This window comes from Alexandromys fortis, unplaced genomic scaffold (assembly GCF_014885135.2).
Source record: "Alexandromys fortis isolate MF-2015 unplaced genomic scaffold, M_Fortis_MF-2015_v1.1 scaffold_326, whole genome shotgun sequence".
NCBI classification, from domain to species: Eukaryota; Metazoa; Chordata; class Mammalia; order Rodentia; family Cricetidae; genus Alexandromys; species Alexandromys fortis.
In genome coordinates, this window is record NW_026068217.1 from 248,700 (window position 1) to 300,668 (window position 51,969).

At 42.8% G+C, this 51,969-nt stretch overlaps 1 protein-coding gene across 2 annotated transcripts; it reads right to left on the minus strand.

Moving 5' to 3' along the window:
- Positions 1 to 20,747: 20,747 nt before the first annotated feature.
- On the minus strand, positions 20,748 to 43,701 carry LOC126493462 (toll-like receptor 13). 2 transcript variants are annotated; one of them, XM_050130479.1, is made up of 2 exons: positions 43,574 to 43,701; positions 20,748 to 24,610 (listed from the first exon to the last, which is right to left on the minus strand). In XM_050130479.1, the coding sequence occupies exon 2, from the start codon at positions 24,529 to 24,531 to the stop codon at positions 21,661 to 21,663; it is 2,871 nt and encodes a 956-aa protein (XP_049986436.1). In that variant the 5' UTR covers positions 24,532 to 24,610; positions 43,574 to 43,701; the 3' UTR covers positions 20,748 to 21,660. The 2 variants fall into 2 exon arrangements, with proteins under 2 accessions (XP_049986436.1, XP_049986437.1); XM_050130480.1 differs by lacking the exon at positions 43,574 to 43,701 and adding an exon at positions 25,866 to 26,087.
- Between the last annotated feature and the right edge of the window lie 8,268 nt (positions 43,702 to 51,969).

The window sequence follows — 51,969 nt, forward strand, 5'->3', positions numbered from 1 at the left end:
TCTCTCTCTCTCTCTCTCTCTCTCTCTCTCTCTCTCTCTCTCTCTCTCTCTCTCTCTCTGTCTCAATGCCAAGCACCTTCACCTCATCCAGATTCTAGCCACTGGGAATGAATCACTAAATCACTAATCCAATCCCCACTGGTCTGGAGAGTTACTGAACTTCACCTTTTTTTCTTTCATTTGGAGTTTCACCTCTTAAAAGTAAAATAGAGAAGATCTTTGACTATCAATTGAAAACCACCAGACTCTTTTCCTGACCCTTTTTTAACATAATATTTTTATTGATTAATTGGGAGTTTCATATAATACTCTTCAATCACATTAACTTTCCAGTCTTACCAGGTTCACTACCCCCATCGTTGAAACCTTCCCCACCCCCCAAAAAATAAAGAAAAAGAAAGAAAAGATACCCAGTCCAATATGTGTTACCCATATACCCACTGGAGCATGGTCAAACTCCCAGTGGACAGCCCCTTAACTGAGGTCTTCCTCATCCCCACCCCCACCGGAAACCATCATCTGTGAAAAGTGGCACTTCAGGGTCTTGTTGATGACTGCAGACTCACGGTTGAGAATGAAAGGCATCCAAGGTTTCTGTGACAACTCCCCTCCCTGCAAAAAAAAAAAAAAAAAAAGAAACAGTCTAGACAGCAAGCCATTGAAGGGAACTCTTAACCCTTTTGTTGCCAAGAGCTGGGTCTGATGAGATCCTGAAAACATGTTTCTTAGCCCATGAGGAAGAAAACAAAAGGAATATTAAAGACAGCAAAGTTCAGTCCCTCTGACCATTGCCTATACTTATACTCATATCTCACCTATGCTGATATTTCTTGGGATTGTAAAATGTCTATTTGGTAACAATTCTGAAAATTTCACAGGTCCCAACTTGTACCTTCTCTGTAGTTAAATGCCTGTGATGGTTTTGAACATCTAGCTTTATTTTAACATTCAATGACCACTGCATTAACTGGAACTTAGCATTTAGCTTCAATTTGAATATTCAGTGAATATCACATTAAAAGGTAGTTACACTGCTATAATTACTGAGACATTGCTATATTAAACTATGACCTGGCAAAATCCTAAATGCAGGAAATCCCAAGAGGAAAAAAAATTACCTGGTCTACCTGGGGGCAGTGGTGGCACATGCCTTTAACCCCAGCAGTATGGAAGCAAAGGCAGGTGAATCTCTGTGAGTTTGAGGCCACCTGGTCTCCAGAGTGAGTTCCAGGACAGCCAGGGCTACACAGAGAAACTCTGTCTCAAAATAACAGAAAAAAAAAACCACCTGGTTTTTAAAATTTGCAAGGACAGGAAGAGGGTTGGGAAACTACATGTTCAAATACAGAAGAGACATTTCAAAGAAATAGGGTGCATGTTTCCTGTTACTATCCTAATTCAAACAAGCCAGCCATAGACATTGATATCCACCTACACAATTTATGGAACAACTGGAAAATTTTTCATATTGACTGGATAGTTGATGGTCTTTGGATATTTGATTTCAAATTTCAGGTATGATAGCTATACAGTTGTGTGGTGCTAATGTATCTCTTTGAGAGTTTCAGACAGTCATATCCACCCGTCCCTCCTCACAATCCATCTCTGCTTCTCCTCAACTTTGATTTTTGAAGGGTCTTTATCTTAGACATACACTGAATTATTTTTCTTTTGTTGGTGATGTGAGGATTAAAGCCAGGGTCTTTAACCACTAAGCTATATCTCCAGCCCTCCAGGTCTCACTGAAGAGCCCAGGCCACCTCCTTCCTGCCTCAACTTCCTTACTTCTAGCATTATACACCAGACTCAATTCATTGGCATTCTGTTGTTGTTGCTAATGATTTGGTGTTTTTTTTTTTGTTTTTGTTTTTGTTTTTTTGCAACTCACTACACAGGATAGTCTGGCTTGAACTCAAGGCAATCCTCTTTCTTCAGCCTTCCATGCCCTGAGTTTACAGGTTTGAGACACCACACTTAACTGTTACTGATATTTTGTTTTTTTTGCGATAGGATTTCACTATGTCATCCTGGCTTACCTAGAAGTCACTCTGTAGACCAGGCTGGCCTCAAACTCATAGAGGTCCACCTGCCTCTGTGTCCTGAGTGCTGGGATTAAAGGTGTGCAATGTGTGCTCAATGCACTCATATTAGAAAACATGTGATGTTTGTTGCTGTAATATTACCTTTCATCATTGGCTAAGGCAGTCCCTGAAACTACCCATAATTTTTTTTAGATGAAGTCTTGCTATATAACTCTGACTAGCCTAATACTCACTATGTAGAGCATCTCTTCCTTTTTCAGTTTCCCAAGTGCTAGGATTACAGATGTGTCCACCATGCCCAGCTACCCTTATGCTATTTTCCCTTCTTGTAATTAGTAAGTAATTTTCAGAAAGATGCAGTGAGGTTGTATAAATATCCCTTCCTTGCCTCATTGTTCTGACTGTTGAAGCTGTTACATGAATCTCATTTCTCTCTTTCTCTGTCTCTCTCTCTGTCTCTGTCTCTCTGTCTCTCTCTCTGTCTCTCTCTCTCTCTCTCTCTCTCTCTCTCTCTCTCTCTCTCTGTGTGTGTGTGTGTGTGTGTGTGCGTNCTCTCTCTCTCTCTCTCTCTCTCTCTCTCTCTCTCTCTCTCTGTGTGTGTGTGTGTGTGTGTGTGCGTGCACTAAAACTGTTCACCAACTACCAACTAAAATATTAAATAAGGAGGAAAAGGCTTTGCAAGCTAGTATTGCATGACTCAAAACGTGTCTGCCAGCTGGATTCCACCCATGAGCCATGAGGTTGTAACCTTTGTTCTTTATTTACCCATATGAAAATACAGTGTCTCAAAATAATTTGTGATGCTGAACCACCGAGAAGGTGGTTGCCTTTGCAGAGGAGAAGTGGGTATTAATTGACCAGTCACTTAAGTACTTCTTAGATGCCAGTAATTTCCTATTATTCTCAGTGTCCACTGTAAACAGCTGTCAGGTTTGCCTAGGACCCAAGCACTCAATATTTGTAGGGCTAGAATTAGGACAATGCCAGTATAATCACAACAGTTAGTCACCCTAACAGTTACATGTTTGTCTAGTGAAAGTTCACTGAGCTGTGTGTTTATGATTCATACATCGGTGCCTTGAACTGGGTCGAGAAGAGGTCTGCTTAGTGCAAATATAGAACTGATTGCTGTCTGTAGAATCTAGACTTCCACAAAGGGGGCTTAAGGTTATATTATCATTTTCCTCAGTCATGTCATAGTGTTAAAGTTTGAGGTAATTAAAACTCTCAAATATGTTTTTCATGAACTATGATTTACACATGATTCCTCTTTCCTTCATACAAGTAATGGTTTTTATTTTATTTTTATTTATGTGCATTGGTGTTTTTCTCACAGGGTGTCAGATCCCCTGGAACTGGAGTTACAGTTGTGAGCTCCCGTGTGGGTGCTGAGAACGTATTTTTAACTGCTGAGCCACCTCTCCAGGGGCATACAAGTAGTTTTTAATCTTAGAGACATGAGCTCCATTAAAGTTCACTGTGCTTCTGTTTCTATCATCTTTTGCAGAACTGCGTCCTTGACTTTGAGAGATTTGATCCCTTAGTCCTGGCCCTCCTGTGGTCTTTTGCAGACTAATAAAGGGCATGACAGAGCTCTCATTCTCCCAACTATATCAACTTCCACTAATCTGGCATTTTGGTCACAACCACTACCTTTTTCTCTCAGTAGCCTGCTGTATTTGAATCTTGTGCCCTCCAAAGGTCCCTGTGGTAAGGCTCTACCTAGTGCCGTGCCACTGGGAGGTGGTGGAATCTTTCTGGGGTGGGCCTAGTGGGAGGTTTTCAGGTCACTGTAGGCGTTCCCTTCCGGATCTGGGACTCTAACTCTTTTGTCTGTTTCTGTTAGGCTTCTGGCCATGAGGTGAACAAGTATGCTCTCATGTTTTGCCATCAGTCAAAGCAACAAAGCCTTTCTCTGTATGAGTCTATTCATCTCAGTTAGGTTTTGTGGTTATGGGAAGCTCATTAACTCGTAATACTGACTCAGCTGTCAGTATAGCCCCAAGTATTTGGTATTTAGTGCATTTTGTATTATAGATCAACTGAATGCTAGTCACAAAGCTGGGTAAATATGTGAAATTGTGAAGGAAATTTGGGGGGCTTTATTTTGTTGTTGTTGTGTTTGTTTGTTTGTTTTTCAAGATAGGTTTCTTTGTGTAGCCCTGGCTGTCCTGGCTGTCCTGGAACTACGTAGCCACGAGGCTGGCCTTGAACTCACAGAGGTCTACCTGCCTGCCTCTGCCTCCTGAGTGCTGGGATTAAAGGTGTGCACCACCACCACTTGGCTGTGGAGGAAGTTTTTTAATTTACTAAGTAAAATGTCAATGTTACATACTGTTCAGAATTGAGGAAGCAATTCTTTTTATTTATTTATTAAAGATTTCTGTCTCTTCCCCACCGCTGCCTCCCCTTTCCCTCCCCCTCCCCCAATCAAGTCCCCCTCCCTTGTCAGCCCAAAGAGCAATCAGGGTTCTCTGCCCTGTGGGGAGTCCAAAGACCACCCACCTCCATCCAGGTCTAGTAAGGTGAGCATCCAAACAGCCTAGGCTCCCACAAAGCCAATACGTGCAGTAGGATCAAAAACCCATTGCCATTGTTCTTGAGTTCTCAGTAGTCCTCATTGTCAGGAGACCAGTTTTATCCCGGGCTTTTTTCAGACCCAGGCCAGCTGGCCTTGGTGAGTTCCCGATAGAACATCCCCCATTGTCTCAGTGTGTGGGTGCACCCCTCGCGGTCCTGAGTTCCTTGCTCGTGCTCTCTCTCCTTGTGCTCCTGATTTGGACCTTGAGATTTCAGTCCGGTGCTCCAATGTGGGTCTCTGTCTCTGTCTCCTTTCATCGCCTGATGAAGGTTAATATTCAGGAGGATGCCTATATGTTTTTCTTTGGGTTCTCCTTCTTATTTAGCTTCTCTAAGAACCCGAATTATAGGCTCAATGTCCTTTATTTATGGCTAGAAACCAAATATGAGTGAGTACATCCCATGTTCCTCTTTTTGGGTCTGGCTTACCTCACTCAGGATAGTGTTTGCTATTTCCATCCATTTGCAGGCAAACTTCAAGAAGTCCTTGTTTTTTACTGCTGAGTAGTACTCTAATATGTATATATTCCATACTTTCTTCATCCATTCTTCAATTGAAGGGCATCTAGGTTGTTTCCAGGTTCTGGCTATTACAAACAATGCTGCTATGAACATAGTAGAGCATATACTTTTGTTGTATGATAAGGCCTCTCTTGGGTATATTCCCAAGAGTGGTATTGCTGGGGCCATGGGTAGGTTGATCCCGAATTTCCTGAGAAACCTCCACACTGCTTTCCAGAGTGGTTGCACAAGTTTGCATTCCCACCAGCAATGGATGAGTGTACCCCTTCCTCAACAACCTCTCCAGCAAAGGCTATTATTGGTGTTTTTGATTTTCGCCATTCTGACAGGTGTAAGATGGTATCTTAAAGTTGTCTTGATTTGCATTTCCCTGATCACTAAGGAAGTTGAGCATGAGGAAGCAATTCTTAATTGAAATGATACCCCATTGCTTTTAATGTATTCTGTCGGATACAAGCAACTGACTTATTACTGATAGCTCACAGTTAATTCCTTTTCCAAAAACTTCTCTTTGTTGTGAAGAGCGCTGCCTTGCCTATGACACGCCCCCATTCCCAGGAACATCCACCAAACAACAATTGCTCAACGGAGTCACAAAGGCCTAGTCTGTATGCGTCACCTCTGGGCTATTTCTAAAGGTCCACGTGCAGGTCAGAATTGTCTAGCCTTCCAAAAGTGCACCTGGGTCTCAGAAACGTCTATAGGTTGAACCTGCCATTACACCTTTTCCCTGTCTGTATTTATTTCTTTACTCCTTTAGGAACTTTGTTCCTATTTATTCCACATCTTTATTTAAAATTTTACTTTTCATTTTACAAATCAACCGCAGCTTCCCCTCCCTCCTCATATCCCCCCTCACCTCCCTCCATCCCACCCCCATCCACTCCTCAGAGGGGGGTAAGGCCTAGCAGAAGTGCTCCACAATCTAGTGCCATATAAATCTCAGCTACTTTTTCCCAAAGAATACTTGGAAGAATTCTAAGAGTACCCCTGTGATCTTTCACTCTACCATCCATATGTTTGTATAATTCTCACCCCTTAAATATGAGCTGAACCTGTCTGTTGCTTGTATCCAACAGAATATATTAAAAACATGGGGTATCATTCCAGTAATTAGATTTGTTACACAGCCCTGGGAACTCCATCTTGTTAGTATACATGAGGGAACCGCCCTTGCTGGCTCTGAAGTAAATGCCCTTTTGTGCAAGGTCCTGTGGAGAGGGGCACATAGCAAGTATTAATTCCACCAGTTGAGAATAAGACCACCACCACAATTTAAAGCCAAATTTGAAGCAAGCTTTAATTAAATTCTGGCCAGGAAGATGGATTCCGACTATGTCCACTCCTGGATTCCCAGGAAATGGCCAAAAGCCCCATCTGGCAGAGGCTTAAAAAGGCAACTTCACAAGGCTACCGTATTTCTCATATCCTGTCTACATACCACCTGCCTACATGTGATCAAGCACATTTGGCTCACACAAACTTGTTTAGGGGAGTGAAAACATTGAGCTTGTTATTTCCCATAAATAGGAACCTCAGCATTTCTGAAAGTATCTGTCCTTGGGCAATGGGATCATAGGTTAGGGAAGGATAGTTTTGTTTCAAGGGTCTCTTAAGCACATCAATTTTTTAACAGTTTATTCATTTTTATTTTATGTATGCTGGTGTTTTGCCTGCATGAGTATCTGTATGAGGATGCTGGATCCCCAGGAACAGGCATTACAGACAATTGTGAGCTCCCATGTGGGTTCTGGGAATTGAACCTGAGTTCTCTGGAAGAGCAGCCAGTGCTCTCAACTACTGAGTCATCTCTCTTAGCCACTGAGTCATGGCTACAATCCCTTAGGCACAGTAATTAAAACTTAAGATGTGACTTTGGCTCTCACACAAGGAAGTATGGGGAGACCCTAGGATGAGTAAGATCTACCCCCTGGTGAGTAGCCAGCAGGAAAATAGGGCCTAAGTCCTTCAACTAGAAGATAAACATGGCCGACAATGTTAAGGAAGAATACAACTGCTCAGTTGAACCTCTGATGAGACTACTTCCTGGATGATAACTAAAGCATATCCTTAGTGACATATGCTCAGGTTATCTAGATGAGATGTACTCCAAGACTCTTGGCTGACAGAAACTGGGAGATTGTGAAAACGTTCTACTTTAAACTGTGAAATTTGTTTCCCAGAAATAGAGAACGAATACTAGTACATGACACTAAATGTTAGCATAAGTACTCATCGGAAGAATGAGGAAGGCGGGTCGCCAAACAGGTCTCCACACTGCAGCAATGGAACACAAGCCCTAGGAAATCAAACCTTTTCAGTCAGTCTCTGTCGGCAATGAGATCAGACTAGAATTCAGGGTCCAGAGGAATACTTTGCCAGGAAAAGACTTCTCCCAATTCTGAAAACTTATTCTGCAGCTAAACCTACAAGTGCAGATTCCCTGGCTTTTGCTTCATCTTTCCTATGAAGTATAATACTGCTACATGAAAGGCAGAGTAAGGAAGAGGTTCCCTGCCCTTAAGGGTTTTATCTTCTGGTATTTTGACTGTTTGTTATGTAAGGGGTAGAACCAGCTCTCCCAGGCCCTTGGTGAGGACTAGAGCTAGCTTTCCCAAGTTCTGGGGATAGCTCTCCTATGAAGGTCAGAACCAGCTCTCCTGTGCCTAGGCCAGTGAAGAGCTGGACCGGCTCAGTACAGCCCTGTACTTCAACGTCTGGTTCAACACATGGCTCATTGTGTGTTTTGCATGGGCCCTTGTAGTAACACGGGCAAAGGACATCAACAAAGACCCTGGCTGTGGTAGGGCTATGAACCCAGACATGACCTCTGGCCACAGCTCAGCTAGACATCACCATGGCCCCCAGTAGGTGTGCAGGCCAATCTAACCTGGATGGCCCTGGTGACAGCACAATCCTCGGGCACCAATATGGCCTCAGATGTCAGACCAGACCCCCAGCATCTGCACAGCCTTCTGGGTAACAGGGGGATTTATGTTATTTTTTAATGTCTAGATAAACAATGTAAATTATTGATTTTCCTCTAATATTTATTCATATGAAACATATATTGTTTATTTAAAAAGAATTCTTTATTTGTGATGGTTTTGGCATGTGGCTCAGACTGACCATAACTCTCGATTATTCGGAATGATTTTATTATGGAAGTTAGTTTTTTACTGTTCTTTGTTTGTTGTGGGTTTTCTAGATTCGTTTTTTATTGTTGTTGTTGTTTTGTTTTGTTTTGTTTGTTTTGTTTTTTGTTTTTTGAGACAGGGCTTTTCTGTGTAATCCTGGATGCCCTAGAACTTGCTCTGTAGACCACGCTGGCCTCAAACACTCAGAAATACACCTGCCTCTGCCTCCCAAGTGCTGAGATTAAAGGCATGCACCATCACTGGGCAGTTTTGTTTTGGGTTTTTGTTTGGTTGTTTGTTTTTTTCTTTTAATGTTCATTGGTGCTCTGCCTGAATGTATATCTGTGTGAGGGCACCATATCCCCTGGAAATGGAGTTACAGACAGGTGTGAGCTGGCATGTGGGTGCTGGGAATCGAGCCTGGGTCCTCTGGAAAAGTGGCCAGTGCTCTCAACCGCTAAGTCTTCTCTCTAGCTCAGCAAGTTAGTTTTGAATAGAACTCTTTTATAAAGTGAATTTTTCAGTCAGCAGGTAACTCTCTGACATAGGGAGTTACTTCAGTGCCCTAAGCTCTTTGAAGTACTCTGGTTTGGGTGCTAAATCACATGGCATTACTGTCATTACTTTGTGGCTTTATCCCCATCCTTTAGTTTAGCAGTGTCTGTAACCCAGGTTCCCTTTCACAAGCAACTTGAACCTTCCCAAAGGACAAAAAAAGGCCACTTAGGCCTCTTGATCCCCACTCCCTCCTTCTTTCTCAGATTCAAACGAGGAGGCAAGGAAAGGGAGATAGAAAGTTCAGAGGTATAAAAAGACTCTGGCTTGTGTTCCCTGGGAGGCATCTTTTTGCCAATTAATTTATTAACAAGCCCCAAGTGTTGTCTTGGAAATAAATTGCTGTCTCCGTGGACATGTGAGCAATGGGAAAAGAGGCAGCAGAAAAAGCACACATTCAGCTGCACAGACATGGAGAGAACAGGGAAAACAAGTGCCCAAGAGCTCCAGCATACAGAAAATAACACTGAGTTCCCTATGCTCAGTGCTATTTGCTGAGAACGTGTTATTTACATAGGAAGGGCAAGGAGTCAAAGGTGCGTGAACCTGGAATACCCTGGCATCAGTCGTCCGCTGCAAATTCCTGAAGAGGAGGTGTTATCCGATTATTTAGATTACAATGCTCCAGTTCTAAACTCGCATCCTTAACACCACCATCATAACGCATACTATTTGCTCTTCTTTAAAGTATAGAACACCTAACTTTTAGTCAAGCCATAGCCATCCAGCAAGAGACTACATTTCCTTATTTCTCTTGCAGCTTCAAGTACCTATGTGATCAAATTCTAGACTTCCTGGATTGTTCCACAGTGTAACCCTGCTAAGAAATGCATGCTTTCTTCTGACTTTTACTCTTTTCTGCTGGCTGGAAGATGGCAAACGCTACTGAAGCCATTTTGAACTCCTTAACCTGGGCCGCTCACCTCTACACTATGAACATGACAGAGAAATGAACTTCTATCACCTTTAAACAACTTGTGTGAAATTTTGAGTGTTCATTGCAGTATCTATCTTATCCCTAATGCTTGAATTAACCTTGAAAAAGACATCACATACACCTCCCCAGTACACATCACATACATGCATGGGGGCGCAGAACATGCGAAGACAGAGCAATGAGAGATAATAGAAAGTCCATTGGGCTAGGCAATGGTAGCACATGTCTTTAATCCCAGTACTCTGAGGCAGGTGGTCTACAAAGACAGTTCCAAGACACCCAGGACTGTTACACAGAGAAAACCTATCTTGAATTGCCTGCCCCCACAGAGAGAGGGAGGGAGAGAAAGTCCATTGGGCCATTGGTAGATTAGTGGGAGTAAATATAGATTTCTTTTAAAAATAAGTGGTGCTGGGTCAACTGTGTAATTACATACTGAAATAACTTTTTGGTAATTTTATTTCTTCATGATGCTGAGGATGAAACCAGGACCCCATACATTCTAAGCAAGCGCTAGACCATTGAGCTAGACTTCTAGCCTAGAAAGATAAGATTCAATTTTCTTTTTTACAATACAGCAGGTAAAATTCTAAATGGACAAAGATTTAGTGCTTTTACATTTTTTACCTTTTATTTATTATGTATACAGTGTTCTGCCTACGTGTATGCCTGCAGGCCATAAAAGGGCACCAGATCTCATTACAGATGGTTATGAGCCACCCTGTTGGTGCTGGGAATTGAACCTAGGTCCTCTGATAGAACAGTCAATGCTCGTAACCTCTGAGCCATCTCTCCAGCCCATACTTTTACTTTTAAACCAGCAGTTCTATTTCTGTGAGCTTATTGCAAAATAGATCTTCACTTTATAGATTAAAGGATAAGTATTTTCTCATTGTGTATAAAAAAAAAGACAAGAAAAATCCTTGAGCATTACAGATCTCCTTACATTTAGTTAGGTTTTGCCAAATTGACACAAGCCAAAAAGAGGGTAGAAAAATGCCTCCATCACGTTGGCCTGTAGGCAAGTTTGTGTGGCATTTTTTTTTTAAAATAAATGATTGATGTGACCACTGTAGACAGTGACATTCCTGGGCAAGTGGTCTTGGATTGAATAAGAAAGCAGGTTGAGTAAGCCAAAACAATAAGCCACTAGCTAATGTTTCTCCATAGACTCTCAGCACACCAGGCTTCCTCTTTGATTCTTGTGGATTGATAGATACATCTTTAAATCACTAAATATTATTCTGAATATTATTATTCTGCTGCCTAGATGTTTCACAGTTTATACAATGACCTATTGAAAGACATCATGGCATCTTCCAAGTTTGAGCAATCTTGAGTGACACTTCAATGACCATTTGTGGTCAGATGTTTGTCTGGCTGGCTTGCTTTTGAAACAGTCTCACTATGCAGCCCAGCTGGGCCATGAATTCAAGATTTTCCTGCCTTAGCCTCTCTGACTGCTGAGAACTGATGTGAACCAGAGCTTTTCTTAGTTGTTCTTTGGTGATTTCATACATATATACGAAGTATCTTGATAATGTCCATTCCAGTGCATATTTTTATATGACTGGCTTTTTATTTGAAAATTAGAGTTTTTCTAAAATACATTTTAGGGCCAGCTAGATGGCTGACGAGGTAAAAGCACTTGCCATCAAGTCTGACAACCTGAGCTCAATCCCCAGGATTGAAGGAAACCTACAGATTTGAACATTTTTTGTTTATTTTTCAAGAAAGACTGCTGTTTGTTGTTGTTGTTGTTGTTGTTGTTTACAGCCTTTTGGCTCTTTGGGGAGCCCACCACTCAGCTCCCAAATAAATCACACAGAATCTTATTATTATTTATAAATTCCCAGCCTTAGCTTGGCTTGTTTTGAACAAGATTTTCTTAACTTAAATGATTCTATCTACCTTTTGCCTCTGGGCTTTTATCTTTAGCCTATATACCTTTTTTTTCACTTCTTATTCCATGGTGCCTGACTCCTGGAGTCCTCCTCCTTCTCTTGCCCCTAGATCTTTTTTCCCTGATTTCTCCTCCTATTTATTCTCTCTGCCTGCCAGCCCTGCCTATGCTTTCTCCTGCCTTGCTACTGGCCATTCAGCTCTTTTTTTTATTTATTTAACTTGATTTTATGTGCATTGGTGTGAAGGTGTCAGATCCCCTGGACCTGGATCTTCAGACAGTTGTGAGCTGCCATGTGGGTGCTGAGAATTGAACCCTGGTCCTCTGGAAGGGCAGTCAGTGCTCTTAACCACTGAGCCATCTCTCCAGCGCAGCCATTCGGCTCTTTATTAGACCATCAAGTATTTTAGACAGCGTCACAGAGTTAAACAAATGCAACATAAAAGAATGCAACACATTTTTGCATCATTAAACAAATATTCCACAGTATGAACTAATGTAACACATTTTAAAATATTCTATAAGAGTTTCTCTGTGCAAACTCAGCACTCTGTGCTATCCACTCAGCACACAGTCTCCACCGGGTCACTCCTATCTATTAATTATCAACACAAGAGAAAATCACAAAAAAAAAAAAAAAAAAAAAAAAAAGAGTGAATGACACTGCGGAGATGGCTCAATGTGTAAAACGCTTATTCTGCAAACTTGATCACCTGAGTTTAATGCCTAACACCCACATGAAAGTTGAATGCGGCAACCAGCATCTATAACCTCAGCGATAGGAAAACAGAACCCCCTGGGGCTTGCTAGCCAATCAATGAACTCGAGAGTCAGTGAAAGACCCTGTCTCAAAACACAAGGGGGAGAGTGATCAAGAAAGACATAGCACAGGCCGCATGCGCGCACACGCTCACACACACACACACACACACACACACACACACACACACTTGATTTGGGATGTCTGACCTCTAGAACTGTGAATTATATTTTTCTGTTGCTTTAAGTCACCACATTTGCAGCAATTGATTATAGTGGTCACAAGAAGCGGACACACGGTGTTGCCTGCTCTATATCTGTTAGCACTGGAGTGTTTAGCCCGCCCATTAGTAAAGAACAACGGGGCCAGCAGGACGTCATGGGTTCGCCCCCAGAACCTTCTCCTACACTGGCTGATTGGTTATTCCTTAGCTAACCACCAGGTGGAGGTGCTGTACAGGAGATGGAGAGGAACTGATTTCTAGTTCATGCTTTCTGTATTCTTTTCTTGAGGTAAGATCTTACCAAGCTGCCCTCTAAATCATTATATAGCTGAGAATGACCTTGAACTCCTGATCCTCTTGCCTCCACTTTCCAAGTGCTGGGATTGCAGGTGTGCATTACCACACCTGGATCCCTCGGCCCCTTTATACAACTTATTTGTTTTTATCCTTCCTATCCATAAAATCAGAATCTTCTTCCCTCAAGCAGCATGTTTGGCCCTTGTACATATTCAGGCTGCAGATTATTTCTCTCTCCCTCCCTTCCCTCCTTATTCTTCCTCCTTTCTCCTTTTATTATAACATCTCGTGTAGGCTAGCCTAGAACTCAGTATGTAGTACAATAGTATGTATTCAACTCCCAATCCTTTGGACTCCACCTCCTGAGTGCTGAGATGAAAGACATGTAGATGACCACACCCAGTGTATGTGATGCTGAGGTTCAAACCCAGGGTGGCATCCCTGTTAAGACAGAACTCTTCTAACTGAGCTACATTCCCAGTCGCCAGTTTCGATATCTCCAGGACTGAAAAGGAATTGGTTCGACAAGGTCATGCTGTGTTGCTCAGGCTTGCTGAGAGCTCAATCTTCTTGCCTTAGCTTCTCAAGTATCTACAACTACAGGTAAGTGCCACTGTGCCCTGCTGAAGATCTGTTAGTATTTACAAAGCTTTGGATGCTGGGAAATTGCAACCTTTAATCTGGATCTACTGGTACATGCCTATAATCCCAGCTACTAGGGAGGCATAGACTGGAGGACTCCATTGAGTTTAAGGTCTGTCTGGGATGCAGAAGAAGTTCAAGATCAGCACAGGTAACTTAGTGAGACCCTGTTTCAAAATAGAACATCAAAAGGGGCTGTGGATATAACCCAGTGGTGAGTTAAGCTGTAGTTTTAATTCCAGTATAGTAATAAATAAAAGAAATAAACAAATGCTGTGAACTCTGGAGAAAGTGCAGGTTTGCCTTTAGGGCTGGTCTTAACAAATGTTGAGGTGGACAAGCTGGTGCCACTGTATTTATAGTGGCTTCTCTTTAATAAGACTATGATCAGACACACGATGCTCTTTCCCCTCCAGCTCCTTCTGTCAGGAGGAGGATGGGTTTCTTAGCTAACATTTGTGGGCCAGGAGTGCCAATGAGCCCGTGTACGCATTATTTCCCTTAATCCTTACCACAATTTGGAAAATGCTGATTCGATTTTGCTAATTTCATAGATGGGACGCACAAAGTTTAGGGAAGTTGAGCATCAGAATTAGTTACTATCTGGCTATCAATTTCTGTGGTAATGTTAGGAATTTGGCTTCTGGCCATCTTTCCTTTCTTTGATTTACTCACAAACCGCATCATTGATTTGATCCTTGAACATTGTACAGCATTACAATGATTTGGTTACATTTGATTACATTGATTTGATCCTTGATCATTGTACAACATTACAATGATCATTTTCTGTAGAGATGCTGTATTCATTACTGCTCTAGTTGTCATGATAATACCTGGCAAAGGCAGTTGAAGAAAGGAAGGGTTTCTACTCAACTATCTACTCACGGTTTGAGTCGAGTCCACTGCAGTGGGAAAGGCAGGGTAGCTACAGTGTGAGGCTGCATCGGCAGCCAGGAGGCAGAAGGAGATGAATGCTTCTGCTCGGCTCGTTTTCTCTTCTTTATGCAGTCTAGCTACCATCCCATTCCCACCACAATCAACCCACCTACAAATGCCCTCATACACATGCCCAGAAGTCTGTCTCCTAGGTGATTCTAGAGCTATCAAGTTGACAGCCAATACTAACCATCACCTATATGTTGTACACCTATGTAGCAAATTCCATCAAAAAAAAAAAAGTTAGCTGACCTTCGATGTTCAACCGGAATCTGGCGCTGTGCTTAAAACCTTTGCTTTCCACTAAATGCTTGTTAACGTGTGATTTGGGGAAGTACCCTAGTTAGACCTTGAGGTAATGACCTTTTCGTTGCTGTGACAAAATCCCTGAGGACAAGCATCACAAAGAAGGAAAGGTTAACTTTGACCCATGACTTCAGAGGTTAGTCCCTGATAGCTTGACTCCACTAGCTTTGGGTCTGTGGTGAGGCAGAATAGCCTGGTGGGGAGCACCATAGAGCAAAGTCTTAAACCTCAAAGACAACGGAGAAGGGGTCAAGGTCGCAATATACCCCTCAGTGCTTGACCCGCTGACATAACCTCCCACTGGGCCCCGAGTCCTAAAGCTTCTACCAGCACCCAATAAATGCCACAATCTGGCAAACAGGTCTTTATTTACAATATGGGAAGCTTGGTGGGGGCCACTTAAAATCCAAATCATGACAGGCTCTTGTTCATGTCTCTGTGTTTAATGATTTAATATGGAAAGAGCCCCTGGCAAACTTCATCTGTGATCTACTTACCACTGGCCATCAATAATAAACTTAAATGCACCCTGAAGGAGAAGTACATACTCAAGTGAGATGATTACATTGAGCCATTATTGAATCAAGTTAATGTTCCTGGTTTATAGATAGATCTCCACAGCAGCCAGTGTCCAGACACATCTAGAAACCTGCTTGTATACATCCTGAGATAATTGCCCAATTTTCCTGAGCTAATGGAAGAAGGACACTCAAATTGCTCAGTTTTATATTAATATGTAACGTATTACTGTAGATGTAGTGAGAGAGATCAAAGCTAAACTAGTGTGGAAGCACATGCATTTAATCCCAGCACTGGGGAGCTGGAAGCTCAGGATCAGTAGTTCAAGTAGTTTGGCTACATAATAAATTCAAGGTCAACCTTGGATACATGAGATCCTGTCTCAAAAATTAAACACGCACACAAACAAAAATCTTCATAATGTAGCTTTCAGATCCTCTATTTTATTATTTTGATAATTAGAATGTACATTATTTTGGACAAACAACTAAATTGACCCAAGGGTAAAGAGCCCTTGGGTCAATTTAAGAGCATTATGTATCTTCATACAGAGACATGCATCCTCACTAAATTCCATTTAATAGCATAACTCTTATATATCTGCTATAATCATAATTTATTTGGATTTCGCTGTGTCTATGTTATTCTTATGTTTATAAATAGCAGCGTTTAAAAATAAAGCAATATATAGGCCTGAAAAATAACTCAGCCATAAAAGTACTTACTTCCATGCCTGAATATCTGAGCATGATCCCTAGGACCCCACACAGTAAAAGGAGAGAACCAGCTCTCAGAAGCTGTCTTCTGTTATACACTCACTCACACACACACACACACACACACACACACACACACACATGATATATTATATATATATATAATTATTGACCTAACTTTATATTTTTTGGTAGAATGATTAAAATGCAAAAAACAAGCATGGTCATAGGTATGAAAGTTTTGGTTAAATATTAATAAAATTTATAATGGCAAAATTGCATTATTGTTACTGTTATTTTTAAATTGTTGTTGTGTGTGCACATATGATATGTGTGAGGAGAAGTAGCTTCAAAGGACAAGTCATGGAGTCGATTCTCTCCTTCCATCTTTGAGTGGATTCCTGGAATCAAATTCAGGCTTGTTTGGCAAGTGCCTTTATCTACTGAGCCTTGGCACCGGGCCTGTTACTGTTATTTTTTTAAGAGATATTACACAAAGAGAAATCTGAAGACTATGTAATGATTAAATGTTAATCACTGTGTCACCTAAGGAGAGTTAATTTTTGAAGCTAGAAGGACATTGCCAGAGTAACTGTTTAACCCAGAGTATCTCAAACTTTGCTGAGTCTAGGAATCACCTGGGAATGTTGCTGACAGGCAGATTCAGGTTCAGTCAGCCTGAGATTGTGTATTTCTAAAAAGCTTTCAGGGTGTATCCTCACGCTTGGAGTTTGTGTGACATTGTGACTAGAAAGCAGTCATGTTGACTCTGCCTCTTGTGTGGTTTGGTTTGGTGTGGTTGAAACAGGGTTTCCTTATATAGCATATGTTTGCTTCAAATTAATGATCCTCCTGATCAGGCCTGGCTCCGCCTTTTAAATCACTACCAATCCTATTAATAGAATAGGTGTGGTCACAAGAAAGTATAGTAACTGGGCCCCGGACCTTAGTAGGCCCTCAGACCTTAACACAACTGACTCCATAATGGGAGTATCATTCAGGCCATAAAACTCAGCATGTAGACAGTATCACCTGCCAAAATGAAAACAAAGACCTAATCCATCGATCTATAATTCTGGAAAGTCTCTAAATGTAGCAGCCTTGCCTTTTGGCCTCTGTAGTCCCATGTTTGGCTAACTGTTCTTGTTAACTGAAATAAGTTTTTGTTGACAAGGGTTTCTATCCCACCCAGTTCTATAGCCATTCAGTCCCAAAGAAATACACTGAGGTCTACGTTAAATACAAAACTGCTTGGCCAATGGGGGCTGGAGAGATGGCTCAGAGGTTAAGAGCACTGGCTGATCTTCCGGAGGTCCTGAGTTCAATTCCCAGCAACCACATGGTGGCTCACAACCACCTGTAATGAGGTCTGGTGCCCTCTTCTGGCCTGCAGGCATACGAGGAGGCTGAACACTGTACTGAACACTGTGTACACAATAAATAAATAAATCTTTAAAAAAAAACTGCTTGGCCAAGTAGCTCAGGCTTCTTATTAATTAATTCTTATAACTTACACTAGCCCATTATTCTTGTCTATGTTAGCCATGTAGCATGTGGCATGGCAATCACATCTTGCTTCCTCTGCATCTGGGTCAAGACTGCAGACTCAAACTTCCCTCTTCCCAGAATTGTCATTACCCCATCTCTACTTCCTGCCTGGCTACTGGCCAATCAGCACTTTATTAAAAATAATATAGGTGGCAGGATAAAAGACCATTGACCCACAGCATAAGTCAACCTAGGACATAGTTTTGTGCTTAAAAACTCAACCAGAGAAAAGCTTGGAACTACACTGGGATCCCAAATACAAATGTGGTCATTGGCTGACTAATAAAGACTTTCTCTTGGCAGTATTCTCAGGTGGAGACCTCACAACAATACATAATCAATGAGGAGGTGGAAACATTACCCCCTTTTCATGAATACAAAACTGACCTTGAAATTGTGGTTAGGAAAAGCTTAAGAACCACACAGGTAGGCCTCAGATTCATTTCCCAATGGAGAAGTCTCGGACCCTCTTTTCAGCATTCATAAGGAAGAACATTTCAGTTATTCAAAATCAATTAAAGCGTAATATATTTCCATCTTTAGAAGAAGGATGGTGTTTGTTTTTATAGTTTAATTTTTTCTGCTATAAGACTTTCTACTTCAGACTTGTTAAAAAGAGAAATTATATAAAGATTTTCAAACGTCTTTGATAAAGAGAGAGCCCAATGCTTTTATTAAAAATTAAAAAGTGCTTGGAGCTCTAGTAATTTCATCTAGGAAATGAATTTTCTTGTGTCCTGGCTAGCTAGTTAATATTTAACACATAACAACACATAATGCAAACCCCTGTGAAATCAATGAATATGCCTTGAACTACAGTGCCATCCCTCCCAAGCCCCAAACAAATGTGACGACAGTACCAGTTTATCAGTGATGGCACCAAACAGTATTTCTTTCATTCAATTCATCATCATTATCATCATTGTCATCATTGTATGTGGGTAAGAGACAGAGTCACAGAGAGAGACTTTGTAGAGTCAGTTCCCTCCTCCCGTCTCCATGGGGGCTCCAAGGATCAAACACGGGTAATTATATTTTGAGGCAAGTGCTCTTGCCTGCTGATCCGTCTTGATTGTCCTCACATTTTTCTTACATTTCAGACTTATTTCTTTTGATTTTATATGTATGGGTTTTACCTGAATGTATGTCTATGTACCATGTGCATGCAGTTCCCTCAGAGGCCGGAAGAGGAGGGGGGTCATATTCCCTGAAAGTGGAGTTATAGATGGCTCTGAGCCACCATGTGGGGACTGGGAACCAAATCCCTGTCCACTTAAAGAGGAACAAGTGATCTTACCTACCCACCCACTTCTCCAGCCCCTACTGCTTTTTCAATGTCAACCACAGTCCACTTCTCAGATTGCTTCAAGGGTGCAGGACCATTGGGTTGCAACAACTGTCTACCGCTTTACCAAAGTGGTTCTTAGAAGCTTTGGGCTAAGCCCCACCGATTTCCTCTCTGGAGACTGATCTTGTGGGGGTGAAGCTGATATAATTCTAGCTGATAGTAGCAAGCAATACCTCCTCCATGGACACATGACTGATGCCCTCACACGAGGCCCCAAACCCTGAAAGTCCTTGTGCTTGGTTGAATGTTTCTTGATCTAAATCTTGAAATTATGAACACCTTCAACTCACTACACAACCCAGCCTGGCCTTGGACTCACAGAGATAAGCCAGCCTCTGCTTCCAGAACCCTCAGATTCAAGGCAAGCACTGCCGTGCCCAGCAACATTTCTACTTTACACAGGATCTCCCAGTCTCCGCAGCACAAGAGCAAACATACTGTTCATACATTTCCTAGAAAACACCTATCTCATCGTCTCCAAAACTTAATCAGTCTGAGTAGTTAATCATTTACCTTTCTGTCATAAAAGACTAGACTTCCATGCACCTAAGTACACTCTCCTGTTACCTCTCAGCCATCACCGTCTTCACAGCATGGAAAGCCTTGCGTCACATAGTCTCAAGGACTCTTAGGCCGTTGACCAGTGTGCTGCCCAGTGAGCTTCGTCATTTTCGTCTTCTGTGAGATAAGTTAGTTTCATTAAGATAAATGTGGCATGTTAGTTATGTTAGATCTTAGCCTATGCCTTGCTTTCCCTACTGTGAAGGAATCAGTAAGCGTGAGAAGAAACCGTAAGAATGAGAAGACAACAGAGCTCTCTCCATCCAGAAGAACCTGTTCTGATGTCTGCTGAGGTTGTTTGAACACCACCTCTCTTCTGTCGGCCATGCAGGGACAGCAGAGAGGAGAGCAAGCACAGGGTGGGGGAAGCAAGCGAGCAGTCACCAGACCAACTAGACAGGTGAAGATTGCGCAAGACCAGCAGAGGAACACAGCTTTGCACGTCCCTTCCATTACTCAAGAGTCACTCCACCCCAAGGAGGAGACAATATCAGGAAGGAATGGGTGTGGCCAGTTTCAGCAAAAAATTACGTTGCTCAGCATTGTCCAGAAGCAGCATAGTTGCAGGTTCCAGGGTCCATTTTGGACAGTGGACACATTATTGGTAATCAACACTGTTCAAAATGTTCCCCATTTTTATTTATGTATAAAAATACTGGGGACTAGAATCTGTGTTGTTCCCTTTACAATTTCTGATGTCATGAGAGTCCATAAGTCAGTTTTTCCTCCAACTCAGAGCACAAGAGCTTAGGAGAATGCTTGTATAGATCTAGATCTACCGATTTAAGAAGAGGGTTTGATGAACTACATAAGTAAGACTTACAGAAGATATCATCCAAGCTAGTTGGGCAAAACAGACTTCATAGAAATGCCATCTAAAGACATCTTAAGATAGATTTGAGGATCCTGTCAGTGGTGGTACTCACCTTTAATCCCAGCACTTGGGAGGCAGAGGCAAGCGGATCTCTGTGAGTTCAAGGCTAGTCTGGTCTACAAGTGAGTTCCAGGACAGCCAGAGCAACACACAGAGAAATGCCATCCTTAAAAAAAAAAAAAAAAAAAAAAAAAACCCTATAGATTTAAAAACTCCTATTGCTGTGTGTCTAAGACATCAGTCACAAACCAGAGTCGTGTAGGAGGCAATTTCTTTCTTCCCCTTATTTTACTTTTTGTTTTAATGTGGTTCTTTGTTGTTGTGCTGTCTTTGTTTTGTTGGTTCTGTTGGTATGGGTTCTTAGCAGTAGTGTTGTTATGTGACTCTGTTCCTGGGAGAAACGAACAGTTGTCTCCTCATTCCAGCTAGGGAACTGACCACATACCAAAGTACAGCTACCACCAAGGTCCAACTTTGTCAGCCAATGAGCTTTATTAGGCGTATTTACAAGAGCATGAGTGAGGGGTTATTTACAGGAGCAGAAATGACTATAAAACAGCTGCATCACCAAAGTCCACCCAGGCTTGGATGGCACTTCACAAAAGCTGGAAACCTAGAGCGTACTGCACAACTTGCAGACAGCTGAACAGGATGGAGAGTGTCCTTTCCTGGTGGCTCAGTTGCTCTGAGCCCCTTCCTGGCAGCTCAGCTGCTCCCTGCTTGTGCCAGGCAGCTAGGCTTGCCTAAGGGTATCTCTCAGCAGGCTTTACTGTTTAAGCTTTCCTGCAGGATGGAATATTTTAATCTCCCCCTAGAACATCCTGTTGTTTTAGCTCCCTGTAAACATCCGTTTTAGGAAGCTTCCCTGCAAGATGGAAGGTTCTAATCTGGGAGGAAGCTGGTACACAAATACAGTCTCTCTTGACAGGAACTTCTTTGGAGAAAATATTTGAACAACGATGTCAAGACACATAAGACCTTTTTGTTCCCCAGAATTTCAGGTGACTGCTGTTCCAAGTCTTCTCCTTAATAGAACAGGAATTTCTTCCCGCTTCCCAATCCCATAACAGTGGGACCCTGCTCCTGTACTCTCCTACTTCCCTGATGAACACTACCCAAATGGTCCCAGGTCTTACAGTTATAAGCAAGCCCTGCCTTTGCTCCTGAAGAATGGGTTCGTTTTGACACACTCAGCTTACATGTATTTTGGGCAACATTATGCAGCAGGATTTGGGGTTGTAAGACTTTCAGTCACTCAACAACAATTAGATGTGTATTTTCTTTCTCCACAGTCTCGTTGCCCAATGCATTTCTAATGCGGGCCCAGAAGAGTGGTTGCTGGTGAGCACTGTCTGGCCAAGTGATAAATGTCTGTCTGTTTACGAGTTTCCTTAGTCGGTGGTAGCTCGACAGCTTATAATTAGGAATCTCTTCAAGGAAGATCAAGATAATGACATCCTTGTGCTCATAGAACATCTTCATGGTGGCCAGCTGGACTTCAAGTCGGCACCATTCACTATGCAGGTATTGGTTACTGACCACACATAAAGTTTTTCGGCTTGTGTTAATTGCGTTCTGGATGTTCTCAAAGATGTCAATGCCGGGTTCAAAGTCCCGGTGGTGAAGACAAAGCTTAAAGGTAGTTTGGTTGCCTTCTTCCAGGGCTGGAACAAGCTCTTTATATACCCAGTCCTCATCAGTGGCTGAGAAAGAGACAAATGCATCATACAAGAACTTCTTTTCTGTTTTGTGCCATTTAGTGAGGTACCAAGCCCTACATATATACAAACAATACCACAGAGATGAAATCATCTTGGCACTGAACCAAGAGAAGACCATGGTAGTGAGGACCATCGTGAAGGAACAGAAAAAATAGACCTTTCCAAAGTCAAAATTACACATGGCATCATCAAAATCTATAAGCAAACTCTGGCTGTCTGGCTGCTGACAAGGGTAGCTCCGGAGGAAGGGGATGTGGACCTCCCCTGTGTTCATTGACCAGTTCTTGAACCACATGTTGTCACAGTTGCACTGAAGTTTGTTCCCATAGACATCAAAAAACACCAATGATGTCAGATTCTCCAGATGACTTTGATTAATGACCTTCAAGTTGTTGAATCTTAAAGATAAGATCTGTAGGCTCTGTAAACTGGAGAACAGGCCAGGAATCAATGAATCTAAGTTGTTATTTTCAAGGCGCAGGAGCTTTAGCCTTTTGAGTTTTTTGAATAAGGAGGCATTTAAATAGAGACTTCGATCTCCACCTTTTGTTCCTGAGATATCCAGCTTTGTGAGATTAATCAGAGGGTCAAATTGGTAGTGGTCCAGGAATACGGAGGGGTTTTTTCCTAGGAGTAACTCCTGCAAGCTACTCAGCCCTTGGAAAAGGTTCTTCGGAACAACCTGAATCCCATTTCTTTGTCCTTCTAGGTTGAGCTCTTTCAAAGATTTGAGCTTCATAAATGGAGGATGTTGAAGGGTCATAGTAGTTTCATATTTGATGCTATTAAAACCAAGTTTCAAAACCTGAAGATTTTCCAGGCCGGAGAAAACGTGTTCCTGAAAATATGACAAGCTATTGTACATTAGGTCAAGGTGATGGAGACAAGTGAGACCAGAGAATGCATGCGGCTCTATAATTTCCAGGCGGTTGTGGGAGAGAATCAAAACATTGAGTTTTTTCAAACATTGGAAGGTTCCATGGTTGAGAGTCCGGATATTGTTGGCCTCAAGATCTAGGAACTCTAGATTTGGAAGCTGAGTAAAGGAATGCCTATCAATTGTTACTATCCAGCACCTAGCTAAATTGAGCTCCTTCAGTGAAAATAGCCCACTGAAGGCCAGGTTATTGAGTTCTGTGATGGGGTTTTTTCCGAGAAAGAGAGACTTCAAGCCCTTCAAGGGTGAAAAGGCAAAATCTGGAAAACCTTTAAGCTTGTTGTGGCTCAGATCTAGGATGCTCAAGTTCTGCAGGGAACCCCAGGTCCTGTTGCTGATGAAGGAAAGCTGGCACTTGTTCAGATTCAGTCTTTGGAGACTGGGCAGAGCATCAAACTCACTGTCATTGAGATGAACCAAGTCACTGTTTTGGCCCAGGTCAAGAAACAAAAGCCTGGTACACTTTGCCAGATGCTTAATGCCCTCTGCATTGGTGGCATTCTTCTGAAAAACCAGGGCCTCTAACCTGGGTAGGTTTTTGAGGAGGTGACAAACAGTTTCCACATTTAAGTGACCATGTCTAAGCTCCCGGTTACTGAGGTCCATAACCCTTACATTCTGTAGGTGTTTGGCTGAAAGCATCTCCAATTTCACCAATGTTCCACTCAGATTCAAGCTCCTAAGCTGGGGCAGAGTTTCCAGATACACATTCTGAATGACTCCGTGGCCATTCTGGGAAGCACTTAGCGTGGTTAGGTTAGGCAATGACAAAGCAGAGAAATTTAACTCCATTAGTTTGTTCCCCTGAAAACTCAGGTGGATCAGAGAAGTCAGTGCCTTAGGGCTGTGGTCCAAGTAGATGATGCTGTTGTTAGTAAGATCAAGATGCTCCAGGCACGGAAGATACTGGACTGCTTCAAGGATAACAGAAAGATCGGTAATGCTGTTTCGCGAGAGGCTCAAATATTTCAACTTGACAAGAGGAGTAAAGGCTCTTTTGTGAATATGGGTAATCTGATTGTGGCTCAGGAGCAAGGTCTCCAGATTGGGTAGGCCCTCAAAGGACTTATTCACACTTTGAATCTTATTTTCCACTAAATTTAGAAGGGTCAAATTTTCAAGTCCCCTAAAGGCACCTTCATCGATTTTCCAAATTAAATTCCACTCTAGTCTCAGGTCCACCAGAGCAGACAGATTAGTGAAACTCTGGGGAGGAAGGACTTGAATGTAGTTCTCTGTCAGGTTGAGGTGAGTAGTATATCTAGGTATGTCACTAATGGCATCTGTCAAGTTAGTGATCTTCTTCCGAATGCAGAACACATGGCGAATATCAAATTCATACTGTGTGCACTTATTGAACCCATATGTCTCTACCAGAGACAGCAGAGAAAGCCCTATTAACATGACCAGAAGTTGGAGAGAAAGTGCATAGCTGCCCCAACTCATCTTGACTGCCCCAGGCATCCAGGTTACAACAGAAAAAAAATCCCGTCACATAGGCGATTCTCATGTTAGAAGGCATGCTCTTTACATAGGAACTTTCCTGAAAAGAAAAACAAAGGTTTTTAGTTTAAATTTCTCTTCCCTAATAAGTATTTTATAGTTTGCTTCAAGGAAACAAAAAGGTAAATCCCAGCATCATTTTTTTCTTTTTTCTGAGGTAGGGTTTCTCTGTGTAACAGCTCTGGCTGCATTGGAATTTGCTTTGGAGATCTGTCTGCCTCTGCCTGAGTGCTGAGATTAAAGGCATGTGCTACCATCACCCGGCCCAACATTAACTTTCAAAACTCCCTTCCAGAACCCTGTCTGTTATCAAAAAAGGTGACTGCTCTTTTTTAGCAAGCAAAAATTTCAGGACACAGAACTGTAGGAGCCAGCCATGTTATGCTAAAAACGAACAGATTGCCCAAAGAAGTTCTTTACTTCCAACCATTATCACCTGCCAGTATAGGACTTAACCACCGATAAGTAGTTTACCCTGAAGCAATTCTGGTTGCTGGAAGAACCACAAACTGAGATTACCCAAGTACCAGCCAAGAACAGACCATTCAAAGGAAATGCCTAACGTTCCAATCACTGTAGATAGGATCACCTGCTAGCACACACTCACCAGGACACTCCTAGACAAATGCAGCCAATCAGGGGTCCTGAACCTCAGAAACCCCTCAACCTCACCTTTACTACTATAAAAACCCAACTCTAACTGAGCTTGGGGCTCTCCATTTATTTCAATATGTTGGACGTGCAGAGAGACAGAGTTTGCAAACTTACATAAAATAAAGGCTCTTTGCTTTTACGTACAGGACTCGGTCTCCTTGTTGGTTTTTGTGGGACTTTGCGAATTTGTGCATAACAAGAACCAAAGGAGGCAACGTTATGTGTCATTTAATTTATGTTAATCAAGAAGCCCCCCCCCCATTTGTAGGCTGATACCTGAAATGCCATCACTACTGATGCATTAGATGGGCTGGGAAAACGGAATGCCATATATGACACAAGTCACTTCTGCCTCAATGTGAATGAGGCCATATGATCAATGATTTCACCACAATTTGCATTTGATAGAGGGAGAAGTGAGTTGGTAAAGTTTTGTACTTGAGCTGGACTGAAGGATCAAAAGGAGGGGAGGGATGGAGGTGGGCAGAAACATTGGGCATGAGGAAGAAGAACACTGAGATAACTTGACATAATTTGAGCAAGATGCCCTGACTAGTGAAGGGCAGGAACACGATATCTGAGTATTTATGATTTGGAGACTCTGTCTATATATTTGGTAGCTTTTTTCCCCAGTGACTTACTTGTTTATCTCCATTCTTCAGTTTCTTTCTTTTTTCTTTTCTTTTTGATGTTTTGTGAACACTCTTGTATAGTCTTTGTATATCAATCCTTTGTTAATATCAATATCTCCTGCCATCTATAATTTAACATTGTCTACGAACTCCTTTGTTGACAGAAAAAAATCAGTAATCATATGGTATGGTGGTTAGTTTTAATTGTCAACCTGAAAGAATATAGAATCGAGTAAGTTAAGTCTTGGGGAGGGATTGTCTTGATGAGATTAATCTGGGAGCTGTCTGTAGGGGTTGATTTAAGTATATTAATTGATGTGAGAAAACCCGGCCTAAAAGTGGGTGGCACCATTCCCACATTTTCCTGGACAACATGAAAATAGGCTCCGTGAGATGCTGTTTTCTGCCTGTCTCCTGGAAGTATTTAGATCATGTTATTTTGAGGACTCGATTTCTTCTTATTTTCTAGTTTGATATAGCAAGGGTATCAAAATTTTTGTTGGTGTTGATCACAAAGATAACAAGCTGAATTCCCTTATTTGTTTTTAAAATGGGAGTGTTTGTTATATTAGGGGTTATCATTAGTTAGTTTAGTTTTTGTTGTCGTTGTTTATTTTTGCTTTTTTTCTAAGACAAGGTCTTACTAGGTAGCTCTAGTTGTCCTAGGACTCACTATGTAGGCCAGCTCAGCCTTAAACTCAAGCTCACAGGGGTCTTGCCTACCTCTGCCTCCCAAGGGCTGGGGTTAAAGGTGCTCTCCAGTATAACCAGTGTAGTTTTATCTGTTAATATTATGCCTTCTGCAAGTAATTGAAATTATACCTTTCTGTTTTGAATTCACTCATTTTCTATGCCTTTCTATTTGATTTCCAGATGTGATCACAGCTTCAAATACCGTATTGAGTAAGTTACAGCACTGACAGAGCACGTCCTCTTGTGAGTGAGATGACATCTATAAGCTTCCTATTAATTATTATTTGTCACAGTTCGTGACAAATGTCAAGACAAGAAAATGCCTTCTTATTCCTCAATTTCTAAGTTGGGGAAGGGGAGGATGGCTGTTTACATCGAAAGGGTGCCAGAATCCTTGGACTACAGGACAGGCACTACAACTGAGATGAATAAATTAACTCAGTGACAGGGAGCAGAGGTTTATGGCTTTTTGTCATTGTAGTTGTTGAGAAAAATGTCCCACTCTGGAACTCACTATGCACCCCAGGCTGCACTGTGGTAGTTCTCCTGTCTCAGTCTTCTGAGTGATGGAATTAAAGGCATGCACCACTATGCCTGTAATGATCTGTTCTGTCCCTTTAAGAGACAAGCCACACCACACCCTCCCACTCCCACCCCCACCCCAACCCCCATCCACTGAGGCAGGCAGATCTTCCTGCTTGCAGTCTGGGTCTCTTCTTATTCCATCTCCCTCTCAAAAAGGCAGCTTATTATACAAGAGCTAGTTCCAGGACAGGCTCCAAAACCACAGAGAAACCCTGTCTCGAAAAAAAAAAAGAAAAGAAAAGAAAAGGCAGCTTATGTCTCTCCTTTCTCTCTCTCCTCTCTCTCCTCTCTCTCTTTCTTTCTCTCTTTCTCTCTCTCTCTGTTCTTCTCCCTTCTTTCCCCCTCCATAACCCACTAAATAAATAACCAACCTCACTCTGCATGGCGTGGCAATCCATGTCTCTGTCTCTTGCCCCACCACATGGTTTCCTGCCTGGGACCAGCCGCCTGCAGTGTGGGACCTGTGCCATATGTGCCTTGCCTGGGACTGGCTGCTCTGGGGCCTGCTGCCTGCCCCCGCTCAGAGACCTGCAGCGTGGTCTCATGGCCCTCTGCTCCCTGCAGCCACTCAGGGAGCCACAGCATTTTTTTTATTACTCCATCTCAATGCACAAGAATGAAACAGAAAAGAGAGATCTATAAAAGTTAATACTAGAAAAGGAAAGATGGGGATAGAGACAGGTGTTAGAGCACAAGACCCTGAGTTTGGGTCCCAAGATTCTCCTACAGCAAAAGAACTTTCTGGGCATGGTATCCATGCATATAGTCCCAGCACTCAGGAGCTGAGGTGGGATAACAACTTGGCTGAGGAACCTGAGACCCAACTGTGCAACTCAGAAAGAATGAAAAAGGGAAAGAAGAAAATATAGGAAAGAAGCACAGAGGGCAATAGAGGAGAGGGGAGGGAGGAGAGGTGGGAGAAATGGAGAAGGAAGAGGAAGAAATAGTAAATCCACATTGCGTAATGTGGCTAGAGGAAACTGGGTGGGGCAAGATGACATTGCTAGATTAATGTGCTCTTTGTTCTCAGAGAAGACGAAGGACAGTGATATATGCTTTCAAATCTACCAGAGTTTGCTACAAAAATACAGTAAATGAAGGGCACTAGCCATGAAGAAGTCTGAAGGCAAACATGAAAAACTTTCTAAACATGTAACTATCCCATGCTTCAAGGGACAGAGAGGGGAACATCATCAGTGAAGTTGTCCTGGGGCAGGGCTGGTGGAGGAGACAAGGAGCAGACAAGGAGCAAAAGTCTGAACAGGAAGCTGGGGCCTGACAGCCATACAAAGAGAATTTTTAAAGGTGTGGAACTGCCTTCAGCAGGCTTGGCAGGTGAGATCCCAGCACACAGAAGAGAGAGGCAGGGAGCAAGCCAACCTTCAAAGGCACTGCTCTTTCAGCTGGATTTTAAAAATAACATTACATTTGAGTGTGTGTGTGTGTGTGTGTGTGTGTGTTTTGTGTGGACAAGTGCACAACAGCTCGAATGTCGAGGTCAGAAGACAATGTGGGGGTTTGTTTCTCTCTTCTCATCATTTGGGTCCCAGGGATTAATTTAAACTCCAGTTGTCTCAGGTTTGGCAGCAAGTGTCTTTATTTGCTGACTCTTGCAGCTGCATTTTACAGGCTCACTCACCACAATGGTTTGATGCCAGGGACTCTTGAAAGAACAAGGCAGAGAACTAACCCCTTCCAGTTGTGACATTAATAAGGCAAGGATGCTTAGTGCAGTCATACACGCCTATAATCTGAGCACTAGGGAGACCTCAAGAAAGATCTGAGAAACAAAAGTCAATGGTTTAATTATATTTAAAAAAAAAGTCAATGGTTTATAATGTTGTATGTCTTTGTTTACAAACCCCCAAGCCTAACACTTATCTTTCAGCTAGGACTACATGCTGCACTAAACGTACCTGAACCCAAGTAAAACAAACAAAAACTCAAGTATCTGGAAGAGAAAGTGGGTGAGCAGGATGTGGTAATTATGCCTAGAATCCCAGCACTTGGAAGGTAGAAGCTGGAAGATTGGGAGTTGAAGGTTAATCTTTCAGCAATATGTCAAGTTTGAGAGCCTGGGCTACATGAGCCCCCTTTTCAAAAACCAAGCAAACAAAAACTGTGAAGTTGGAAATAGTGAAACACATGTATAATCCCAGCACTGAGGAGATGGAAGCAAGAAAATGATGAGGTTAAGGCCAGCCTGGTTGCGTTGTGCCAGGTGGTGATGGCGCACGCCTTTAATCCCAGCACTCAGGAGGCAGAGACAGGCAGATCTCTGTGAGTCCGAGGCCAGTCTGGTCTACAGAGCTAGTTCCATGACAACCAGAGCTACAGAGAGAAATTAGAAACCCCCTGAAAAATGGGTGTCAATATGTCTCAGTAGGTAGAGGTGCTTTCCGCAAAGCCTGATAGCCTGGGACCTACATGGTAAGACAGTTGTCACCTCCAAGCTGACCTCACCTTCACGGACACAGCATGGCATGCACACACTCAACATCTCCACCCCTTCACACACAAAACAAAGAAATTGTGTGTGTGTGTGTCTTTAAATGAGTGGATGCAAGCCAGTACAAAGCTACTGCAGAAAGTTAAAGTTTCAATTCTCTAAACACTTGGGATTTGGTCCCCACTAGTCAATTAAGGAGCAAAATAAATACATGAGAAATGGGGAAGAATGAGCAAGTACAAAACATATGTAGGAGCTCATTCACAGTGGAAACAGATAGGCAGGTGTCTTGTGTCTCAGCCTGCAGATTCTATTCTTGATTCTGCTCAGTCCTTATCAGCTTGCCAAGCTACTGTTTCTGTCTTTGCTATGCACTGGCCTTTAGACAGCCAGTCTTTCCTGCTCCCCACTGAGATGCAACTACTTTTAGATTCAATAAGCTTCTGAACCTGCTTGTCAAATCAACACAGGAAAGGGAGGAGCTTGCTTCTCCAGGCTCCAGAGACCAGCTAAGGAAACTGCAGCTCTGATGAGGAGAGCTCCCACTGCAGAAACTGCAAAGCCAAGGGAGCCTTTCAGAGGCTCAACCAAGGCTTTAAAAAAATATTCCCTGCACTGTTTGCAGAGAAGAGACTGAACCTACAATCTGTAACCACATTTCAGTTATTTGGACTCTGTTTCTCTTAAAGCCTCAAAATCTCCTCTCAGGTTAGGAAATTTTAATTGAGTGGCAAAGAAACCCCAATAACTTGTTATTCTGAGTTTTTGTTGTTATTTTGTATGTGTTTTGTGTGTGTGGTGTATGTACTTGTTTGTGTGAGTGTGTGTACATGAGTGAGTGCCTGTGCACATATATGTATGTGTGTGTGGAGGCCAGAGGTTGATCTCTGGTGTCTTTCCAGTTTCAGGGATCCTTCTGTCTTTGTCCCCTAACTGTGCCTAGCATTTCATGTGAGCTCTGGGGATCTGAACTCAGGACCTCATGACTTGTCACCTCCCTAGCCCCCTAGCATACTTCTTATTTTTTTAAAAAAAAAAGGGTTTTATTTTTATGTGTATGAGTGTTTTCTTTTCATGTATGTGTGCACCATGTAAGTGCTTGCAATGGAAGCTACAGAAGGTTGTGAGCTATGGTGTGGCTACTAGGAATTGAACTTGTGTTCCCTGGAAGAGCAGCCACTGCTCTCAATTGCTGAACCATCTATCCAGTACCCTAGCTTAGTTTTTTTCTTTTGTTACATGTTTTATTTTGAGATAATAGGGATTCCCATGCAACATTGGGAAACAATACAAAAAATGCCACTATACCTTGAATCTTGATCGTCCCTCAGAAGCCCATATAAAACAATAGGGATGTTCTATCGGGAACTCACCAAGGCCAGCTGGCCTGGGTCTGAAAAAGCCTGGGTTAAAACCGGTCTCGCTGAACATAGCGGACAATGAGGACTACTGAGATCTCAAGAACAATGGCAATGGGTTTTTGATCCTACTGCACGTACTGGCTTTGTGGGAGCCTAGGCAGTTTGGATGCTCACCTTACTAGACCTGGATGGAGGGGGGTGGTCCTTGGACTTCCCACAGGGCAGGGAACCCTGATTGCTCTTTGGGCTGAAGAGGGAGGGGGACTTGATTGGGGGAGGGGGAGGGAAATGGGAGGCGGCGGTGGGGAAGAGACAGAAATCTTTAATAAATAATTTAAAAAAAAAAAGAAAGATTGTGTCCCCAGTTGTAGCACTGCAGGAGAGGTGGTGGGACCTTTTTCAAATAGAGCCTAGCAGGAAGTTATCAGGCCACTGGAAGCATGTGCTGGAAGGGACTAGTGGAACTCAGGTCCTCTTTCTTTCTCTTTTTTTTTCTTCAACCACAAGAAAATAGCTTTTTTTTTTTTTTGTACCACATATCCATTCTTACAGTGTGCTGCCTCAGTACCAATAGATCAAACCTGAAAGCCCCTCACCTGAATTACAGTAATGGGAATGGACTAATGCAGATGTTTGTACATTTGGCCCGGTTTTCTTTCATGATTCTGTCAAGCAAACTTATAGTGCAGTATCACAACCAGGAGATTGACACTGATGTAATCTCCTGATTATATTAGCTCTCCTTGGTCTTGTAATTGTGTGTATGAACTCAGATCTATACAATTTTATTGCACACAGATATGTTTGTATATCCAGCATCACATTTTAAAACACAAGATGGTTATAATTCCACAAATAACTTCTAACTTGGTCTCTGCTTCTCCATGCTAGTAATTTTAAGAATGCTATACAAATGGAATTAGGCAATATATGATATATAGAAGTTGATTAGTGTAGGAGTTCCTTCTGTTTGTGTGTTGCTTTCATAGGATAATGAATAAAGAAACTGCCTTGGTCTAGTTGATTGGGTGGAATTTAGGTAAGCGGAGAAGACAGAACTGAATTCTGGGAGAAAAAAAGCAGAGTCAGAGAATCACCATGGAGCCACCAGAAAAAGACAGCTGAATCTTTCCCAGTAAGCCATGGCCTCGTGGTGATATACAGATTAATAGAAATGGGTTAAATCAAGATGTGAGAGTTAGCCAATTAGAGGCTAGAGATAATGGGCCAGGCAGTGATTTAATTAATACAATTTCTGTGTAGTTATTTCGGGTGTAAGCTAGTTGGGTAGCCAGGACAAACAAAATCATGAAACAGTCGATTTTTTAAATTGCACATAATTCCTTAAAGATTGACCCAAATTGTACTCTTTTCATTTCTGTGTAGGAGTCCATGTTGTGGATATGCCACAGCTGGTTTATCCACATCAGTTGATGGACATCTGAATTGTTTCTACCTTTGGCTGTTTTGACTGAAGTTACAATGAACATTTATGTACATGGCCTTTTTTCAAAATGTACATCTTAATTTCGCAGACAACTATTAATGTCCTTTCAAACTCCCAAATTTGTAGTTTAGATTTAGGACATATTCCAAATATACTCCCACACTATTGAATAATGTGAAAGATTAATTAATCTCCATTATGACTCAACATACATAACCTTAAAAATATGTTTAAGACAAATGGGACATGTACATCACACACACACACACACACACACACACACACACACCCTCACAGGGCTCAGGAACCCATCTGAAAGATGAATGGAAAGAGTATAAGAGCCAGAGGTGAGGAAGGCCCAGAGTGAAAATTATCTTCTGGCTATGACACGACCACTGCTTTTATCATCTCAGCAACTGTGGCTGCCAGTGTAAGACCAACACAAGAGGAAGCCAGTTAACACTCTATGAAGCTATTCCCAGTTGATTGTATCTGGGGAAGGGAGGGTCAGTTTTCCTTAGGGCTATGGCTCCTGGTTGGTTGACAGCAATCCAGCAAATTACCACTCTCAGACATATATGGCCAGCCCAAATTGGATTTGTTGAGTTATTTAAAAAAGAAGGGGGCTGGAGAGATGGCTCAGTGGTTCTACCTGTTCTTCCAAAGGTCCTGAGTTCAATTCCCAGCAACCACATGGTGGCTCACAACTACCTGTAATGGGGTCTGGTGCCCTCTTCTGGCCTGTAGGCATACACGTAGAAAGAATATTGTATACATAATAAATAAATAAATATTTAAAAAACAGAAGGGGGCTGGAGAGATGGCTCAGTGGTTAAGACCACTACCTGTTCTTCCAAAGGTCCTGAGTTCAATTCCCAGCAACCACATGGTGGCTCACAACTACCTGTAATGGGGTCTGGTACCCTCTTCTGGCCTGCAGGCATGCATACAGACAGAACACTGTATACTTAATAAATAAATAACTCTTTTATTAAAAAAAGGAGGATATGAAGTTGGGAAGGAGTTCAGGGAGGTGTAATGGATCTGGGAGGAGTGGAGGTGGATATGATCAAAATATGTTATATAAAATATCAGAGAATTAATACAACATTAAATTTTAAAAAGAATTAAATAGCATTAATGATATTGTTCAGCATGGGGTTTGATATGATGTAGGTTCTCAATGAGTGTCAGTCCTTGTTCGGCAGGAACTGGGGCTATAACAGGCAGTGTCCCTACAAGACCAAGAAAGACAACTTTCAGCTATTTAAGTATGTTCCAAAATGACCAAAACATCATGTTCATTGATAACATTGTCAGTTTTCAATTTTTCAGGGCCTGTGTGACCAGGTGATTGCTTCTAAGACACACAGTATCACAGATAAACCGCAATGCATCAGAATCCAGGGGGAGTCTTCTCCCTATAGGGGAAAACCAGCCAGAGTGAGATACTGGATCTGGGGTAGGCTGAGAATAAAAGGATAGGGGAATGGTGAGCAGGAAGAGACAGGTTTGAGGCCTAGACGGTTGTGGAGACTAAGGAGATAGACAAAGAAGACAAGCTCACTACGCTTTACCGTTTTGTTTTGATTCTGGAGATGGAACCCGGTTCCCACACATGGGAGACAGTGAGCACATTCACAGCCCCAGCTTTATTGTTGGACATGTGATTTGGGATGTCCTTCTGCCAGGCAGGAAATTCTAACAGAGATATACAGAGAGAGTAGGAGTCAAAGAGATGGCATGTAGCTGCCAAAGAAGAAAGACGCCAGAACAGAACCTTACTGGGTGAGCCACAGTCTTGTGGCGATACACAGATTAATAGAAATGGGCTAATTTAAGAAATAAGAGTTAGTTAATAAGACCCCTAAGTGTTGCAATTAATATAGTTTCTGTGTGATATTCAGGACAAAGCGGCCAGGAAACAAGCAAGCAGTCTCCGCCTCAGATATGTTGTATAAAGTCCTACACTGGCTGTTTGGATGCTCACCTTACTAGACCTGGAAGGAGGTGGGAGGTCCTTGGACTTCCCATAGGGCAGGGAACCCTGACTGCTCTTCGGGCTGATGAGGGAGGGGGAGTTGAGTGGGGGAGGGGGACGGGGAGGGAAATGGGAGGCAGTGGCAGGGAGGAGGCAGAAATCTTTAATAAATAAATTAATTAATTAAGTAAAAAAAAAAGTCCTACACTGCGCCTTTAAGAAAAACCAACAGGCTGTAAATGTCACTCAATGGTAGACTGCCTAAACCTGTACATAAGAAAGAAGGAAGGAGGGACATGGACAGAGGTAGAGAGGGAAAGAGGAAAATGGAAAACCTGCAAAAAGCCACCCCCCTGCACACACTTTGAGACGGGGTTTATGTAGCCTAGAACTCACTGAGATCTGTCTGCTTCTGCCTGTGAACTGCTAGGATTAAAGATGCAAGACACCACCCCTGAAAAATGTTGGTACATCCTTTTAAAAAGAAAATGTTAACATTGGCTTTTCCCCTTGACTTTTCCCTACAGAGACCCACTAGAGGACTGACCTTTCAAGTTCACGTGGACCTACATAGGGTGTGTCCCGTTGCCACGCCTCGGCAGCACTGTCTAGATTCTAAAACCCCACAGGCCCTCGCACTCTCTAAACTCTCGGCCACCCCAGAGAGAGCACCTGAACTTTGCAGTCCATACATTCCCTTGGAAACAAGGAAGAGCAGTGGCAGATTCTTAGGCTGACATACCCTGACAAAGGCTTAGCTTCGAGGTCAGCACAAGTTTATTTCATATACCTACTTTGTGATTTACCACGTGTGCTCAAGTTCCATGCTTTTATCACTTGTTTCGGTTCATTTGGAACTCAACTGATGACCTTTCTGAGCTTAGTGGCACACACCTGCAATCCTAGCTCTTGGGGAGGTGGAGGTGGGAAGATAAAGATCTCACGCCAATTTCAGTGACCTATTGAGATCAAGGTCACTCTGAGCTCCGTGAAGACCCGTCTCAAATATCAAAAACCATAGCGCCAGCAAGGTGGCTAAATGGGTTAACAACGCTCACTGCCAGGTCTGATGGCCTGCGTTCAGTCCCTGGATCTACATGGTAGAAAGAGGGAATTAATGCCGGCAGGTTGCTCTCTGACCTCCACACGTGAGCTGTGATGCATGAACATGAGCATATACACACAGACACACACACACTAAACAGACAGACAGATAGATAAATGTAGTCAAGAAAAATAGTGACTCGATAACTAACAACTCTTAACTCACTGGAAAAGTTCGCCGTGAGCATGGATCCACCCAGGTCCTGGACAGGCCAACGGCTGTCACACATGTTAATGCTAAAAAGAGTTTCCCACAGAAAACTAAAGTGAACCAAGGCACCATGGGCAGAAGAGCAGCAGGGGAGGCACTGTTCTGTGTGGTGGAGGAGCTGAGAGGTCCTCTTTACACTGCTCTGGAGTGAGAGCCATCTCCAAATTCCTAGGCCATTGTAGCAAAACCCAGAGGGCAGCGCTAGAAGCCACTGCTCGGTTCACCAAGGAAGTTTTGCTCCCGTTACGAGAGCTGAGGATGAGTACAGACTGGGCAGTGGATGTGAGGGCTAGTGTAGACTGGGCAGTAGACCTGAATCTCACTAAGGCCAGGAACATTTGTCTTTCAGAAGTAGTACAACATAGCAGCGGAGCTAGAAAACAGCCATTCCCTTCATTCCAGCCACTAGGGACTTCCAGAGCAGATGTGGTTTGTAGCATGGTGTCTTTCCCATGCTAGAAGCTGGCTGGGTCAGCTGCTTTTATGTGGGAAAGTAAAGAGTGCAAGTAGGATTCAGGCAGCATAATCCACCACTGCCCTTGACTCACCTTGGTGATCTTGGAAAACCCAGCTTGAGAAAGATGGATTGTGACATTTCAACAAAGGGGTACCCAACATGCCTGCCACCATCAGCTCCTTTCCTAACAGAGATGGAGAGTTCTTGGTTCTGTGGTTTACTCCATCCTGGGATCCGCCACCTGCTGACCTTAACCCTTAGTATAACCACTGAGCTATACTGCCAATCTGGCCTTGAAATCCAACAGAGAGCCAGGCATGATGATGCAGGCCTGTAATCCTGGCAGCACTCAGGAGGCTGAGGCAGGAGCATTGTTAAATCCAAAGCCAGTCCTCAGAGTGAGTTTCAGGCCAGTTTGGGCTATGAGTGACATCCTGTCTTTAAACAAACAAACAACAAACAAAAAGAAACTAGAGAATCTCAAATCTAGAAGAGACTTTCAAATCTTATGAAAATCTTGCTGCAGGCCCTGGACTACTATAAGCAGAGGAATGCTGAGACTACGTGGCAAGGCCTGAGAGCTCATAACACCCTGTGGTGGTATGCACACTTGCTTAGCAGTTACTTCAGACCTGGATGTTCTTTCTACAAATAGGAATTGGCACACATTATATAGGATAAATGTACAAATGATAAATGCCAGTAAACACAGTACCATTAATACAACTCATAGTCCTGAGACAAGCTAAGGATAATGCAAGACCATCTTTGCTGGATCTGATTTTATAGCCCTGCAGTCACAACTACTAGGAGGTTGACACAGGAGGACCACAAACTTAAGGCCTGCTACAGAGTAGGTTCAAGGCCAGCCTGGACAATTTTGTTAGACCAGTCTTAAAAACAAGAAGGTCTGGGATAAAACTCAGTGGTAGAGCGCTGGTCTGGAATGGACAAGCTCCAGTATGATACCCACAGACTATTATGTTTCAAACAAAAGAAGAAGATGCCATATGAAAAATGACTATGCACAATTTAATAAAGAAATTGAGACACTGATTATGAGAAGGTCAACAAAAATAACAGGAACTAACAGAGATCCAGCGGATTGCAACATCCTGGTCACTCCCACACATGAGGCCGAAAGACGAGACAGTCTATGAGTTAAAAAGAGGAACAACATGATTCTCTATTTGGAGAGGATAGAGCAAAGGTGGCTTTAAGGGAACTAAGTGTCAGGACAGTTGAGGTATTAGTATGAGAATATAAAGCTGTCTTGGACCCATGCATTCATCTGTGAACTCATTCTACACACATGTCCCCTGCCCACCTCAGTTACTCTTTTAGGTGATGTGTAAGAGACATTCCTTTCACTAGAGCATGAACTCCTCATGAGGGTATCTCGCAAGGGAAAGTTCTGGAAAGGAAGAAATATAGAGAGTGACTATTTTATCTAGATTTATGCCTACAGCTCAGCGGGGCCATTTAATGAGCTCCTCCTTTGGCTCACAACAATATGCTGCTTTGCATGATAAGTTATTATAGCTGCTCTTCACATGCAGATAACAGCTATTACTGTCATGTATTGTGCTCTAGTGCTTGTCATGAAAGATCTCAATTGTTATTCCAACCCTACGATACAGGTGTCAGACCGTTATCCTCCTTTTCTAGACGAAGAATCTAAATGTGGCCATAGCCATACCAGTATCTCCCTGGGTGCTGCAGTGGGCCAACCCTACTTTATAGTAACTTGTATTACTGGAAAGCAGTAGTAAAAAGTGCAGACATGGGGGCTGGAGAGATGGCTTAATGGCCAAAAACATTTGCTGCTCTTTCAGAGGACCTGGGTTTGGCTCCCAGCATCCACATAATAGCTCACAACTATCTATAACTTCAGTTCCAGGGGATCCGATGTCCTCTTTTGACCTCCACAGGAAATGGACATTCGTGTAGTACACAGACATACATGTAGGCAAAACACACATGCATATGGAATTAAATAAATATAAGAGTTGTTAAGTGCAAACATTTTGGAAGAAATGTGATAGGCTTTGATGAAGTATGCTACCCACGACTGGAGAAATACAAAAGCAAAGAACACCACAGCCCATGGCAAGAGTCTAGCAAGAAGTATAACCCCACCTGGCACTGTATCATGCAAGGAATGGGGTAGTTATGTGACATATGAAATCAATGACTTCCTCTACTTCTATGTGGGGCATGTGGCCATTCAGCTCTGGTTAAAAGCGTGAGATATGTCAAGCATGCTGAGATCCATCTGAAAACCCAAGTTGCACTCTAAATTCCAAAAACCAGAACTGGCATTGTCACCCTTGTTAAGGTAACACTTTCATCGTGTTTTGTACAGAGAAGCCTCTGTACTAGTTAATTGTGGTTATGAAATTATTGATAAATCAGTTGGCATTTATACTTTTTGCTTCCTTTTTTCTTTTCTTCTTTTTTTTGTTTTTCAGTTTTGTTTCTTGAGACAAAGTCTCATGTAGCCCAGGCTAGCCTCAGACTCACTATGTAACAGAGCGTGCCTTAAACACCTAATCCTCCCGCCTCTGCCTCCCCAAGGACTGGAACTGCAGGTATATGCTGTCATGTTCAGCACTGTGTTTGTTTTTTATCCCATTCTTCTGTGTCCTCTGGCTTTTTCTCTTAATTCATTCTTTCAAAAACTAAGCCTTGAGCCAATGAGAGGTCTCAGCAGGTAAATTTCCTGTCGAGCCTGAGAAATGTGATTCCTGGATCACAGGGTGGAAGGAGAGACCTGGCTCTACATGTTGTACTCTGACTTCTACACATGCACCATGGCATGCACATACACAGGCATTCATGTATTTGCATACACATAAATCGGAAAAAAAATCTGTTGTAGGTATGAGAATAAAAAAATAATATAGACTGGGCATGGTGGCACATGGTTTTAGTCTCAGCACTCCAGAGATAAAGGAAGGTGGATCTCTGGGAGAAATCCTGAGTTCCATGCTGTGGGACAATGATCTTTTATCCTGGAACTTGTATTATTTTTAATAAAACACTAATTGGCCAGTAGCCAGGCAGGAAGTATAGGCAGGGAAACCAGGCAAGAAGTAGAGGTGGGATGACAAGAACAGGAGAATGCTAGGAAGAGGAAAGGTCAGTCTGCAGTCATCATCCAGACACAGAGGAAGCCAGACACAGAGCAAGGAAGATGAGACTGCCTAGCTGAGAAAAGGTACCAAGCCACATGGCTCACAGACAAGAATTATGGGCTAATATAAGTTATAAGAGTTAATAAGAAGCCTGAGCTAATAGGCCAGCCAGTTTATAATTAACATAGACCTCTGTGTGTTTATTTGGGACTAAACGGGTGTGGGAACTGGTGGGACAGAAACCTCCGTCAACAGTTCCAGGCCATCCAGGGCTATATAATAAGACCCTTTCTCAAAAGAAGGAGAAGGACAAGGCAGAGAAGGAAGAGGATTTCTGAGTGTTTAATTGTTGATCTCAAGCTCATAAATACAAGGACTAGGACTGAATTCCCATTAGGCACAGTAGATACAAAGTTTTTTGTATATAATATTTCTAGGGTTCCATAAAAATATCTTATTTGTGTATGCATGTGCATGTGTGATTGCTGGGAGCCGATTTGAGTGGCTGCCATTACAAGATGGCATTTGGCCCCGGCCTCGCTTGATAAATAACTCCATATTAGGCAATGCAATGGAACCGTGCCTCTCACATATGTGCTTAGGGCCAATTCCGTGGCCAGGAGCATCGACAGGCGCGCATAGGCCAATTCAGGCACGATTCGTTCCCATAATAAAGGTTGCAGTACTTCCACCAGAAAACAGGGTGAGATGTTGTGATCTAGCTGCCCACACTTCCCCTGACCAGCAGGGGAACTTCCTTGTGGCCTGTAATTGACAAGGATGTTTGTTTCCTTTCCTGCCGGTGGGTCTCCAGAGAAGCAGTTGAAGTATCAAAGGTTGCTAGGCAGACTCCCTATATAAGCAGCTGCAGCTCAGAGCTCCGGGCCCCTTGCTTCCTGCTCTCCCTTTAACCAAGAGGCTCCAATAAAGCGTGATTGGGGAAGAATCCTCGTCTGGTGGCTGTTCTTTCCTGCTGGTCAGGGAGTTCGCCGCATGTGATCATGTGCACTATATGTATGCAGTACCCCCAGAGACCAGAAAAGGGCATTGGATCTCCTGGAACTGGAGTTGCTCACAAAGCTTCCAACCACACCACAGCAAAGCAGAGTCTCTGTCTCTACCCTATTCTCACTACAGATAAAAAATATGCTCACAAAGCTTCCAACCTCACCACAGCTAAGCAGAGTCTCTGTCTCTCTCTTTCCCTTTCTCTCCTCTCTGTCTCTGTCTCTCTCTCTCTTACACACACACACACACACACACACACACACCCTTCAGGCAACAGGCTTAGAAATATAGTTTTTCCCTCAACACTGAACCCTTCATAGCACTGAAGTTTGAGAGGCAGGACTGGCCCCACAGGGAACAGCCTTTGACCTGTCCGCAGTCACATCAAAACAGGCAAGAGATAAGCTGAACTCAGAAAAGAAGCCTACGGGTGTTCTCTTCGCAAAGCTTAACCTGTCTCTGGAGCATTCCTGAGCTTCGTTTCTGAGTAGGCCCATGACCCTATTGGTTTTCCTAGCATTCATCAAAGGCATTCCTGAAATGGGCAGGGGCTTAGGAGCTGTGTGAAGCTAAAGATGTCTGAAGAAGTCCTGAGGAATATTATGTAAGAAGCAGAACTTCTTGACTCATTTCCAAACTTCCAACACACACTGACAAGCGGTATATGTGCCTTGAAGTAAGGCCCCCAGTGTCTTTGAAGTGCCCTGTTAGTCTCTAATAAAAGCTTTCTATGACTTTGAAACTATAAAGACTTTACTACTTTTATAATAATTCTAACCTTTTTCTATGGAATTAAGAAGATGTATATAGGGGCTGGGGAGACAGCTCAGTGGTTAAGAGCACTGGATGGTCTTCCAGAGGACCCTGGTTCAATCCCCAGTATCCATATGGCAGCTCATAACTGTCTGTAACTCCATTTCCAGGAGATCTGACGCCTTCGTATGGGCATACATGGAAGCAAAACACGAATACACGTGAAATTAAATAAATAAAATGCTTTTTTTTTAAAAAAAAAAGTTTCTATTGCTGCCCTTGGAGTGTTCTGTCTGTCTCTCCCTCCTCCCATTCCTCCTTCCCTTCCCCCCACCCTCACCTATCCCTTCTCTCACCTTTTCTCTCGGTGTGGCCCAGGCTAACTACAAACTCTTGGATTCAAGAATCCTCTTGACTCAAATTCCAAGGTCGGAATCTCAGGGATATACTACTCTATTGACCTGTAAATTGCTTGGCAATGTTATTATTTGATCATCGGTGTAAGAATGGAGGAGAGCCTCCATTTTTACAGGAAGTACACCAGAGTCCGGGCTCTAATCTAATGGGTCTGTGCAACTTGCTGACCAGAGAAAAAAGTCTCATAATTACTTAGAATTTCATAGCTTACAGTCCTACCACATAATTCTCCATAAAGTTTTTTTTTCATTTATTTTATGGATATTGTGCTCTACCTCTGTGTATACCTGAACAACAGAAGAGGACATCAGATTCCATTATACATGGTTGTGAACCACCACATGTTTGCTGGGAATTGAACTCAGGACCTCTGAAACAGCAACCAATGTTCTCAACTACTGAGCTGTCTGTCCAACCCCTCCATAAAGTTTTATAGAAAAGGGATGTCCACTGGGCAGCAGGGCACACATCTTTATTCCCAGCACTTGGGAGCAGAGGCAGGTGGATCTCTTTGAGGCTGAGACCAGCCTGGTCTATAAAGCAAGTTCCAGGAGAGGCTCCAAAGCTACACAGAGAAATCCTGTCTCAAAAAACTCAAAAAAAAAAAAAAAAGAATAAAAGAAAATAATAGAAGAAAAGGAAAGGATATCTAGTCCATAGAAGTAGCATGAGTTGGCACTCAGCTAGTAAATGATATGCAAGATTATCTTTCAAATTCAGGCCTCCTGACCTCAATCCAGAACTCTTACCACTTCAGCAAAGAGGGTGCAAACAGATCTACGCATACTTGTTCTACCCCATTCACATAGCAGAGGTGCTGGGCACCTCTGAAATGCAGCAAAACCCTGTCAACATAGAGTGCTTGTTTGCTTAGCATGTGTGAAGTTCTGGGTTCCATTCTCAGCACCAAACAAACCAGGCTTAGTGGCTCATACTTTTATTTCTATCACCAGGAGCATCAGAAGTTAAAAATTACCCTGAGCTAAACATTAAGTTCAAGTCCAGCCTGGCATCCTATCAGAACGAGAAAGAGAAAATTGGTGAGATGGAGGAAGGGATTGAGGAGAAGGAAAAGGAGAGAGAGAGAAAAAAAAAAGAAATAAAGGAGAGAGGGAGAGAAGGAGGGGGAAAGGAAGAGATAAGGAGAGAGAGGGAGAGAGGGAAGGAGGGAGGGAGAGAACTTTTAATCCTAGCACCAAGGTGCACGGGACACTAGGGCAGGAAGCCAATTCTGGTCAATCTGGGCTATTGTGGCACCGTGGCCCATTCCTTTAATCTTAGCACTTTGAAGGCATTGAAGGCAGAGGTAGATGTGTTTTTGTCTATGTACTCATTCCCAGGCCAGCCAGGGATATATAGTGAGACCCTGTCTTAAACAAACAAAAAAGCAAAGGAAAGTTTAAAAAAAAATTAAAGCTTATTAAAATAAAAAAGATAAATTTGCATATGGTACTTGGGAAAGTTTATTATCCAAAGCATTGAAGTACACTTCAAACACAACAGTAATTTGCATAGCAGATTCTGCCCAGTAGGTATTGCAAGGCCTGCCAAATTTTTAGTTGCTGATTAATGGGTTACGGGATGTAGTTTATTTGGTGGAGTATTTGCCAAGCAAGCACAAAGCTCTGTCTTTGATCCCAAGTACTGCATAGACTGAGTATGGTAGAGCATACTTGTAAGACCAGCACTCAGGACTCAGGAGGTGGACATAGGAAGAGCAGAAGTTCAAGGTGATCTTCAACACCTAGCTAGTTTGAAGCCCACTTGGACTACATAAGACCTTGCCTTGATAATAATAATAATAATAATAAAGTGTAAGCACCAGGGAGCAAGGATGTTACTGTAATAAGAAAGTAAATGCCACTCCCCCTGTGTGCAGTAAGTGTTACTACTGCCAATGGTGGGAGTGATGAAGTGAGTTATGTTGAATTAAAAAAAAAAGTCTGGGTCAGAAGTGGTGATGCATTTTTGCAATCCCAGTACCCTTGAAGCAGATCAGTGGCAGAAGAGCATCATTGGCTTTTAGAGAGCTCCAGGCAAACTTGGGGTATGTAGCCATATCCCCATTTGCTATATATTGCTGAAACGGAATCAAGTCAAGGAAAACGACATACCTCGGAGAAGCTCCTGGCCCATGCCACAGTTCTTCATCTTCTCTAAACAATGACATTCTGTCTCTGGACTCTTAGAAACCTCGTGATGATTGTTCCAAATTCTTAAAACATGAGATACTTCCTTCCTCTTCAAACTTCTTCTTCTTTTTTTTTTTTAATCCAGACATGGTGGAGGAGGGGGATAAGGAGGTGTACTTTATATAGACCAAAACCTTGCCTGATGTGTATGGCAAAACCAAACAATCTTCTAAGGAGATTTCACCTTCTGCCCACTCTACTTTCCCCCGAGTTTCTTCCTGTGTAATCAATCTCCTTTGGGGATGTTCAGCTGGATTAAGCCCTGGTATTGAGAACCATCCTGCCCTGAACCTAGACCTGTACATCAAGGTACCAGTGGTAACTAAATCACGGGATCAGGATGTCTGACTCTGTTTCCTGACCCTTGACTCATCATCCCACCACACATTTTGTTGCCTAATTGATGCAATTCTATTCTGTATTTACTTCATTTTGGGGGAACACAATTTGACTTTTCTCCTAAAACTGTGGTCATGAGAGGCTTGTGAGACTGCCTTAGTTTGCTTTTTGTTGCTCTGATAAAACATTAATGAGAAGGGACTCGAGAGTGGTAGTTCATCTTACAGGTTACAGAACACCAAGGCAAGATACTCAAAGGTAGGGACCTGGAGGTAGGACCTGAAACAGAGACTATGAAGGAATATTTCACATCCAGGCCCACTTGTCCAGGGATGGCACCATCCATGGTGGGCTTTCTCAATTAGCAATCAAGAAAATGTGCCACAGACCTGTGTGAATAGGTCGAGTTAAGGGAAGAAAATTCTCAATTAAGATTCCTTCTTCCTATGTACGTTTAGGTTTGTGTCAGGTTGACAAAAACCATCCAGTACAAACAGCAAATCCTCAAGTCCACATTATCAAGAACAGGTATGAGAGAGGGAGGATAAGTCTTCTCAGGGGTAACCTCCACATAGGCTGTCCAGTTTCAAGTGGTCAGTCCTAAACATATTTACATATGAGCAATAGATGACACAGGTTGTATATTGTAGTGGTTTGAATAAAATGGCCAGCACAGGCCCATACATTTGAATGCTTAGTCATCAGGGAGTGGCACTAGTTGAGGAGTAGGTGTGGCTTTGTTGGAGGAAGTGTGTCATTCAGGGTGGGCTTTGTGCTTTCAAAAGCTTCAGTCAGGTAGTGTTGCACTCTTAATGCTGCCTGTGGATCCAGATATGGAGGGAACAGGGCACACACAGGTCAAGTTGTAAAGGGAAGGGGTAGAAATGATATAAATACAGTATTCATGTATGAAATTCTGAAAAAAACAAAAAATAAAAGGGGATGGATAAATGGCTCAAGTGGTTAATAGCACTGGCAGCTCTTCCAGACCTCCCAGATTGGATTTCCAGAAACCACGTCTTGGCTTACAATCATCTCTAACTCTAATTCCAGGAGATCAGAAACCCTCTTCCGACCTCTTAGGGCACCAAGCACACTCATGATGCACAGACATACATACAGACAAAACACTCATATACATAAAATAAAAATTAAATAATAATAATATATAGAATTGATGGTTCATAGTCTAGTTGTAATCATTTGAGAAGAAGCCATGTTGTTTTCCATAAAGGCTTTACCTTTTCACATTTCCACTACTATAGACAAGGCACTATAGACGTTGCCTCTGAATCCTCACCAATAGTCATTATTTACTGTCATTTAAAAACCTTATGACAGCCACCATGACAACTCCGATATAGCATCTCAGTATAGTTTTGATTTTCAATTCCCTGGTGATCAGCGATATTGAGATTAAATCTTGATTTATTTATGTATTTATTTACTTACTTATTTTGAGATAGAGTTTCTTTGTCTAACATCTTTGGCTATCCTGGAACTAGCTCTGTAGACCAGGCTCGCCTCAAACTCATACAGATCCGCCTGCCTCTGCCTCCCCAGTGCTAGGATTAAAGGCATGCGCCACCATCGCCCAGTAGAAAGTCCTGTATTTTATGTATCAATTATTTACTTCTAAGACCAGAACTCTATTTCAAAACCTGGGAGAACGTGAACATATAATTGATGTTATGGCTACAATAGATCTCCTCCTCACGGTCTCCCATTCTCTTTGATCTTGTGTTACTATCTATGAACCAATAGAAATGAGCAGTGGTTGGTGGCACTGATCAGTCAATGTACCTGCCACGTTCATTGATTTCCTTATTTCTGAGTGAGATGAAAGCATCTGAAGGAAATGACAGATCTTACCCAAAGCCTCCCTCTGGCCGTTGGGCTGAGAGTAGCTAGATGTCTTAGTTACTTGTCTATTACCATGATAGCACACCATGACCAAGGCAACTTTGGAAAGAAAAAGTTTAACTGTGGCTTACTGTTTCAGAGGGTTAGAGTCCACACCTGCCATGGCAGGGAGCATGGGCAGCAGGAAGGAAGGAATGGCGCTGGGACAGGAGTTGAGAGCGCGTCTTGAGACACTGCCACGAAGCAGAGATTGGTACACTTCAAAGCCTGGCCCCAGGGACACACCTCCTCCTGCAAAGTCACCCTGCCTAATCTTTCACAAATAGTTCTAACAACTGAGGACCTATTCAAACATATGAACCCATGGGAGGCCATTCTCACTCAAACCATTACAGCACACCAGAGGGAATCATCTTGGATTATGTGTCCAGATGGACAGCTGTGACATCAGATTGACTGGACCTTAGCAGAACGGTGGGAGCAGCAAGTTGGAAGCTTCTTAATATAGTTCAAAGGCAGAGCCGTCTTGCTTAACGTTAGATTGGGCTGTAATGTGATAGGAGGACAGAACATTTTAAAGTCAGTAGATTTTTTTTCCAAATTAAAAAAAATGTATCAATTTATTTGTGTATGAGGCGGGGGATCTTGCAGAAGTCACTTTTCTCATTCCAGCAGGAACTGAAGCAGTAAGTGCCTTTTCCTGCTGCACCATCTCACCAGCTTCCTAGCCCACGTTGATCTCAAAGTGCTCCGTAGTAAGGAAGACCTTCAACTTCTGGTCCTCCAGGTCTCTCCCTCTTTAGCACTGAGTGTGCCTCTGTGACAACTTTATGCAGTTAGTTGCTTCAAATCAGCTCTTTTTTAATTTGATTTTTATTCTAATTAACTTTGCTATGTTTTGTTTTTTTTGAGACAGGGTTTCTCTGTGTAGACCTGGCTGTCCTGGAACTCTCTACGTAGACCCGGCTGGCCTCAAACTAGGAGAGATCCGCCTGCCTCTGCCTTCTGAGCACTGGGATTAAAGGAGTGCACGGCCTCATTCAGCCACGGCTTCTGTTTTCAAATTCCTGAGTTGAATTCCTGTCCTGACTTCCTCCTTGACTTCTTTCAATGGTGAATTGTGGCCTGGAAGTGTAGAATTAATCAAACCCTTTCCTCCCCACCCCAAGGCGCTTTTAGTCTTGGTGTTTACCACAGCATCAGAAAACAAAGTAGGATGACTGCAATCAGAAAGACCAATTAAAACAATGCTACGGCTCAAAAGCCTCCACACACACCCTTGAGAGGTGGTTAATGGCTGCTGGGAGAAAGGAGTCGTATTCCTCTGCGGTGTAGGCACTGGTAAGTTGTCCTTGCTCAAGCAGACAACCCCCTACCCATGCTCATGAAAGCAACATTAATCTAAAGCAGTGGGTCAGAGTGAAAAAAGATTAGAGGTGCTGAAGAGATGGTTTCATGGTTAAAAGCACTTCCTGTTCCTTCAGCGAACTTGAGTTCAGTTCTCAGTATCAATGCGAGGTTGCTCACTGGCTTAGTTAGGTTTTCTACTGCTGTGAATAGACACCGTGACCACAGCAACTCTTATAAATGAAATCATTAAATTGGGATGGCTTGCCTACAGTTCAGAGGTTCAGTCCATTTGGCCCATTATCATCATGGTGGGGAACATGGCGGTGTGCAGTCAGACACGATGCTCTGCTGGAGAAGGCATTTTTGCTTTATTAAATCTACCTTATCTTTTAAAGATTCGTTTTAGGGTGTGTGTGTGTGTGTGTGTGTGTGTGTGTGTGTGTGTGTATGTATGTATGCCTGTGTATATGCATGAATATGCGAGTGCCCTAGGAGGCAGAATAGAGCATTAGATTCCCTGGAGCTGAAGTTACAGGGGATTGTAAGTATGGTTGCTTTACAGAAAACAAAACAAAATAACAAGGCGCTTTCCTCTGGAATGGGAGACACCAGGAAAAGAACATAGATGGTACACTGTTTCCACAACAGAGAAAAAAAAAGATGTGCCTCATTTCTACTTTGTTTCTGCCTTTTCTGTCAAAACAAACAGATTTCTCAAGGGAATAGAAACATGAATTTGCAGTAATTTGCAGTGAAGACAGAGACTGTCCTGGTAATCAAAGGAGCAATGTGCAAAGTGTTGATTTGAAGCAGTGTCTGGCAAAATTCAGAGTGGATCATTTAAAGGCAGGTTGAAGTGAGCAGTTCATCAAGATGTCCTCACAGTGGTTCACTCTGCAAAGCCCCTGCTAGCTACACATCTTCGCTCTCTGCTCTTCCCTAAGCAACTGCTGGCAGTGCTGGTGATGGAGACTAGGGCCTGGTCCATACTAAAGAAGCTGGGGGGTCCACCAATGTACTACATGGACTCTAAATGAACATTATGGTGAGTATGAAGACTCTGAACACTTCGTCCATCTACTTTGCTTATATAAGTCGGAAAAATGCAGTAAAGACATTGCATAGCTTAATCAGGGCAAATATAAAGGTGTGAACCTTCTCATTTCATGAACTTCTATGTGTCAGCTCTGTGGGGGATGAACAGGAATTAGTCTCTGTCTTCTAAAGGTCATAGACCATAACTATTTGCCAAATGATTTGTTAATAATCAGATTATTTCCCCAAGTATAATGGAAATCCTGTTTACAAGTACCAACTACAGAATATTTAGTAAGTTTAGTTGATCAGGAAATCAACATGAACTATGCACCAGCAATGTTTCCCTCAAAATTTAACATCAATGGGCTCACTCGGTTTTTGGCAGTGGTAAACCTGTGACAGTTTTAAGGACAATGAAAGGGGAAGGGAGGAGAGAGATACTGGGCATGAATTTACGGCCTTGTACATATCCAACTAGCATCCTTCCACCAAGATATATCCCTAGCAAACACCACAGTTTTAGTATTTTATTTTATTTTTAATTTCTTTATATTTGTATTTGCCATATGCACACATGTGTACAGGTGTACCGGAAGAGGATGTTTGGTGTCCTGCTCTATCACTGACTGTCTTGTCCTCTTGAGAGAGAATCTCTCACTAGCCTGGACCTAGGCTGGTGGCCCCAGCAATCCTCCTGTCTTTGCCTCCCTAGTGTTGGACAAAAATTATCTCAGGGCTTATACCTCGAGGCCTATAGGACAGAAAAAAGCCTGGCTCGAGTTCACGGCCTATGCTTCAAGGCCTATAGGACAGAGAAAAGTCTGGCTCCAGTTTGAGTGAGGATGAGACAGCGAAAACTAACTCCCCTCCAGCTAGAGGGAGGGTGTAGCTGCCTCTCATTGGCTGAAGGTACCCTCACATCACAGGATGTTGCTTACCCATGATAAGTGGACGCTCACAGTAATAAACTGAGTTCCTGCTTTGACTTGACTACCTAACATGTTTGATTGTCCCGCATCTTGAGGCTGCTGGAATGTGTGGATAGGGCACTCACCTTTCCCTGGGAAATAAGGAGGCTCAAGGAAGCCTAGCACCCAGCACTGGGGTTACAGACATGCACGACCACACCCAGCTTTTTATGTATGTGCTAAGGATTTGAACTCAGGTTCTCATGATTGTGCAGCAAGCACTCTTACCCACTGGGCTATCTGCCCAGCTGCAGGATCACATTTTAAAATGAACTTTATCAAAGTTGATTTTACATAAAGTCAGGATGTTAAGAGGATATGGCAGTCACATTACCTAAAGAGGGAGGGCCCAGGTGAATAGTGTGTACCTTTCAAGAGATCTGGGAAATGGGGCAGAAAGAAAAATGTAGTTTCAAATGGGTTGCCATGTGAGAGAACTTGTTTATTAAGAGGACAATCTCATGGGGTGTGTGGTTGCTTCTCTGGCCCTCTGTTTGAGGGAGTGCTGCTCACTGACCTGGCATTTCACTACGTTGACTAGGCTAGCTGGCTAGTGTTGGGCACCTTTCAGACTCTGCTCAGAGATTAGGCTACTCAACAAAGTCAGAGATATAGGAAAGAGGTGGAGCAAGATGAAAGTAACTTTAATCTTATCTTTAACTAGGACAGTCATTGGAGCACGAGTGAGTTCCACTGCTATTTTCCATGACCTCAACCACACCTTGTGAGTAAAAATGACAATCAAATCATATATTAAGAGCCCAGAAGACTTTAGGTCTCTGCCATTTCCCCAGTATAAAATATACATATATATCCATCCAGTACATAATATGTATATATTATCACTATTTTTATTATTTTATCTTTATTTATTCTTCTATCATACAACACATCTCAACTGCAGTTTTCTCTCGATCCATTCCTCCCACCCCTGCCCCGCTACCACATTCTCTCTCCCCCAGATCTACCAGATCTACTCTTCCTCCATTTCCCTTCAGAAGAAAGCAGACCTCACAGTGATTGGTATCCACCAAACCTAGCCTAACAAGACACAGTAAGACTAGGCACATACCCTCATATCAAGCCTGGATAAGGCAACCCAGTAGGAGGAAAATAATCCCAAGAGCAGGCCAAAGAGTTAGAGATACACCTACTCCCACTATTAGGAGTTTCACAAAAAGCTCCAAGCTATACAACCATAGCATACATGCCGAGGAAATAGATGAGCCCCTATGAACCTTGCTTAGTTGATCTATGGGCTGTGTTCTTCTGGTGTCCTCCACCACTCTGGCTCCTACAATCCCCCACCCCTTCTGCTGGGCTCCCAAGCTCCACCTAATATCTGGCTGTGGGTCTCTATATCTGTTCCCATCAGCAGCCAGGGGAAGCCTCTCTAATGACAATCCCTAATACATATTTTATTATTCTGCCATATCAAAGGATAAGATTGTGCGTTCCTCAATTCTTGTCTCACTTCCCTGTTCCCTGGCTATTCCCAAGGTAAAAAAGCTCTATCTAGTGATGAGAAACAGACCCCAATGGGCAGGCCCTTAGATCTTAGATGAGCCAGAAGAAGGGAGCTTCTAAAGGTCACTTTCACACAGCCCCTGCAGATGGTGACCTTGGAGCAGCAAGCAGGAAGGACAACACATCCAAGAGCAGCCTGCTGCAAAGGCGTCCATCTGCCGCCGATAAGCATGCTTTGGGACCGTGCGGGAGATATGGTGGAGATGAGTATAACGTGAGTCACAGAACTTCCTGTCAAATGCTTCGTGGGAAGAAAGTTGCATTTGCTCCAGCTACAGGCTTACCCTGTCATCTCCACTACACTTGCTTATCGGCAGATGGATGCCTTTGCAGCAGGGTTCTATGATGACTTTCTGTCAACTAGTTGCTAACATGGCTTCCTGACCCAAGGTTAATTTTATTAACTTAATGCAAATGAAAACTCGAGGTTCACAGTGTGACCAAATATTCCCCAACAGGTCTGGTTTGAGCACCTGACACTTCAAACCCCACCCCCAATGACTCACTGTCTCCGACAAAGCCACACCTACTCCAACAAAGCCTTGGCTCCTGATAGTGCCACTCCCTGTGAGCCTATGGGAGTCATTCTCTTTCAAACCACCACAGGCCTCTACCACAATATTACCATAAATTGCCCCTAAGTGGAGAATTACAGATTTCATTTAGGAAAAGAAAAACAACAAAAAGCATTGCTTATTGAAATGGCATATTGAAATATGAAAATTTCCCAATGGAAGCATTTTTCTCTTCCAATTTGCCTCTCTTGAGATTGGCCTTCTTCCTTGCACAGAAACACGTGTACTTAAGCTGCCGTGAGGCCAGGATGCTAAGGAGAAATGTGACTCGCACAGTCTGCCAGCTGCTGTGGGTGGCAGAGGGAGAAGAGAAGGTGGTGCCTTCATCACAGGTCTGCAGCTGCACAATTGGTTAGAGGGGCTGTAGTGGTGGCTAATGAACTGTGGGCCCAGGTGCCACCTACACCACGGTGAGCCCCAGGGCCAGCAACAGCATGTGCAGTCCACCTGGGTGCTCCAGGCAAGTCACTTTCCCAGAATAACTAAATAGAGCACAGTGGAGAGCTTGTTTCACTTCTGCTTTTCGAACCTCTTGCAAAATGAGTTTTCTGGCATACGACGGGACACGGTTCTAAGAACTATAGTTCAAGTTTACCAAAGTTGGTGCTTTGGTAAGAAGTCATCACAATTATGAACTGAGAACTTGGTTTCCTTTAGC

Bases quoted from the DNA above. Each gene is read 5' to 3' on its own strand.
- LOC126493462 (XM_050130479.1), bottom strand. From the start codon at position 24,531: ATGCCTGGGGCAGTCAAGATGAGTTGGGGCAGCTATGCACTTTCTCTC.